The 64,882-nt window shown below is 33.3% G+C and overlaps 1 protein-coding gene across 1 annotated transcript; it reads left to right on the top strand.

The window, feature by feature from the left end:
• The first annotated feature begins 33,957 nt into the window (after positions 1-33,957).
• On the top strand, positions 33,958-48,895 carry Ir40a (Ionotropic receptor 40a). Its single transcript, XM_090106893.1, has 15 exons — positions 33,958-34,187; positions 35,172-35,265; positions 35,855-35,950; positions 36,265-36,401; positions 39,458-39,617; positions 40,319-40,422; positions 40,804-40,897; positions 41,284-41,442; positions 41,774-41,927; positions 42,487-42,719; positions 43,654-43,813; positions 44,143-44,239; positions 45,098-45,248; positions 46,190-46,283; positions 48,604-48,895. The coding sequence occupies exons 1-15, from the start codon at positions 34,012-34,014 to the stop codon at positions 48,783-48,785; spliced, it is 2,091 nt and encodes a 696-aa protein (XP_089963019.1). The 5' UTR covers positions 33,958-34,011; the 3' UTR covers positions 48,786-48,895.
• The last annotated feature ends 15,987 nt before the right edge of the window (positions 48,896-64,882 follow it).

Here is a 64,882-nt window from a genome sequence, read left to right as displayed (position 1 = left end):
AATTGTACCTTCAAGTTTAAAGTGTATGCTCGTTCTTTGTCCAACTTATTCCAAACATAGATTTTTTGTGGAATTATTTTAATAAATGGAGGCCGAAGCTTCACTTGGTTGGTATCTTCTGGATATGTAAACTATTTGTTTATACTGATAACGGATTATATCTCTGTATCAAGTTTCATACAAATTCAATGCTACATGATCATCGGTTACGTGTGAAAGTGTAACAAATATTCCTCCATCTGTAGACACTTTCACGTCCTAGTAACAGTAGACTAGGATGTAACCAAGTGTAGTGTGAAGTCTCATAACTTATTGAATGTTCTTTAAAATGTAGGAAAATACCTACTTATATGAAATATGTTATCATTATAATTAATAATATTATATCTCTCCTCAGATGATCTACTATGGTATAGCTGTTGTTGTAAGGAGGATTATCTATAAACGAGCGCCTCCTTCATCAATCTATATTGAACTTTTGAAAAAAATTGCATACAAAGATTTAAAAATATAATATATAGATTTAAAATTATGTGCTCTCTTAAAACTTAGTGTCTTAGAAATACCTATATAATACTACCTCTCCGAGAGCGTAATCAACTATATGTATATGACTACGCCTTTATGTACTCAGGTTATTTTCCAATACACTTCTCCATATTCTTAAACACATTTAGCTCCTTACTTTCCAAAAATATAACGTAAAAATCTCTCAAAAAAGAAAGATTACGGTCTCACAGACGAGACGAAGCAAGCGCCACAAAGAAAGGTCGTTACTCGTTCCCAAAGTAAGTCAAGTGTAATTGTGACTTTATATGTCAGCTACATGCACTTTTCATGTAATTGGCGGATTTATTTTGTATGTGAATAGTTTTGAAAACACGCGACGAATGATAGCTGTTTTGAATGAGGGGATCAGTTTGAATGCAGCTTACGTGGAAACATGCGTTCGGTGGTACTTCAAAAATATCTGTTAATGTTTTAAAAAGTTAATCTTACCCACAGTTAACAATGCCTTCAATACACTTAAATATACCCACATGATTTAACCCATAACATATAATAAAAACAATAAAACAAATTGCGATACCTAAAAAATCAAGAAGCATAATTAAAAACTCGATTGTAAAATCCAAGCCCAATCAATCTTCTTTTTTCTCCCTCCACCCTTACATAATACAATTATATTATAATTATTCTCAATTATAACTTAGTCACTTTCCTGGAAAGTCTAAAGAGGGTAACGATAAGGTTTTGAAACAATGAAGACTTATCCGTTGTAAAATACAATATTGAACACATAAAATAACAAAATTCCGTATTATATCATGTGCTTGGAAATTTATTAAATATTCACATATTGTATATTGATAAATTTTCAATGAATGCTCCGGTCATAGCACCACTACGGCTCTAGTCAAGGTAGCAGACGACATTCGTGCAGGGATGGATAATAAGAAGCTCACAGTTCTCACTCTTCTCGATTTCAGCAATGCTTTTAACACCGTCGATTTTGACATACTGCTGAGTTTGCTGCGTTTGATTAACATCCCAACTTCGGTGATTGATTGGTTTCATAACTACCTGCGTGGCCGACGGCAGCGCGTCCTTATGGGTGAAACTCACTCTTCTTGGGCCGCTGTCACAGCCGGTGTGCCGCAGGGTGGCGTGTTGTCACCTCTCCTTTTTTCTATTTTTATAAATTCTCTAACATCTCGTTTATCTTCGCTCTACCATATGTATGCTGACGACTTGCAAATTTATACCCAGGCATCCGTTACTAACTTACCTAGTGCTATTCATTTTACCAACGCTGAGCTAGCAACTGTGGTCAAATGGTGCGATGAGTACGGTCTTAAAATCAATCCTGCAAAAAGTCAAGTCATCATTATAGGAAGTCCGTATCTCATCTCTGAAATTGACTGGGGTGCTTTGCCTAGTATCGTACTTGGTGGTGTTACCATCCCATATAGCAAAGTTGTTAAAAATTTAGGTGTTACCTTTGACCAAACACTTTCCTGGTCTCATCACATACAAGAGATAAGTCGAAAGGTGTACGCTGCATGTGGTTCTCTACGGCGTCTGCGAAACTTTTTGCCAATTCCAACAAAAATTATGTTAGCGCAATCCCTCCTTTTCCCTATCCTCGATTACGCGGATGCGTGCTTTCCTGACCTTACAGTTGAGAGCATGGAGAAACTTGAGCGTCTACAAAATCTTCTAATACGATTTATCTTTGGCCTTCGGAAATTCGACCATGTATCTTTATATCGTAGACGACTCAAGTGGCTCCCCATTCGCATGCGACGTAATCTCCATTACCTTCAATTATTATACCGTATCCTTTTCGATCCCATCACTCCTTCCTACCTTAAGAATAACTTTTCATTTCTACACTGTGAAAACTACTCTCTACGATCCGTTGACAGACTTATTTTGTGTACCCCATCTCGACACACAAACTTCTTTGGTAATTCTTTTACTGCCACTGCTGTTAAGCTATGGAACTCCTTACCACTCAAGATAAGACTTGCTCCCTCTTTACCCTCATTTAAAAACCTTGTTCGGAAACATTTTCTTTTATCTGCCTTTAATTCGGAATAGTATATTTATTATATGTATTTACATTTATTAGTATTATAGAATATATTTTATATACTTTATGTAGTTTTATGTATGTATTATTATAAATTATTTATTTATTTTTCTATTATGTATATATATTATGTAAGGTTATTTATAGTATAGTTATTATACATGTATGTATAGTTATTTATGTGCATAATATAATGTACTTTTTGTGTAAGTATCATACTTTTTAGGGTTCCGTAGCCAAAATGGCAAAAACGGAACCCTTATAGTTTCGTCATGTCCGTCTGTCCGTCTGTCCGTCTGTCCGTCTGTCACAGCCGATTTACTCGGAAACTATAAGTACTACAGTGATGAAATTTGATGGGAATATGTGTTGTATGAACCGCTACAAAAATATGACACTAAATAGTAAAAAAAAGAATTGGGGGTGGGGCCCCCCATACATGTAACTGAGGGATGAAATTTTTTTTTTCGATGTACATACCCGTGTGGGGTATCAATGGAAAGGTCTTTTAAAATGATATAAAGTTTTCTAAAAAACATTTTTCTTAAAGTGAACGGTTTTTGAGATATCAGCTCTCAAAGTCGTAAAAAGTATGTCCCCCCCCCTCTATTTTTATAACTACGGGGTATAAAATTCTAAAAAAAATAGAGGTGATGCATGCTAATTAACTCTTTCAACGATTTTTGGTTTGATCAAAGTATCTCTTATAGTTTTTGAGATAGGTTGATTTAACTGTAATTTATTATATTTGCTGCTACGGAACCCTTTGTGCGCGAGCCCGACTCGCACTTGGCCGGTTTTATTTATTTTCATGTTTATATTTAACTAAATTCTAATTTTATTTACAAAATTTTATTTACTGAATATTTCGCTTTTTTACCGCTTGGTTGCCTGGCAGAGATCACTGCATAGTGATAAGGCCGCCGATTGTACTACATCTTTCTTGTACCATATTTTCTTCTTATTGTTTCCTATTATTAAGTGATTGTATTAGTACAATAAAGTGTAATAAATAAATAAAAAATGAAATGGCTGTCGCACAATATTTCCGGATTAACGATATTCTATTCATCAGAGTGATCTAAATATGCTTACACCCATGTCACTTCCTTTTTGTCAATTTTATTTTATTTTAATAACGTTGCCTTTCTATAAAATAACTTTGTGAGGTTTGTGGCTCGTATTTGAGACAAAGAATTTAATTAAGCTTTAGCAACATCTTTAAAAGAAAACGGCTAAACAATTTATAATATTTACAATTTTGGCGACCTGTATTTCAAACCATTTCGAGTTATACGTAAAATTAATGCTAAGCAAAAACAGCAATTTTGATGAAACTGTTTTAATCTATGCACGTTTTTCTTATATAGATTATCATTTACTAAAAGCATCTTGCGTTTTTCGGAGAATATCACTATGTAAAAATAATAATGAAGCATATTACAAATATGTCAAAGAAGGGAATCCAAGTCAATACAAAATGTTTATAAACAACGCTCCCTTTCTTAAGACTCACTAATTTAAGCCACAAAACATCTTGAGAACAATGAAGCCGAGATAGCTGATAAACCACACGCACCCTTATCTAATATTAGTTATTGAGTACGCCAGGCAAGGCCGATTGTATCTTAAGGATTTATCTCTAGCTATATAGTTATTTCATTAATTCCGAGTGCCTTGGCCATTGTTATAGAAATATACTGTTTGCTTATCGTAGACGTTTGTGTTGTACGGTTTTGAGTGTTAGCAATATTGAGTCAAAGGACAGGCGTATTTCTGCAATGTTTGTATTTTGATATTTCCACTTTCCCCATACACTGCTGTTATAATTATACCCTTATCTATCGAAATAATATTAAGCTGAAGAGGTAGTTCAATAATCTCAGGAACTGCTGGACAAATTTAAACATTGTTTTACCTTTGTATATAATATATATATTGTATGTTCGTGATCTCTAAATCTGCTTATCTTCTTATATATAAAAATGAATCGCAAAATGTGTTGGTAAGCGCATAACTCGAGAACGGCTGAACCGATTTCGATAATTCTTTTTTTAATATTCCTTGAAGTACGAGGATGGTTCTTATCTAGAGAAAACGTAAACATGTACCACGGGCGAAGCCGGGGCGGACCGCTAGTGCTATATAAAATAAAATAAATTATTGTTAATGTCATTTTAAAGAGAAAGCTTTAATTACCAAGAATACTCGAATTGAATAGAACTAATGCTATAGAAAATATTTACTGCGTTAAAGCATGAACATTTTGTGTATTCATGAATACCTTTGTAATAAAAACCTTAATAATAGAATAACATCAACAGTTTTATAACGTGGTAATTGGTCTCACTGCCGGTGAAATTATATTAGTTTGTCTCCGGAAAACATCGGTGAATAAATAAATTTTATTAGTGAAGTTTTTATGTCGCTTTGTTGAATATTTTACGGTCACACTATAGCTTCAGGAATAGAAACTATATTTGTGTCTTGATATGTATAAACTTGATATGATTATAGAAAAGATAAATAAAAGAAAACTCATGCTTGTAGCATACCTCGGGAGGTATAACTGACTAGCTGATTCACGTAACTTCGTCTGCGACCAAAAGATTTAACCATTTCACTTTCCTGCTTTTCAAATTTTTTGGTCCGAGTATAATGTTATGGTTATAACATTATAACCCACGTATAATAACAAATTTTCTAACCAAGCTCGATAATAACAAATTTTCTGAAATTATCGCGTTCCAATAATACATAAAAAATCCAGATTTAGGAGTGCTAAAACTCTTGTATTTATTTTCCAAAGTACGACGTGATATTTATTCTATTTTTGTTTTGAAAAGCTCGATACTAACTATGTAACTAATAAAACAATAATACTTCACTATATTAAAATACACAATTTATAAAAAAAATACAAGCAAATAAAATTTTCATATTTTTCCTACATCAAGTTGGAATAAAGATAAAAAATATTATAACAAAACAAGTAAAGTTTTAATTACTACCTACTTCACCTATACACTCGAACCTCCGAGTTAGAATCTGAGTTTGAAAAACTTTTTGAATGACAAAAATACGTGTTCCCTGGTATGGTGTACACAGGGGTATGACACATTACTTACTAATCTTTTTTTGACAAATTCTCAGCAGTAAATATACTTTTATTAATTGAACCAGAAATCGGACCAGAAGTTCCTGAGATTAGCGCGTTCAAACAAACTCTTCAGCTTTATAATATTAGTATAGATTTAGTAGCATTATTTGCATGGAAGTTTCAAAATTCATTTTACCTCAACGAAGAGCCAGAGAAACAGCATAATATTTTAGTACACGTATATGCACTATCCATTCCTTCCATAATTCCAACGGGACATAACAGGACTAGATCAAAGACCGAACTACCCTTGTCTATAAGTACCATCATCACGAGAACCACTTCTGATAGTATTATGTGTTCTTTGTCAATGCCTTTATGAAACTTAAGAATTCGTTATCCCAGTCATTAGGCAGGTCAATACAGAGCGAGCAGCCTCGCGAACTATTTGTTGCTCGACTACGTGGCTCGGCAGAGGATAAAAATAACTACGTTAAAGAAACCGACTTAAAATACGGAAAAGTAAAAAATAAAAAGATTTGATATTATTAATTACTACATAATATTCTTTAGATGTGCTGTTTGAATTATGGGACCAATTTCAAACTATTCCGCATAAATCAAAATAAGAATCACGTAAATCGGTTCAGAAACCTGCCGAATTGATAACCTCCTCCTTTTTTTTGAAGTCGGCTAAAAACTCGTAAGCTACCTTCCTTTTAATTTCTCTCAGCTGAGCCTCGTCCACACTGACGCTGCTTCGCGCAGCGATTGCCTCGTGAGGCTGCTTGCTCTGTGTGTACCCGCCTATTGAACATACAAACCACAAAGCAGGTGATACATATAATTTGTCAGACCTTATCAGGAGAGCATACCTTTGTTTCCATCAGAGGTTTATTGCTTACTTAGGCGAGGTGACATGGGATGATTAATCGCATGTTTACAGTCTCTTTTACGGAATATAAATCCATCAATCACGGTCATATAATTTTGTAATATGTCTCCTAAGCTTTTAAAGTGTTTCCGGAATTTCGTTTTCGACGATGTCGTATTTATTTTTCAATTTATTTAAACATATGTCTTAAGGGAATTAGTAGACCTCTCTTAGTATGTCCCTACAGAGCTTAAAGGGCTATTTTGGTATGAATTTGCAGAAGTGGCCTTGTTTTGTGAGTAGGTGCTCAATAATTCATAAGACTGTATTGTTTTATATAATCAGTTTTTTGTGAACTATGGATATCAACTGTCTAGGATGGTCTAGGACATTAAGACTGAACCCTACACGCGCGACCTCGTCTACCTTATATAAATTAATAATACCTAATATATTTCAAATTAAATATTCTCTATTAAAGATAATAATATATTTCGTAAGATATTTAACATTATCTACTGCATAAAAAATATACAATTCGTTACAAACAAATTAATATCGTAACGAAAACCGCAAATTGCATACATGTAATTATTTAAACTGTCATCAACAAGTCAAATATAACAAAAATAACACAACTGTAACAAACTAAATAAATTATTCAAAATTCTTCGAAATAAAATTCAAATTCCGTGAAAAAATGTTAAATGAAATATTGTGAAGCATTTCCTGAAGCTTAAAGTTTAAAATATCGTCAGTGAAGTTCTAACAGTGCGAAAGTCAAAAATGACTGTTTTACAGGAGAGCAAAATAACTACGTAAAATTTAAGTTAGCTACATTTAAGGTATACATAATTCGGAAAAGTATTTAAAATTAGTTTATTAATGATATAAAACAAGTTTTATATGAATAAAATAATATTATTAAGATTTTAACGTGACTTCTGCGGTGTTGATTAAAAATTGCTTGGACATACGTTATGTTTCTAAAGCAGAGTAGGTTATTTATAAAAACTGCCATCGATTTTTATTTTTTTATTTTAATGGAACAAACATCAATCATATAAATTTCACAAGTAACATAACAAAACCATATACTTAGTAAGTAACTTTTAATCACCAGTTTTTCTTTAAAAAAATTAGTATGTAATTATTAAAAACTTATATTTTTTAAACAAAGTAATACCTACACATTTTAGTATCTTTAAATCAGTCAAATCAAAAGTTCGAGGTAGTAGATAAATAGAGTACTATTTTTGCTTATACCTACCTTAACAAATAAATCAAAGTATTCAGGCTTTGTTAACAATTAAAATAAAAGAGATCCAAGTAATTATTAATGAGGTAGAGAGTCGTAATAACTGTGGCAGTCGAAAGGAATAACGGCTTTCAATTCTTGTAAATGACGCCATTTGCTTTCAGCAATTTTTATTGCACTTTGATAAAGCTTTGGTTTGCTAGGTAGGTTTTCAGGAAACATTAACATTCTTCGTCGAGTTCTACCGCGAGGCAACTCTTGATACTCTGCATCAAAGCTTAATTTGTACTTAATTATTCCGTCAGGGTTATACTGCAGAACTTTCAAATCTGTAACTGTAGGGTCATTGGTCGTTCGACCTGGACGAATAGAGTCGTAAATAAAAGTAGTTTTTTGAGTGTAGTCATCGAAAAACTCGTAGCTCAGATACTCAACTATGTAAGGCTGCTTAGGTCTAGCCTCCTTGGAGAGTGCTGCATACTGAGAGGGCAGGAAGATCTCCTTATTTTTAGTTTTCTGCTCGATTGAACTATGCACTGCGTCACACTCCATCTGTGTATGGCCCTTTTCGAGGATCTTTTGTTCGATCACTACATTTTTTTCTATAGCTAGTTGCAAAAGTGCATTAGCAAGAAATACATTCCTATTTTGTGCCGTACAGCCATCAGAATAAAGAATGATAGGAACACATTTATCCTCTAAAGTTCTTCTCAGTATGTGTATGATACATGAAATAAATACGGAAGCAGTTAGACCAGCGTTAGTTTCGTCGAACCAATAGCAGTAGACATCTTTGGTTGCTAGATTGTACATCGTGAAATTATGTACACAGAGTTTGGTTTTATAATAAAGAGCACTAGCTTGTAATTGAGGACACAACTTGACAGCTTGTAGGTCATGCGTGAAAACGTGTACATCCCCAAATTTCTTAGCTCTATCTTTATCCTTTTCTTTTTGATCTCTGGCCAAGTCTTTTGAACGTATATGGGCGTTATATATATCGTCAGTTATATTTCCCACTTTGTGTGAACAACAAGTGTCGCATTGATCTTTTTTGGGTGTAAACAGGCTCAGGTTTAGCTCATCAAAAACTCTGCAAAGTGTCCAACGACTCAGAGCGGCTCTTTCAACTTTTTGACACTCCATGGCGTATAATTTGTATAGCGTGGTTTTATCTTCAATTATCGGCTCTAAATATTGCTTTGATGTATTCGCTCTGCAATAATGCGATGGCATTTTAGGCAACAAAGCAAAAAACTGTTTAAGAAAAGCCATGTCATCTTTCTTGATAATACGGTCTTCTTCATTAACGTCATTATTAGATGTTTTTGCTATTCCATGCTCCGAAGAAGCCACCCAGCATCTTACAGTAGACTCCTTCAAGCCTAAAGTTTTTAAAAATGTCTGCATACAAACTTGAATTCGCCCAATTGATGTATTCAGAAAGTATTGTTTACTATCAGTCCTCCTAGAACTTATTGTATTTTTAATTTGTTTTTTCTCGCAAATCAAGACGTTAGATACAACATACTGTTTCCTTTGCTCCCATGTCATATCTTTCCAGAACTTGGAAAATATATTTTGCCTTTCATCGTCAGTCAAGTTTGAACAACCGCGGACCTTAGACTTTGTACAAAATTTAGAGGTGCACCTAGGACCCATTTCACGTGCAGGACGAGGTACATCATGAAGTACTTTAAATTTCTCATTTCCGACAACCTTCTTATCTCTACGATATCCTACATATTCTTCTCCTTTCATACGTTTCAATTTTGTTCTAGATTTGTCCCATTTCTTAGAGTCTCCAAACCCCTTAATGCTTCTTTTTCTATTAGAATTTAAATCTCCATATTCATCATCCGATGGTTGCTTCTCTAACATAAAAGAAGGATTTGTAGTAGCCGTTGACACAGATGGCTGCTCCTCAACTGAATATGGAGTTGTCTCCAGAGACAGTGGTACATCCAAATGTGTAGCTGGGTCTTGTAGCACTATATTTTGTGGCAGTTCTTCACATGAAGGTGGAACTGTGTCTTGTGACAATGCTTCAACATAATGTTGAACAACGTCTTCTGTGTCAGCTGCAAGTGTCACTGGTTCTTGCGATAATTCTTGATTTAATAATACCGAAGCGTTACAAACAGATGCAAATTCAGGTAGGATTTGAACAGGCAAGTTATTTAAATCTATATTTTCCAACTCCGATAATGATACATTTCTTAGCTTCTGTTTTTTCAAAGGAACTTTAATCTTTAACTGTTTACATAACTCCAAAACTTCTTCATTTTCACTATCACTCGTAGAGTCCATATTTTTTCAGAGCTAAAACAAAATAAAAGTTATAACAACACTACGTAACTCATATCGAAACACTGCGTAAGTCAAACAATTCTCAATTAAGCGACTTTTCATTGAATAATAACAAACCAATTAAAATAATTTTATGATACATAGCTTAAAGAGTAAATAGAAAACAAGGTTATAGCAATTAATCCTCTAAATAATGCAAATAATTACCTTTTGTAGGAATAAATATCACACAGCACTTTGCAGGTTATGAATTTGTATGCGACTGACTGACTTACGCCGTGTTGGCCATTCAGGTTTACTTACGTGGTGTCAGTTTTAACGAAATATGAAGCGCTATTGGCTAGCTATCTCCTTTCTCATTGGTTGAAAAAATGCGCGCGGCGCTTCTTCATCCAATGACATCAAAATGTTTTACCGGGCAAAAACTGACTTACGCACTGTTAGAACTTCACTGACGATATGTGACATGCGATACATTCACGCGGACGATGGAAATGTGGCCAAGAGTGTGTCGGACAACGCTCAGATGAGGATTCCGTCAATGGAATACAGGTTAACAACAATATTTAGAGGGATGAAGAATATTCTAATTATTTTGCTACCTTGATGTTTTTAAAATAATTATTTATTATAACTATTTATTTTCAAAGTAAACTATGAGATAAAACATTTGACAAACAAAAAAGCAAACAGAGGCAGTTGTGAAACCTTAACCTTTATTTCAAATTCAATATACCTATAAATTGAAGGTCTTTGTATTCTTAATTTTAATATTTTCATCATACATCACTCATAACAACATTTTTATTGAATACAATTACCTGAAACAAATGTATGCAAAATGTGTACTTAATAAGAGTTTATACTTTATTACATTGTCATATTAAGTTATTGTTTTCCTTGTTTTGGTTACCTGGTAAGAGATGGCTTTGTAGTCATAACGTCGCCTATTGAGCAAAATATTATGTTTATTTTTGTGCTTTTTAAGCTAATGCATAGCTTCTATCGCGGGCCTTGAGCGCGGCGACCGAATGTAAAAATTCCGTAACGAAAACAAATTGCGTATCTGAAAAGAAGAAAGCCTTTAACCGGGCTGCCAAGTCCTGCAAGAAGGCTCTACGGAAAGCTCGATTCGACCACGTTAGCCGCATAGGGAACAAACTGGCTTCTTACCCCTCCGGTAGTAAAGCGTTTTGGTCCCTGGCAAAGTCGGTTGAATCGAATTTCTGCCGCCCCTCACTTCCTCCACTGCTGAAACCTGACGGGACGCTGGCTCACACCGCCGTAGAGAAAGCGAACCTATTTGCTTCTCTATTTGCGGAAAATTCTCGTCTGGATCCCGCAAGCGCGATACCTCCCAGTCTACCTGGATGCGAGGCGAAAATGCCGGAAATTCGCATCCGTCAGACGGAGGTTCTTAAAACGCTGCGGAATCTTGATGTGAATAAAGCCAGTGGCCCTGATGGAATTCCAGCCATAGTTCTTAAAACCTGTGCGCCTGAACTTGCTCCTGTTTTGACACGCCTCTTTCGCCTTTCGTTGACGACTGGAATAGTTCCGAAATCATGGAAACTTGCCAACGTGCAGCCTGTGCCCAAAAAAGGCAGTCGTGCCGACCCTTCAAATTACAGGCCAATTTCAGTCACGTCCATACTCTGTAAGACTATGGAACGTGTACTGAACAGCCGGCTCCTGGCACACCTAGAAGCAAACGACCTCCTCAGTGACCGTCAATACGGGTTCCGCCGAAACCGGTCCACTGGGGATCTTCTAGCGTACGCCACCTACATCTGGAGCGAGGCCATCGAGAATCATGGTGAGGCACTTGCTGTCTCCCTTGATATCTCAAAGGCCTTCGATAGGGTCTGGCATGATAGTCTTATTGGCAAGCTTCCATCCTACGGTCTGCCAACTGGTCTCTGCGCCTGGATCTCAGATTTTCTGAGGGACCGGTCGCTCCGGGTAGTCGTTGACGGCTGCTCGTCCGACCAAATGGCTATAAATGCCGGAGTCCCTCAGGGATCAGTTCTCTCCGCAACACTCTTCCTGCTACACATCAACGATCTGCTGAAACCCGGTATCTATGGGTACGCAGACGATAGCACTGTTGTGGAGAGATATGTATCCAGCGCGCGAGCCAGTACGGCACAAATTCAGTCTCTACGGGAGGCGATGGTTGATCGCATGAACTTGTCCTTACAGGCGGTCTCCGACTGGGGCGATGCCAATCTGGTCAAGTTTAATGCGTCTAAGACCCAGGCGTGTCTATTCTCCGCTAAACGGAGTCCATTCCACCTGACTCCGAATTTCCAAGGTGTATCCGTGCCGATAACTAACCACCTCGAGCTTCTTGGTATCACCTTAACGCCTACTCTGAACTTTGGTTCCTTCATTGAATCAAAAGCCCAAGTAGCCTCAAAAAAGCTTGGAATTCTGGCGAAGGTGAGACAGTATTTCAGCCCGGGACAGTTGCTCAACCTTTATCAAGCACAAGTCCGATCGTGCATGGAATACTGCTCTCACCTCTGGGACGGTTCCGCCAAGTACCAGCTGGAGGCGCTTGAGGCGATAGAGAGGCGTGCCAAGAGGCTCATAAACGACGATGACCTAGTAGGCAAAAAGCTCCAGAGCCTCGGTCACCGCCGCAGAGTGGCCAGCTTATCGGTCTTCTATCGGATACACTTTGGAGAGTGCGCTGCGGAACTGCACGATATCGTTCCGCCATCCCCGTTCTTCTATCGATCGTCGAGGCGCACAGACTCTAGGCATCGCCATATGGTGGACGTTCCATGTACCCGGACTAAGCGGTTTGGTTCCACATTCTTTATCCGAACCGCGAGGGACTGGAACATGCTTCCTGAGTCTGTGTTCCCCGACGAGTACAATATGGGGGTCTTCAAGCGTAGAGTGAACAGGTACCTTCTAGGGAAGCGCGTTCCATCTTAGACCACATCTCAGCTTAACATCAGGCGAGATTGTGGTCAAGCGCTTCCCTATTACCAATAAAAAAAAAAAAAAAAAAAAAAAAAAAAACCACCTAACGCCCCCCCCACTCCAACCGGCACAGCGATGCTATGCAATAGCTTTACTGCGGCAGTCCTCGAGTGCCACACGTATTTTTTTCGTTTTGTGTGTACATTACAGTATTCATTCATACATTCTTTCATTTAATTAATAATTTTAAATATTGGTATAAAATTAATTCTGTATTTTTGTCCACAGATCCCTAAAAAACGGACAGAAGTTGATAAGAAATATTGAATTAGTAGATTGACACTGGACTGAAAGCGAGCTTCATGACAGCATCTGCGTCAGTATTGTAAAGCTGTACATGGATTTTAAAACACCAGTTAAATGTGTATGACTTTTTTCGACAAATTTGCTAGATTTTCCTTTTTTTACAGATGTATGAATAAACATTTTTTTTATACCTGTCTATTATTTTTATAGTTTAATGCAAATTGTCCTCCAAGATTTTCATTATTAACAGATTATTTCTTTGATCCTTTCCTGGGCCCAATAAATTAAACGATTAGTCTGATAACATAATATAATGATAATATTGCCTCAAGTGTTGAAGCTATATACACATTATAAAATAATAAAACAGGAATAATGCAGCTTTTTCTACCGTAAGATATTTCAAAAATGTTTTAGTACTTGTCCAATTCTATGCAATATGTGAATAGCTACATAGAGATGAAATTTAGTTGCGGATTTATTACTGACCACAAATCGCATCGGCTATTTACAGTATGCCCATTTCATATTATGAACTCAAACAATTCAATCTGAACACACGCTAAGGTTGGATCGTATCATGAACATTAGTAGTAACATGAAATTTGTAGTAACTTTGTCTAAAAATTCATCATGACTGTTGTTTGTACCTGATAATTAAAATTGTATAAGATGTCCTACTACATATGAATAAATAGGTATCAAATTAAATAAGAGCACTAGATACAGATAGAAATCTTCCAGACCTTTAATTAAGTCCCAAACTGAGCAAAACAGTGTTATCATTACGAGGAGCGATTTAAAAATATTTTCACAAGAGCTTCAGGGAGCCCATCTTAATTTACATAAACCTTTGGCAGGGAGATATTTATATCCAGCCATAATTCTCTTTGTAGCCATTTCTCACGTTTTAACGTCAATTAAATACATTCATCGCTATTGTTTATTTACGAAATATTCGTTTGTGTAAAATTATTCAAAGTAGCGAGCGGTTAACGTATTATTTATGAATCCGAACTGTCGCAGCGGATAAAGAATTTAATTATATCGCCATAGGATACAATTATGCATTGACGTGCTTTTTACGTGGCTATTGGGGATAATGAGTCTCGTGGATGCATTTCTCTTATATTATATTGATTTTTGAATGGTGTAGGACCCTATTGTGATGTCGCCTATTGTGGCAGAGTGTGGGTTCGATTTCTATCAATGCACTTTGTATTTCTTTGTGCCTGACCTGTGTATACAATATAATGTGTATTGTGTATTGAAATAAATTGTTTGAGTGGTTTTAGATTTTGTTTTGTAGTATGCATATTTATTTTATAAGGTCAACACATCTGTTTTTCTGGAAAAATATAGAATAAAAGTTGGAAAACTCAAACAAAAGATCCATCATTATTTACATCAGATACTTATCGATATGATACCAAATTTTTACATTTAAATTATAATAAACAAATCAACCCTAGATAAAATATCCATTCTATCTCCATTACTTTGAAGATACAGAAGATACAATGAAGATCTGAAAGAATCTATGAAGATCTGTATCTTGAGTATCTAAATGAAGATCTATACCTGTTATTGCACGGGTCAGTAATATAGCCAGGTGTCCTGTTCCTACTGTTTATTCCCCTCATAAAAATGTAATTACATCACTCACTTCTATTACTATAATTGATCTCCACGCGTTTGCAAGGCGCTCGTAAAATTACCAGCAGTTATTCCATAAATATATGATACCTCCGTTTTAACTGCATTAAACCGCGCAGCGAATTTCCAAATATATTAAATTCGAAATAGCAAAATGTTTTGTGCTGACACAAGGGGAGCAAGCTTAGCAAGAACAAGTCTAATGAAAACTGCTTAAAACAAAGCATCGTCTACGCATTTCGTAGCGACCGCTTTCGTAGCAACAACGTAGCTGTGCTACGGAACTTTAATTAAATTTATTGTTATATATAATAATATAGTATTACTTGGTTTTCCACACCTGGTTTCATCCTTGTTTTATTTTATAGTATACGCTGCGGAAAATACATTTGCTGTAACTTTCATTTCTCATCGGTGTTATTATGAAATAATGCCATATCAAATTTGTTATTGTTCTGTTGTTGTCTTTAAATATAATAATAGAGTATTTAATGTAATTAAATTCGATTCTACAAATTCATTGGATGTTATTTCATTTGTGTTTTGTAATCATTATTTGATTAAATTTCTATTTTTGAGGTAAACACTTTACTATATTATGCTCTATGTGGTTCATCAACACGAATATTAATCGTATTTTAAATCTGAATATGTATATGAAATTTAAACTATTTATTGAAGTATTATAAACGACCTCAAAACGACTTTAATTCGCAAAAAAATTTAGAAATAAAACATTTCAATAACATGAAAATTCTGGGCTAACTTAGTAAGCCAATTAAGATCAAATTTATAAATAGAAAAGATTTTGTTGTTTTGACTAAAAAAAGTCAAGCACAAAATTGATTTTAAAAATTTCCATTAAAAGCTTCATTATTCCTTAGGGTCTAAGATTTTATAAGATTTTTATACTTTGTTTTTTATAAACCAACGTGGGTTGAGTACAAGTAATAGATCTCGTTACAATATTTACATGTATATGTGTGAACTTTTATGTATGTGTGTGTTACAAATCTTCCATTTACAGTCGCCCAGTTGTAACATGGCTTATGCTATTAAATTTTTAATATTTATTTATTTTTTTAATTAACGAGGTTTTAATTTCAAACTTGTATAAATATAAAATAACCTTTTAATCATAGCAATTAGAGACTAAATAAAGGCAGCTAATCGCTAGGTAACGGATTTTAAGATTAGGATCAGAAGTAATCCTTTAAAAATATATTAAATAAATCCTAGTTGCTATTTGTTTAATTTATTACAATATGTACTATATAATTTTAACGATGTGATTTAGGTATTTACAAATTTAAACAATGTAAATTTTAAGATAGATTTTAGTCGCTGTACAATTCATAAGTTGCGTAAAAAATAATGAAAAGCCAATGTGACACCTAGACTTTTTAATAAACTTTTATAAATGCTTAATTAAAGTTCCAAACACATAAAACTAATTATTCACTAATTAATTAAATCATAACGGTGTAAATAATACGTCAATAGAGAGATTTGTGAACTTAATCAAAATTCGTGGAATAATTAAGCACATAATAGGAATTGGAATTAGTTTCAATAAATTACATTTACGGAATACTGATATTATGATTCAATTCACATGTCAATAAATGAACACATGTACCTGATAAAAATATTTGTTTTCTAATCTAAATCTCATGACTATTTTAAAAGAGCATCTATGGACTTTCTTGCCGGTCCTTCTCCATAGATACTGCTTTCCGAATCTGTGGTAAACGTTAAATATGTTATGACGATTCAAAAGTTCTTCTAGAAGAAGTCTAATTGCATAAATAAATGTTTGAGTTTGAGATATTAAAACACTAGTTTTGAATAGTCAATTTAACTTTATTCTCACACTTTATTATTATATTGGATAAAACATTAAACCAATTTAACTCAAGAGAAACCAGTCAACACTACATAAAAGTCACCCACATAATATTATATTTATACTAAAAAGCGTAAACAAGTAGAGTCTCGGTAATATCACGTTACTATATTTCAAGTAGCATCTAGTAAATGATACAGAAATAGTAATACTGTTTTTTTTGCAAGCATTCTAATCGTGAACCATATGTAATATGTTTCTAATGACGTACTTTTGAAAAGATATTTTCCACTATAAGTTAGTGAGCCAGCATATTTATAGTAACAGAGAAATAAATTTCCCTACATTATCACACGTACGATGAAATGTTAATATAAACGAGGTCAGTGACATCTCACATATAAGACAGCTCTTTTATAACACAGTGAGTGATAAGCGTACAAACAATAATATCTAAGTTCTAGTTTCGCTTTCCGGTCGAGACTAAAAAATTGAGCATACTTTAAGTAACTCATTTAAATTTTTTAAATCATGTTTGATTTCTTAACCACTGACATTAAATATCTTAAATCATAACGTCATCGTTGTTAATCGTAAAATTTTGATAGCTATTTAAGCAAATAAAATAATTTAAATTTGAATTTGTACATACCAATTGCATCCCTTCATTCTGATGTCAATGGAAATAGCTCCACTTGAAACTGCCTTTCACAGGGCTATTTATTAAATTAACATGAAATTTTGTGTTAACTGTATTCTAATTATAAATTGAATTCATTCTCACTTGACATTAATACAATTGGTATTGACATTCCACTTGACATAATTATTCGAATGACTAATGAACTAGTTACTATGATTTTGGTTTTTAATACCAACATTCAGTTTATTTTCATTTACTTTATAAATAAAATAAACGGTTAAATTACAAAATCTTGTAAATCGTATTCTAACATATTTTTGTATTTCAATTTCTATTTAAACCACGAATGAATACGAATAGGAATTTAAAGGTAAAAAAATTTCAGTTAATCTGTGAGGGTGCGATATATTTATATTAATTTGATAATGTTGATATTTGCATTTTAATTTGTCTGTTTGATATATTATATTAATATAAATAGTAATTTTACACTAACACCACAAATTATTAATTGAAAGCGTAGCATCATAACATATGTTTAACTATAAATCCATATTAAGTGTTTTTGTTTTACTTTATACTCCATATGCCTCCTACTTAAAGGATGAAATATAAATATGTATTGCCTTGACTTTATAATTTTATTAATAATCCCACGTTAATTGTACTTCTTATACATATAAAAACTACACTGACATTTAGATACGATTTCATTAAAATCACCCGGGAGCTTCTAATTTAACAATTTTCCTCAAACTCAATCATTGACTTTAAATAATTCAAGATTTATATTTAATTAAATCCAATATCGCTACAAACAAATTGACTCGTAGAGGAGTGCTACGAAATACGTTACTCCGAATATCTTATTGATACTATGACAAATCCCTTTTCATTATGTTTCAAAATAAATTCGAACTTTATCATTACATCCAAGTAAATTATAAACCCATTTTCATACACATATGTGACAAAATTTAATTTTTAGCGGTATCTAAGAATTATCAATACAATAACAACATCATAAATATTCGTAGCACATGAAATATCCTTACCATATAGCACTGCACTACACTACACTTTCACAACACACTGTCGTAGCCGGTCCGTAGGCTGTCGTAGGTAGTCGTAGCCAGTCCGTAGACAGCGCGGAACACGTCGCGCTCCGTTCGCACCAAACACCTTACTGGAGCCTTTTGAGATAGCTTAGCGTCGACGCGCGCAACCTTTCCCAACCGTTAATTCAAACAGTTATCCTGCTGATTGTAAATTAAACTTACTGTCAATGGATATCTTGAGATTGTTGGAGATTTTAAATAATAAAAAATAATAAAAATCATCTTTATTTGGTTTAATAACGGTGTAAATACCTATTGTATATCATTTTGATAGAATAACGTTCAAAATATATATAAGTTGTAGAATGCTGAATCCTTGCTGAATCGTCGGTAGCGCTATTTTTCATTCACAGACTCTACATTTTTAAAAGTTACGGGCATCTTATAAAACCTTCTTTCTTTCAACTTATCCGGCCTATTCTTATATAACTGATAATGAAACTAATATTGAATAATTTTTCTAAATTAAATTCAAATCTGATTTAATTAAATTAAAAAAAATCCATAATCTGTTTCCTTCCAACTTTACAGCAAAATAAGTCTAAACGACAAATAAATGTTTTAGACGAAATTAATTTAGTTAATTAACATCGGAATTGTGCGAACGGGCACTCTTTCATGTAATAATATTTAAAAAATCATACTAAAATTAAACTTTCTTACATTCTACCGTGCTTATTTATAAATATATGCGTGGTCACTAATTGCTTACAACTATGTTTAGACTTAGATAATAAGTAACGCGCTGCATCACTCGCCTACGCACTTATTAATCACCACCTTCTTGTTAGAGTAAACTCGTGAGCATAAAACTGAGAGGTTTTGGTTTTGGTTCATGATCTAATTTAGAGTGAAGAATGAGTTTATATCCCTCCGAGAAAAGGGACCTGGGTTATGGCGGATTTCCACGGCTGACCACCTATATGTTAAGGAAATTATTTATACAGATGTGTAATGCATTTTCTCTATAGTTCAAGGATTTAATAATTGCAATATCTTGCTTGTTTATTATATGGGTGTATACAATTATACATATTTAGTAGTCGTTGGTATAAAGTTACTCCAATAATGTCATTGACCTGCAAAATATAAATAAAAACTATTTGGAATTAAAGATAGGCTGAATATATTCTACTAATCACAAGTACATAGATATAAGATAATATATGGTTTTAAATAGAATAAACTCTCACATAAATTTTGCGATAGAGATAATAAACATAAATAGAAAAATACGATAAAATACAAATCGAAATTACAATTCATTTAACCACAACAATACTCCAATATTTATTGCTTACTTTCTAACGTGACCTTTACAAGTACATGCTATAAAGTACAGCTATACTTTAAACACTTTCATCTGTATTTATATATTTCATTCGTTATTTGGCTATGAGATTACGTTTACCTTTTCTATACCTTCATATTAACCCTTTTCAGTCTAACATAATATTTTCGATATAAACATCGTGGTTACGTTTGATACTGTAATCTGTGCGGCTTACACAAGCTATATTCCGGCTGTGTTAAAATTTTCGTACGTATTTAATGTAGGTACATAGTATATTTATTATTATGACTATTTGTATATGTATTCGCTACAGTTATCATATCCTATAACGAATAAAAGTATATTATACTATCATAAAGTGCTTCTTTCCTAATATTTTTTTTTTCTGTTTCCATATTTTTATTTTTACCTGAACTTCGGTTTAAGTTTAATATGGCGTCCCGTATCCGTTTTAAAACAATAAATAAAAGTTAATATAATTTTATAGAATCTATCCAAAACAAATCTCATTTAGCAACCTTCCATCACAGGAAAGCAAATCAACAAAAATATTGACACAAAGTCTAAATGTAATTTAATTTAGCCAAAAATTCTCGAGGGCTATTATAAGCAAAACGGCGTCACCCTTTAAGAACCTTCAGCCAGAGATAAGTCAAACAACATCCATTGGAGGGAATAATTTGGATCCGAACGTACAACCAATTCGCTCTTATTTATTTTCAAGCGACTCGACTAACTTTTGATTGTATAACAGAAAGTCAATAGCCAGCTCACGCTTTTATGTTTTAAAAGTTGGATCGAAAGATAGTTGAATAGAAAGTTATTATAGCGAAGTTTCGTTAATTAGACCACTTGATTGTTATTACTGTGAAACATTCTAGTAAAGAAATTGGGTTAAATATAGGTATAGGTAGATAAATATATTTGTCTCTTACTTAGCAAAAACGTTTCATTTAAATATATTTAATTTCTTATGTGTGTCTTTTCCTCTGATAAACGTCAAAAGATTACATCATTTTCGATTTTAATAATAAGTTACATTAATTATTTTAAAAAAGTACCCACACGTACAAGAAACTTATACCTAAGACAATGTTTGGTTGAGAACAAGTTAGTGAGTGTATAAATAAATAATTGGAATATACTTCGCGTCGAAAAACTTGATCTAACTTAGATGAACTTTTAAGAAGATATACAATTAAAAAATCTTAATTCAGCGTTAAAATTTTAGCGGATAAGGCAAATAATTACTATTATTTTATAATTACAAAAAATTAAAAAAGTTTATTATGAATAAACACATTTTTCATACTTCTATTGCTTCTGAAGTTTAAATAAAATGGGCACTTGTGCACTGTTAACGTGTATCCATATAAAACTGTTCACCATTCAATACCAAATCCAATCAAGAATAAAAACAAAATCATTACAAAACTCTAGTTTCAAGACATCACTACATTTCATTAATATTAAATTTCACCATCTCGATCCGTGTATCCGTCAGTAATTACAAGAAAAGTCATTAATCTCAGTCATCGCAGTACATTTTGCTGATCGCGCTTAGCCATTGACATTCCTAGTTGAATTATTTCGAAAATTGCTTTAAGCTTCAAAGCAGAACGCAATTAAAAGCCGTGTTCTTTGAACCTCGTCTCATTACCGAGACACGTTCGTGAAATCTGCTGTTTTAATTCATTTCTCGCAAAGAAAGGGAATCGAAACAAAACTTTTGAACACTCTTGTAGCGCTGCGATGGACTTCAATGCGAAATTTTGTAATTACGCCGATTGTTCAAACAATCTAGCTACTGTTATTCATTTATACGCGATGGATGATGGTTTGTTCTTTTATTCATTATATTTAAAGTGTTGAAGTTCATATTCAAATGACATTTTCACATTTATAGTTGAAATGATAATATTGCATATATATGAAATAGATGCTGATCTTCTTCCTACGAGTTTTATTTCACCCAACATGTTTACTTTTTACAAATTAAGACGTTTAATGTAGCATGTTGCATTTGAATTGTGAAAAATCTGTGCATGCCTGTTTCTTTTGGTACAAGATGTATAAAAAATATGATAAAATTAATAATCTGTACACGAAAATTAATGTCCCAAATAAAGAGACAATACACAATGAGACATTTTTTTGTTTTAAATCAACAAAACACAGGACAAGGAAAGTTTTCCATCACTTAAGTATACAGCCACTCCCACGCGTTAAGAAAAAGCAAATTTCTATCAAGCGTGCTGTATTTTTCGTAAATATTTTGAAGACAGATAGCTACGATATTAAGGGTCCATGTTTGGTTAGGACGGAATACCAACAAATTGCCCTGTATCGCCTAGTTATCGTTCAGATTATAATGTTTAGGTCTTGAATACTAAGTTTGACCTATTTATCGCTTTCTTTATGTATTTTATTCAGAGGTTTTCTTGGAACGATATTCTACCTGACTGTATTTTTTATTTTCCATTCTATCTTGTTTCATAATGAATTTATAAAAAACCGTTTTAATAAAGTAATTATGCACTTTTTTAACATAGTATAAGGTAATTAATAAAACAATTATTGTCAGATTACAGATTTACTACGCTACGCTCTTCGCTCAACTACATGCAAAATGCTTACAAGTGCAATCGTAATTTATTTAAAGATACTATAAAGTAGACTTTCTTAATAGCCGTCTAGCCTCATAAATTACCACCTGAATAAAGTTATTCATTCTATCATATCGAACAAATAAACGAACTCTTCAGCTTTAAAATGCCACGCGGATGAAACCGCGGGACGTAGCTAGTTAACTATAAAAGTCTAAGTCCATTCACGTAGCCAGACTCTAAAGAACGGTTCTAATTTAGTCTCCTTTACAATTATGATGTCTAAGAAAATCGGAAGTCGCTAGTGCCACGGTTTCCTGCAAACTTGTACAAACTACTACCGTAACAGGCTTTTGTACGCGTCTAGGAAATGTAAATGACTTTCATACGAGATTTTCTTGTTACTGTACTTCACAATTGTTGTATAATTGCATGCAATTGTAACAATTTTAATTGTTTTGATCAAATGCGCAGGTACTGTGAAAGTAAGGGGGTAATGTTGAACGCTACGCTTTCATGGTTTGACAAGTGAAGCGAATATAGAAAGGAAAAAGCATGTAATCGGAGAAGTATAGTATATATTTCTACGACAAGGAATTTAAGTAAATAATAATGAGAGTAAGTAAATATTGTGATATGGTAAATACAGATTAAATATGACAATTATGGTAGATATATACACTGAATAATATAATATTTTTTTGCAATTAGCTCTGCGGTATACCTACTACATATTTTCAGGTATACAAACCCATTGCGTTATACCTACTGCGTATTTTTAGGTATGCATATAAAAAAGAAAATAAATTAAATCATTTAATAATACAATGCGGTAAAATATTTTAACTAACAATATTTAAGTCAAATCTTAGAAACAAAAAGAAATAAATTGCCTCTTCTACAATACTAAGAAGATAAAATAACAATAAATACATAGAGGCTCATATGAATGTGACAAGTATTCTAAGCTAATAATCTTGTAACATTCATATTAAGGGAATTATGTAAATATCAAGTTGTCCGTTAACGATTAAATTAGACCTTACTTAACATAACGACTTAATACACTGATATAATACCTGCACACACAACAGTTATAATTCATATTAAAAAATTCAAATTCAAATACTAAAATTATTTATTTGGATCAATAAAATCTAAAACACATTTTCAATCTCACCTAATTAAATATCTTTCACAATAAAGTCACCTTAATATAAGAAAAGGGCAAATTACTGATGGTAATCAAGGATTTTTCCCCGGAAATCCCCAAAACAATTAATTCAGTTGGACCGTGCCCTTACCCTGGCGAGAATCTCACACCTACAAATTAAGGCTCTTACAAATCGACATAACCCTAATTATATCCTTTCTGCACCGTTTGATCCTTTTATAGAAAATGTATTTTTATTATAATTTGTACTTTGTATTGTTACGTCTTCCGTCGTCTTTGTAGTGTTACGCCATCTTGTGGGTTTGTTTTTTTGTTACTCCTTCACTCAAAAACTGCTGTACCGTTTTTATATTTAATTTGGCCTACACATAGAGGTAACTTGGATTAACACATAGGATTGTTTTTATCCCGAAAGTCCCACGGGAACGGGAGCTATGCGGGTTTTCCTTTGACTACGCAGGCGAAGCTGCGGGCGAAAAGCTAGTAAAAACTTTATATTTATTATCCAAGACGATTATCTTCAAATGTGTTTTAAATTTTTGAAAAGTAAGTAGTTCCTGTATAAACAACGGAGTTAAGACGCACAAGTGCTTATACTGCTATTAATTTTAAAGTTCAGCGCGCCATACAACGTGTGTGTAAACTATGTTTGCCATTACAGTTGTGAAATTTATTTCCTGGATTTAATGGTAGTAAGTAACATTTATTAGAAGTAAGAAGTTAAATGAAAAAAATGTCAAGGATTTTATTCATACTATCTTATATTTAGTACAACTATAGGTATTTAGTGAACTTTGTAGAGTAAGGTAGATCCTTTTTAAGCAAACATGATATTATTTCAAGGTATAATAATTTTATTAACTAAAATAACTAGCTGCGCCCCGCTGTTTTACCCGCAGTACTCCGCCCGTGTTGGTATTAGCGTAATGATAGCTTCCTCGATAAATGGGCTATATAACACCGAAATATTTTTTTTAATCGGACCAGTAAGTCCTCGGATTAGCGCGTTCAAACAAACAAACTCTTCAGCTTTATAATATTATAGTATAGATTATTTCATAAAGTGATCATAATATAAAAGAGCACGTACGTACGAGTAAAAAACAATATCCAACGTATAACGATAACAGACAATATCGATCAACATGGTATTTTAGCCCCACATTCAAAGAATTATTTAAAAGCGGGTGGTATCGCACCGATGCGTGTTACGACAAGGAACCAAGGTGGCGATTTCATTTTCTAAAAGCTTTCGCCAATAGAAACCCGTTATTTAAGCTCAGGAGCGATATTTTGTCCCCGCTTAGCAACTTCACGGCGGTTACTGCCATTTATTTATTGAATTTTCTGCATTCTACGTACGGAATTTCAAACAGAATTCTTTGTCCATTTTTCATATGGACGTAAATATGTAAGTTATTGGTATGGATCGTATGCCAAGTTTTTTGAACAAATAAATTATTTTTTATCAGCTGAACACTTGCTTCATTGTGTTTTAAGCTTTTGATTTATTATGATAATTTCGATTCATTTCATTTTCTACGTTACATTCAATTCTCAAACTTAATAAAAAATATACATTATTAATGTAACCAAGCTAAGTTAAATTTATTACAAGTATATTATGTTTTAATTTTATTTTAGAGTACAGAGTATATTAACATTTTTCAGATAACTTTTCACTAAATTATATTTTCACTAAATTGAAACTGAATTTTTAATTAAAATATGTAACCACGAAGCAAAAACACCGTTCGAGGTATTTAAAATAATATTAAGAATGAAGTTAGCCTTAGAAATGTAATCAAAGCAAAACTTGTGAAATATAATATCAAATAGCGAGTAAAGTACATTTTAATTTTGATGAAAACATTTTTTAAATAGAATACTTACCTTTTAGAGGTGTATTTCTGTATTTAATTTTCTGTGAGTTATGTCCGACTTTCTTAAGATTCTTCTTACAGTAGTAATATTGGCTTTTGGAAAGTTGTAAATTAACAAATAATACAAAAGATTATTTAAAAATGTCTTGTTTTTTATGTTATAACAAAAAAATAGCTCTAAGTGAAGAATACAGAGACTAAAAATAGATGGAAGTCTCGAAGGAAAATGACAATCAGTTGTACCGTAAGATTTTGCGTCCCAAAAAGATGTCTTCTCAAACTACGAACAGTAATTTTACCACTATTCCTGTATAAATATTATTTTAACGTCTAAAGCTAAACTAAAGTTCAAAGCGAAGTAATAAAATTATAACCCTTTACTTTAGGAATTCAGTAAATATTTTCTTTAGATCAAAACAAATCAAGGATGTAGTTTTGATACAAAATAAATAACATACGGGATATATTTCGTGACTTGATTTCAAATACAAAACAAATAAATACGTAGTGTTTGTTTTTATTATACATGGTAGATAACATAACAAACGTTAAAACTTAAGTTGCATAAAGATAAGAAAAAATCGGCCAAGTGCGAGTCGGACTCACGCACGAAGGGTTTCGTACTATTAATATATATTTTTTTTGAAGTGAAACTCCAATTTTTTCGTTACGCGCCATCTTTTTCTTATCCCTACCACGCGTGATTCGAAAAAGTATTAAGTAAAGTTTTATGTATTTCTATAAAATTGCATATAGTAAATTATTTTTTTAAAAATAAGGTCTTCTTACGTGTGTACACATTTTTAATTTTTAGTATTTGTTGTAATAGCTGACGGAAATACATCATTTGTGAAAATTTCATGCTTTATAGCTATCACGGTTTATGAGATACAGCCTGGAGACTGACAGATAGACAGCGAAACCTTAGTAAATACCAAAAGAACTGTAGTTTAGCACAAGTGTTTTATACAGGGGCAGAATTTAGACTGAATTTAAGAGAGTAAGTATTAAAACTCCGTCAGTTTTGAAACAAAATCGATAAAATATTGTTGATGAAGGAATCTGGGCTCGGGTCAGAAATAAATATATTGAAACAACATAAAAGCATATAAAGTCTATGGAAAGTTTCAGACTAAAATTTTATGATTATAACTTTCACTCAGACCGATCAATACGTATTTATCCACCAGTATTATGGACACTTTTACATATTTTGACTTTTAAAAATTACTAATTTATAAGGCAATTGAATGCTAGAAGACTAGTATAAGACTAAATATCCAATTAACTTATACATAACTTGTCATTCTTTACAAAAAATCTGCCCTAAACTAATTTCCTCATCCACAACCTCGAAGGGGACTTCCTTGTCTTTCCTTCTAGCGAAAGAAAAGAAACGAAGCCAACAGGAAATCTTAATGCAAACCACTTTAAAGACAATCAGACAATTATTACATAATGTCGGCCCTCACGGTGTAATGACAAGCGTTCATTTAATGAGCCGGTAATGCGGGATAATGAATGCTATCATTGTCTAACTGTTGATTAAATGATGCAATTAATACGTTGCTTACAATACTGTTGCGAACTTTCTAGAACGTTCTAGATTGATGCATTGTGATTCTGGAGATAGATAATGCTGTGTGGAAAATATATTGTGAATATTGATTGCTTACAACGCATAATTCAAGCGATATAGTTGATTTAAATAATATATAAATAAAAAACTATTCCATCATTATTTTTAAGTGCTAAATATGATATGTAAGAGAAAAGACTTGATGGAATAAATATTAAAAAAACAAGGTGAAAACATTTCAATAATATTAACACTCCAAGGAGAGGCTGGAGATGTTAACATATATCACCAGAAAAAAAAATCTCCTAAATATCTAGTTTAGCGCAACAGTTAGCCTTCAAATATAATATTAAATTCCGAATAAATAAACAGAAACTGATCTCTCAATGTTATCCCAAAACCCTGGGGCCATCCTGCTTTACTTGAATTCTGGGAACTGTTCTATCGAGAAAGTTTAATAGTACAGGACTGGACACAAATAAATTGTACCACGAACTAGATTTATTAGATCTATATAAAAATTTAAGCGTGTGTTTTCATTGGAAATACTTTTACATAGAGGTAGTAACTGCTATACACCATACAACAAATATAAAATTAAGTATGTACTAGCATTGATACTTTCAATCTTTTAGTACTATAATATAAGTGAAGTCCCGTGTCCCCGTAGTGGGGTAAGGGGCAGATGCATTATTCATACATCTGTTTCACTGATCGATTTTCTTTAGGGACAAGTAGGTGATCAGCCTTCTGTGTCCTGCCAGACCGAGACATTTTTTTTTTCTTCGTCTCCACCGGGAATCGAACCCAGGACCCCTCGGTTCTACGTTCAAGCGCCAACCACTGTACCAAGGAGGCGGTCAGTACTATAATATACATATATGTAATACCCGAATACCCATCAAATTTTTCTTTATCATGAAATGCACTACTAGTATTGCGATAGTAATTTTATCGTAAATTTCAAATAACGTAAGTAAACTCTAAAACTTCTTAGCGAGTACTTTTCCTACTTCAACGAATAGATCTTAAAGCATCTTTTTATTTATCCTTTTAAGGCCGCAATATTGAAGAGATTCATACAATACAATGCAGTCTATTAAGAATGCTTTGTTAATGAAAAATTGCTTAGTACTATAATTCATGTTTGAGTTATAAGAGGCGGTTTAAGGACTGGAAACAATTGTTATGGAAAGTAGCTTAGTACTTGACTACTGACCAAACGTAGTTTAAACTTTAAAGTTTTAATAATAGAAACGTCTTATTCCACTGACATTATGAACGAAAATATGTGAGGATTGGTGGTGGAAGTTTATCATTCAGTCACGGAAAAAACTAGTCGGATCCGAATAATATATTTTGTTTCATAGATAGTTTATAGTCAAGTAGTCTTATGCTATTTCTATACATATAGCGTTAGTGAAACCGCATACTTCAGCTAGTGTATTGAATTTTTAACTAAACGAATTAATGCTTATTGTAAAAGGAGAATAAAATAAGAACACTTTCAGATTTAATTTAAATTAAACATTTTGCTCTGTTCATGTACAACTGTTTGCTCCAATAACAATTTCTGCCAGACAACCTTTAATGAAATCAAACAGAACACAGAATACAATTAAGTATAAAGTTCTAATCCAGATTAAACTGATGCAGTATTTATCCAGGACATAAATAGTGCATCAGCATTAGGTCTCAAGTTATACAAAGTGACTACTTAAGCACTTGTGACTTATATTTCCTAACTTATATATGTATAGGTATATTAATATATTTATTATTTAATAGCAGAAATCTGAAAGTAACTCTGTCTGTCTGTCCCTTCTTCATGCCTAAACCACTGAACGGATTTAGATGAAATTTGGTGCAGAGATAGAGACCTTATAAAGGACGTAGGATGGTTGAAACTAAAGAAAATAGTTTTAATTGTTTAGCTAATGAATTGTTTAAAAAGATTTAACAATTTAGCAATCATACATACATTGTATTATTCAAATAGTATTAAAACAAAGACTTTTACATCTAACAGTTCTAGAAATTTCCTGTAGAAATAAAACGGTGTTAACACTTAAAATAAAAGTCACGTAGGTAGTAACTATTAACTAATCTACGTTCACAGTAGACGGTAAAGTGTTCCAAATCGGGTTTAATAATAATGAATAAATTTGCCTTTTAACTGCACTGTAAAATGTTTAATTTATCATGCACCTAGGGAGGAAGTTCATATACCATGTGCGGTTTTTATCACTTTATAATACATAATAATATAAAATATCTCCGCCGCGTCTGTTTGTATGTATGCGATAAACTTAAAAACTACTTAACCGGTTTTTATTGTATTTTCACCAATAGATAGCGTGATTATAAAAAATAAGTCCATGCGTCTATCTGTACGCGATAAACTCAAAAACTACTTCACCGATTTTCATTCTGTTTTCACAAATAGATAGCGTGCTTCTCGAAGAATGCGTTAGTATATAATTTGTTAAGTTTAAGACAATGCGGTTGAAGCCACGGGTTAAAAGCTAGTCTTACCACTATAAAGATGAACGAAGACTCCTAATAGGTAAAATTGCGTAGACCCTCATACACGGTCCATTTGACAAACACCTAACCTCAGGCTCCATCAATAAACTATATTTTAGGTGCTAAGCAATTAATCATATGTGTTAAAACGATTTGTGACAAACTCTATAGAATAAAATAAGTGTATATTTATCAAAGCTAAAACAAAGGATAATATTAAATTCACGTCAACAAATATTATACGGTTCCTAACTTTTCGCTAAACGAAACAAAATTTATTTAAACTTTTTGTACGTAAGACACAGACAACTCATCGTTCTGAAAAACTTTTAAACTGGGACTTTTATATCTAGACTTTCTCATATAATAAATCAAGTAATATTGCAAGTCTATTGTCTACTGCTCAATGCTCATATATCATATTATAAAGTAACAACGAATAAATTATTGTCTTATGACTTATTTCTAAGCATACATAATATTTGCGCGTTTTTACTTGTTCTTACTTACCACCAAAAAATTATTCCATAAAATTCATTATTATTTTATTAAAATTTCATTTAATCAAATCAATTATCTAAGAAATACGTCAAACCTCGAAATAAAACGAAATTCTTAACTTCTAGATCAACAATGTTATTTATTCTATTAAAAATCTTTTCTGTTAAAATTGTATCTGTTAGGAACTGCATACAGCAATAATACCTCACGACTTCTTAACGTTTTTCCTTTGTTTATAAAATTACTTTTCAGCACTATACGGTCTTCGAGGTGTTGAAGTGGTTATTTATATTGTTCTATTTTAAACTATTTCGAGTACGTTGAAATCTAAAGGATCAAATAAAATGTGTTATTTGTTTTCAATACAAGTAGAATCATCTTTAAAGTATTTTTAAAGAATGCAAATTTAATTAACTATACATTCTTTATCTTTATCATTCGTATATTTGTTTACGATAGGAGATTAATATTACGTGAAGTGTCATTATCAAAAATAAAACCTGACACTCCAATCCAATATCGATTAGTTATTGACTAGTTAAACCAATAGTTAAACAGATCTGTGTATATTATATTATATTATAAATTAATTAATAGTGTTAATTAGCAGTGACCGGCAATTTGTCGAGAGTAATATGAGATGCATCATTAAATCCTTGAAATATGTATCTAATATACATAATGTACTTACATAATGTATTTCTTCTTTGTCATTTATAAAACTACGTAGCAAAAAATTATTTTCGAAAAGGACAATTTAAAATGGTAGCAAATTAGCAGTCCAATTATTTATTGTTAAATATGGAAGCGCTTGACCACGATCTCGCCCGAAGGTATAATGTGCCCTAGAATGGGGTGCGCTTCCCTAGAAGGTACCTATTCACTTTCCTCTTCAAGACCTTCATATTGTACTCATCGGAGAACACAGATTCAGGAAGCATTTTCCAATCCCTGATTCATCCAAAAACAATTCAATCCCAGGCCCATAGTACCAGAGAGACTAACTATAACATACGTCATACATATTAAACTCATAACTGATTACCGTACGTACGTATAGCTTACTAAGTATAAGCAGGTTTAGGATACCGTCGAAAGGAACCGTCAAGCGCCTCAGAGTAGCTGTCACTTGTCTTCGTATTCCCATATTACATTATTTATTACACATAATGCACGTATTGGGGCGCACGCGAAAATGTGCCTTATTTACATAGCACAGGGATAATATTTCGTTAGAAGGATGCGGTATCTTCTGGTTTGGGTGTTTTGTTAAGAGCGTTAGCGTGAAGAATTTTTTTAAAGATAATATTTATTACTTAGTTTCTATCTAAGCGTCGTACTGTTTATTTAGCCTCAATTCATATGCTTATATAGATATATGCATTTCATCTCATTAAACTTCTAGAAAAGATAATGGATTTTAAAATCATTAAAACACCCTACTATGGTCTCGCTGGTATAAAAATAAAACCAATAGTAATCCTGGAACAGTTTGAAGATTTTATGTAATTCGTTCAAAGTTGATTATCACCAGTCAAACTCAAACTCAAACTCAAACATTTAAAACATTATTTATTCAATTCAAACATTTATTTATTCAATTAGACTTCTTAGAGAAGCACTTTTGAAACGTCAATACATAATTTTAACATCTACCACCGATTCGGAAAGCAGTATCTATGGAGAAGAACCGGCAAGAAACTCCATAGTTGCTCTTTTAAATCATTTCAGTATTACAATTTAATTTTACAAAATATGTAACTGTATATTAGGATAATATGCCAAAGAACTGTCCTGTGGTTATTACGCGAGAACCCTCCATGGGTTTTTATCTTCTTCATAGTCTACTTCTATAATCATAGTATTTTTCTATAATCTACTTCCATATCCTAGGTCAGTGCATATTTTAATACAATTTCATCATAGCCTTAGTATTTCTTATAACAATCTCTAAAAACATCCCGTCCGCCTAAAAAACATCAATCATTCCAAAACTTGTACCACCTTCAATCTTCTATCGCGAAGTAACGCTTGCGGTATCGTGGTCTTGAGTTCCCGCCGGGACCTCGGCACAACAGGTAATGGAAGGTTCAGTAGCTTCCTAGTTTTAGTTCAGCACGTACCAAATATTATTATCATACAATATGTGGGATGGCTCCTTACTATAATACAATATATGTGGGACCCAAATTGGAAGCATGGACAAGTCGAAGACTGGAAATTGCACCTTTGTTCTTAGTATACATCAATGATAATATACGCTGAAAGGTGTAGATAGGTTACTAACACTACATCCGATCTTGAAATCGTGATCGTGAAGTAAATTCTACCTAATTAGCCTCATTTCAACGCGCCGCTCCCGGAGCACTTTTAGCTACCTTACTACTTATAATATCATTGGTTAACATTTTTGTATTCTTATACATATTTTCTCTTTTTATTCTTTCTTCTTAATTGCTCTTTTTATTTTTTTATATTCTTTCTTTTATTTCTGTTTTGCGCTATCCTTGTTCTTCTCACATTTCCTTTCCTAACAGGTTGCCTGGAAGAGATTGCTGTGTATAAGGCCGCCTATTGAGCAAAATTGTTGTACCTTATTAGTTTGTACTACATTTCTTAAATTGTTTTCTACAATAAAGTGCTATAAATAAATAAATAGATCTTATTGTAATAATTTATGTAGAGCGAAATATCCTTCCTGAATAATATTCATACTAAACCCGAAAACCCGTTACTAGCTTCAGAATATTATAATTCCAAATCAAATTACTAACAATTAAACAATTCGAAATACATTGAAACGCATGCGATGCATAGCTAATAAACTTCAAGAGTACATAATTACGCTGGACGTTATTAAATACGATAGTTCACATTTGAGGGTAGTAAATTATTAACGTCGACTGTTGACAGCACTCCATTTGAAGTAGTACGCTTTAGAGACCTTTTACAATGAGCGTTGTGGATTTGGAATATTATGTTTTATTTTGCGCGGATTTTGGTTGTTGTTTACATGAAATGGGTTAGTATACTTTGGTTTTATATGCAGAACAGTGGAATTTCATTATTACTATGATTAATACGAAAGAGCAAAAGAAAATACATAATTCATAATTCATTAATTTTATTTTATTTATCTTAAAAGTTAATTTTTCTAACAGTCCATTACCATTAACAACGTGTTTCTACATACTGTTTACTCATATATCGAAACTCTATTGTAGTATACAAAAGCTTAATTTTCTTATACAATAACTAATAACTATGATTCCATCAAAATGAAAGTCACAAAGATGTAAAAGTGACTTAACCCGTTTGCAAAGTCCTACGTCTGAAGGTAACACGGTAAGGCTTTTAAGCCATCGGTCATATAGGCCTTTCCGATGAAAAGTAGCCACTTACCTTGTCAAACGCCAATCCATATCCAAGGGACGTCATACTGGGAGGTCAAAGAATAAATTTTTATAGGATTTCCTTATCATAAATAAGCATTTTTTTAGCATAAACATTGTAATATCTATCATGCAACATAGACATACATACATTTAACAAAAATGAAAGAAAAGCTTACAATGCATTGTACACAAATAGAACAGAGAGTGTACACCAATACAATCACAATGTTGCTGTAAAATTCTGTTCTTTATATTATTTAAAAATGACTTTTAAAATTTTTTTTACAAAAAATAAAAACTATAACGTGTCACGTCTGCACATAACATAATCTACATCTTTATTCAAGACGCCATAAGACCCGACCATTCGTCATAGAGTAAGTCTAAATATGAGACATTCCATGTGACCATAATGGTCGCACTCTTGCTGTTTTTGCTCTACCTAAATTCAGTTCGTACCTCGTTCATCGATTATTCTAGACACGTGGAGAAACATCCAAAAAAATCCTTCAAAGCTATTGTAGATATCGCCGTTGGGTTACCTACTAAATCTTTAACAATTGTAAGGGGAAAATCTTTTGATATCAGGTATATATTCTTTATCTTAACTATGTATTTTCCTAAAAAATAGTTGTTATTTTATATTTCTACTCTTTTCTAATCTGAATATCTGTAAAGCTTAAAATATCATCATGAAATTCAAAACATAACTTCAAAAAAATACGATTTAATAATAAAAATATTTTTACACATATACCTAATCTAATAAACTTAATTCTTAGAATGGTAACGGACTGAAAAGCAATTTAATATTTGGTTTCTTAAGTACGTTATAAAAAGAATGAAAATGGTAAAATATTTTTGTCAAAACTACATTATTTTGTTGAAGCACCGCAATTTATAATAAAAGTCAATTTGTGATTCAATGTGTGACAATACCTAATATTATTTATTTGCTTCACTTATTTTTACTTTATTATAATATTTGAACACGAGTTTTATGGAATTTTCTTAATTTATTTTCATCTTTTTCTATATACAATGCAATGCAATGTTTGAATAATAATTCATAGTTATTAGGAAATGTTACAATTCCCCGCTACTACAAAGAAATATAATAGATATGTATGTAGCTGAAAAGTTGTGTTTGTGAAAGATTTTTATCAATTTCATTTAATCAATAATACATTCTTCGTGCATTTTATCAAAAATAGATTTCAACAATAGCGAAAATAAAACATTATTTATTTTTTAAACATCCTACACATTTAACTCAATTAAAATGTTTATAAAAGATTTTCTCCCGTCCGCAGTAAATGCAAAATAGGAGAGCTATTTTTTTTATTATTTTGTTTATGTTTTTTGAGACAGTCGAAAACCCATGTGCGTCCGAATTTTTTCTTACTGATAATAAATGGATTTAAGATTTTTCTTAATATGTATTGGTGAGAAGTTTTGTTAACAAATTATTTTAGTTTATGGTTACCAAAATTTTCCATCCCCTAAATAAAAATATTAGTAGTAAATATCAGTTGTATGGAATAAAAAGCCTAACAAAAAATGTGATTTAAGGGACGACGATGAATACCAAATGATTTATTCATTATGCCAAAACCAAATACCTGTTATCAATATGGACTTTTTGACAAATGACAGTAAACTCGAGGTAAGCATACCGTTCAACATTTTTCATTGACAGACTCTGTACGTAACCTAAAAGATTGTGTTTTTTTTATTGTTAACTGTGATAGGAAAGATAAAATATAAAAGAAGGTATATAGGAGTTTTAATGGACAGTTCAAATTAAAAGAATGAATGAAATAAAAGTTATAATAATGACCCAGCTTTCAATATTATTATAATAATTAATATGTTACTAAAATAAGTTTTCGAAACTACTTGTTTAAAACAAACAGGCTATAGTTTAGTATGTTTATTGTTATAAGCACAAAATTTTGTTAATCTTGTAGCTTTTGTTTATATTACTAATCAAATATTATTAGATCACATAGAATATCATATTAAATTGAAATTACGTATTCACAAACAATAATATTATTTCCGTGTTTCGCTCGTATATTATAAGTATCTTCTCTTTCTACCTAGTGAAATAAAAATTATGTGCCTTTAATACTCTTTTCTATATTTTCTTTTAATTAAAAAAATGTGATATAAAAAAAATATTTTTCTTGAAACAATCTGAAAATCTAGTAACTTCCTTTTCTTTTTATTTCTATATAAATTACTGTTTTCAGTATTTCAAATACCAACGGGATGGACTGGACACATCAGAGGAGCGAACCAGTCTAATCCTCTGCGAACCGCAAGAATGCGAGACCATAATTACCGAGGTTGCTTAAATTACGCGGAAAGTTATCAACACCTCATATAGCTTTACAAATTTTAAACACAACACAACATTTTAATGATGTATTCTTCTGTTTATTTTATAAAAGTTTCATATTGCAAGTCTTGTTATATTGCTTTTATAAGTGCATGCTATATTATGTTTAAACATAAACGATGCACGCTTAGAAATGTTCTCTTAACGAACGTGCACTTTTAATACGGCGAAAGTTATGAAAATATTTTTATACACGACAGCGTTACATCGCTAACAAAAAGCCCTTGCAAACTTCATCTAACGCCAAACTTTTGTTGCCAGCTAACAGAAATAAATTTAATCCACCGCTCGATGCTATATATTTTTTACTGGCAACACGGGGTCGTGAGCAAGAAGTTTCGAGACGGTATGAAGGAGGCGATGAGGGTCGCAGTCATTACTAATCCTAGATGGAACGTGTAAGTTAATTAATTGTATCTTTTTAATCACGTGGGCGGTGTTTATTTTACTGTTCGACGTTAGGTGAATGAACTCGGAGTTGAAGAAAATGGAAGAGCGCTTGATTACTTCTTAGTTCATGTTGCTTCTCATAAATGTCAATTTATACTTCTTTGAATAGGTTTTTATAATTTAAAATTGAACTTTTAAGCTTAAACAAGGCTTAGACATAACTTTCGTAATATGTTAAATAATTAGATAAATTTTTCACGCTCTAGCAAAATAATACTACACAAACACTCCATAATTCAATCTAATCAAATCATAAACATAAAACAAAAGAATCAATTCAAAGACGATAACTAACTACCGAGCTATCGAAACGAACCGCAGAACGGCGAAGTCCCACGCTCATATCTCGTTACAAAGGGTCAGGCTGAATTTGTTAAATAAATTTTGTACCCAATTTAATGGATTCTAGCAAATTCAATAGCCCATAAACATCTGTACCTAATATTCGATGTGAAAGCCTACTAGATAAATAACGATTTATCAAACCCAAAACGGCTCTAGCTACCCTTTCTATCACGTTGTTAGCACATAAGTGCGAAGGAGATAAAATTCAACATTAGTGGGAAAACGACCAATAAATCAATACAGTAAACCACATCGTAAATCAACGCAGCCGATACACTAAATTATAATGAATTTGTGATTACCCTATAATAAAATCTGTGTACTGTACGTCTATAGTTGCTCTAGTTCTACTTATTTCAGTATAGCATTGTACGGCTGTACCGATTCTGATTACAATATTAACTATTCATGGTCAAACAAGAAACACTCCAGCACTGATAAACAGTGGGCTATGCAATATGCATATGCTGTGTTGTTTCATCATGAATCATCTGTATACACAAACCTATTTCTATTACAGACTCCCTTTATACTATTACCCTGCTATAAAAGAAAACATATGAGAAAATATAATATGATAGAGTGCGTATGAGGAATATTTTAAAAAACCTTTATTTAAAAAAAACCATTGTGTGTACTAAATGTACTTCACTATTGAATTAAAAATCAACTTAGAGTTAAAAAATAGCGTGTGTTCCGAGCACACGACATGTCAGAAGTGAAACTTCTTTGGCAATATTCAAAGATCCCATCATGACGTGACGGTATTGACATGACGCGACCTTGAAATTTTACTCCCAACGCACCTAAAAAATTTCACTTCAATATTCGAATGTAGATGGAATCCGTGTGAATTGAATTTCCTTTTTAAGAGCCTAAAATCGTATTATCTTAAGTAGCGTCATCAAATATTTATAAATTGAAGTTAATGCTATAAAATTAGAAATTTCAATAAGAAACTAAATCAAAAATAAACAAACCTACAAAAACTGAAGGAAATCTTTAGTTAAATATTTTATAATAGTTTAGAAAAAAGGCTAAAATAAGGCTATTGAATTATCAGTTAATAAAACACATAATTTAAAGAAAACGTTAAAATAAACAAAAAATTTACATCGCATATGACAGGTTTCGTCGATTGAGTTTCATTTGAATGTATTTTATTTCTTTAAATAAAAACAATATAAGAATTAAATTAATTTAAAGCAAACATAATCACTATACGGTTTCGCTGTTGGCGATACAATACATCGTAATCATAAATCATAAATCATTTATTTACACCATTAAGTTACAAAAACTTAATGACCCAGACTCCTAATATAGTTGTAAACTGTTTTTCAGGAGCCTGTGTTCACACTAATCATCATTATATATATATATTACTAGCTTCCGCCCACGACTTTGTACGTGCATCCCCGTTTTTCCCCGTTCCCGCAAGAATTTCAGGAAATCTTTTCTTAGCGGATGCCTACGTCCTAACATCTACCTGCATGCCAAATTTCAGCCCGATACGTCCAGTGGTTTGGGCTGTGCGTTGATAGATCACTATATCAGTCACCTTTGAGTTTTATATATATATATGTATATATATATAGGCATCTTTTACCTTTTTATTTAAATGATATGTTATTGTTGTTATACTTACCGACCTCCAGTTTTTAATATTATAGACATTAGCCAGATTATCCATATACAAATTTCCATCTGTTGCTTCACCATAATTAAAAGGTTTTCATTGTTATAAAAAGCTCGTAATTACTCATATTATGTAAAGCATACTTAATTGGTCTTACTAATACTTAATTATACGAATAAGTATATTTTAATTTTCCCTTGATGTTATCCAATACTATAATAATACTACGATAAATTTTGTAGCACTATAAACTTATTCTCTGTACAATTGTCTGTATTATTCGTACAAAACAGCAATATTCAGTCACAGTTCATTTGACCTGGATCGATCCGTGAATTTTTCCTTCAACACAAGAAAGCTTCGTCTGATTACCGTCCGTTCGGACGCCTTTATTTCTAAAAATTACATTTTTCTCTGAACCCAATACAATACAAAGCATCGGACAATCACGTATTTTGTAATTCGATTGTACGAAACACCGATTGAGAATTGCCCAAGATATTTTTTGAGTGCTAAAGAAATTTACTTGGCTACAAGTTTAACAATAAATCAGTTTATATCGAAATAGCTTTATGTCGAAGCTGTTAGAAAGGGCGTTATTAGAATCCACTTATTTTGTCCAATACAATTTCACAGATGTGTTGTTTTGAATTATTTTACTGGAAACGTGGTATAGATTGTCTCTGCTTTTATTAATTGTCTCAATTTAGGAATTATATTTTGTGTGCAAGATTGAAAATCTTTGCTTTTATTGTTATGTTATCACTACATAGATATATAAAGAAAAGTCGCTTTCCGTCGTCTTTATAATTACACAACTGATTTTGATGTTTTTTAACAGATAGAGTGGTTCTCGAGGAAGCTTTGAATATATAATTTGTTAAGCTTTCGATCAATCAGGCGAAAGCTAGTATAGCATATATTAATATGAAAATGAAGTAGATAAAACATGCCTCTTAGTTTATAAGCAACAAACAATATAAACAATAAAATAATATGATCTAAAATAAATTATTTCAGGTATCGTATTTACTACAATCAGGCAACACCAAACAACCTGAATAGTCTGTCTCTAGTCAACTGGTGGTCTGGGAAGCTGTACAAGAAGCCAGTGCTGCCACCAGCCGATAAAGTTTATGGAGATTTTCATGGGAGAGTATTTCATGTGCCCGTTTTGCACGTAAGTTTTAGGCATTGTAATTAATTATTGTATGGAAGGATGTATCATGCTTTATTTGGAATATTTTTTATAAAGATATTGATATCCAATAAATGTTTGAGTTTAACCATCTAACTAGTAGTAGTAGACTATTGTAAATACTCCCATGTGATTCATGAGCTCGTCTGCTCGGTTTTGTATTAAAAACTAAAAATATACCATACCAATAACCCTATGAACCTAATGCAAATGGCGAAATATATTCATTTGTTACTAGGCGATATATTATTTCTAATTTACAATTAGTTATTAGAGTATAGTAGATTTTAGATATTAGTTATTAGAGTATAGAAAATAGTAACAATTATATTATCTGTGTAATTTGCATAATTATATTAGTTAAACAGCGCATACTCAGTCTCTCATTATCAATCTCTATGTGTGCATGTTTACGACACACTACATAAAACTCTTGCATTCTACTCCATTTTTAAACTTGTACGAGTTTTTATTGCGAATCTACAATTACACGAACCTATAACAAGTTCAGTGAAAAACTTTAATTGCTACGTTTTCCACGTAATCTGAACAGCAATTCATATTTTCTCAACTTTCGTAGTTTGAAGTTTATTAAATATTGGCTTGAAATAGCATGTCAATAAACTCATAATATAAGAATAATCCACTTCAAGGGAGGTGAAGTTAATTTATAATTTTTCAAGGCGCCCCCGTGGCATTTCGTGAAGTACCAAAATAAGTCAGTGAACGTCACGGGCGGCAGGGACGACAAACTTTTGGCTTTGCTCGCTAATAAGCTTAACTTCAAGTATGTAGTCTTGATAATATTTTTATGAGATTGAGAATTAGTTTAATGATTATGGATTTGATGCTATAAAAATAATAATTTATTAATCTACATTCAGTTTGATTTTGTTCTAAAAATAAATAATGCATACCTTATATTATAACAAAAGATTAAGAAATATTTTTGAGGGGTTTTTAAATTTAAATTTTATTTAATTTTAAATTTTAAATTTTGTTCAAAATAGTAACAATTTTCAATTTGTATTTATCTGTACCAGTATATTATGTCTTTTAAATATTTTTTTACGAAAATCTAACAGCACTCAAGCAGGTTAATTCTTCGATTAATTTATTAATATAATGTTATTTAATTCTTAGATTAATTTATTATATTATGTACCAGATACAAATACTACGACCCACCAGAACGAAGCCAAGGTTCTATGATTTCTGGGAATGGCACTTTCAAAGGAGTTCTCGGATTAATATGGAAACGAGTAAGTCTGAATATAAAAATACTATTTACATATTATTGTGCTAATAGATCATTTCTTAGAACCCATCCACTTGCTTTTAGATTACACAGACAAATTAAAATAATTTAGTTCCATCTTCCACGTGGGACTTCAGATTATTTTACTTTTGTGGTTTATCAAAACAAATAAAATAACATTTAAAATTCTTTAATTAACAAAAAAGAGCGTGTGCACCGAGCACACGTGTCAGATGTGAAACTTCTGTGGCAAGATTCAAAGATATCAAGTCGTCGCTGTCGCCACGACGTGACGCTATTGCCATGACGTGATCGCTTAAAGAAAATTCTCTTCAAAAATATTCTTTGCGGTTTATAAATATGAATTCTTTAGAATTATTCGTTCCTCAGCAAGCGGACTTCTTTCTCGGTGACGTCACTATAACATGGGAGAGGCTGCAAGGGATGGAGTTTAGTTTCCTCACGCTAGCGGATTCTGCTGCCTTTTTGACTCACGCGCCTGCTAAGCTAAGCGAAACGCTGGTCATCATCAGACCTTTTCATTGGCAGGTAATGTAAATATTTTACTTATGTACCAAACTTAATAATTTTATAAAATCAAGATGGTCGAAGTAACTCCTTGATATTGATATACAAATTACTAAATACGCTCTAACATTTTGGTCCAAAAAAATACAAAGGAACACATCAAAAAAGTTCACGTATTGAAGTCACAGATAGAAAGGTTAACCCGAAATGGTGTGTGATAACATTAAATAATTAAAATATATAATTGTTGTGGCTAAATACAAAAATACCTCTAATCTAAATAAATATCTATCTCTTTATCTCTCTCTACCATTCCCAATATTTTCATGTCTTTCTTACCCTTTTAATACAGGTGTGGCCGTTTGCTGGTGCTACACTGTTAGTGATCGGTCCAGCTTTGTGGTTTGTGATAGCAGCACCTTCCTTCTGGCAACAACGGAAAACGGACTTGGTAAAACTCCTTGATGAATGTTGCTGGTTTACTACTACACTGTTCTTGAGGCAGAGTAAGTTTTGTGGACCATACATTATACCATATACTTTAATAATCAAGCAAATCAACAAATCTACCATATAAAAATAAGTCGGGTTTTCCTTCCTGACGCTATAACTCCAGAACGCATGAACCGATTTCCACGGTTTTGCAATCGTTGGAAAGGTCTCTGGCTCCGTGAGGTTTGTAGCAAAGAAAATACAGGAAATATTTCAACAGAAAAGCGGGAAGGCCGGGAAAATCATTTTTCACATACAGCGCCTTAAGTAACATTTCGTTTGGTGTTTAACCCATTGAGCCCCGAACGGCCCGATCGGTCCACGACACAATAGATTTTCTATTGTGTCTGTGATTCCGGGGCCTGAGTTATTACACTATGAAGGTGGTATTTAAACATAAGGTGGCGAAACGGAGTTCGCCGGGTTTGCTAGTCATTTATAAATGAAGAATAGCACAAATACTTTCACTAAACTTCTATTTAATACCAAAGCTATTTATTACGTACTGGCTTGACGCGGACGGTAGTGACATTGCACACGCAGGTATTTACTGACTTAATTTAATTATTCCAGCAACAAACAAGGAACCTTCTCAATCACATAAAGCTCGTCTAGTATCCATTCTTATATCTCTTGGAGCGACTTACGTCATTGGTGACATGTACTCCGCAAATCTTACAAGTCTCATGGCTCGACCGGCGAAGGAACAGCCTATAGGAACATTGGAAGTGTTAGAAGAAGCTATGAGGAAGAAAGGCTATGAACTAGTAGTTGAGAAACACAGCTCATCATTGACTATTTTACAGGTAATTTAGGAAATTAAAATTACTAGCCCACGTCAATCCATATAATTAATATAGTTTTAAAAACTCTTGAATCATTATCCTTGATACATATTGTCCATTTAAAATGAGTCAAAATCGAGTCTAAAGGAAAGTTTCATAGACATATAGGTGAAGCTAATTTTTGCGTGTTAAAAATTAATGAATATAGCCCCTTTCAATAAGAAAAGTAATGATATTTAAGCCGATGAAAGCATTTTAAAAAATCGATCTAGAACCTTTTTGCGTTCATCTATTTCAAACAAAAGAAGATCCAGTAAATTATGTGGGTATTGAATGCCCAAATAAATATTAAATTGTCACAATATAATACAAACAGCAATTGGAGCTAAATAAAAAGATAAATATTACTTATTTGACAGTAATAAATGAGAAACGTTTCCATTATGGAGGTAAATTACATAGATGTAATTGATTACAAGTTTTGTTTGTGTCTAACTTCTGTTTGATGTTGTGGTCTTAATTTGGTATATTTGTTGACGTGGTCTAGACAACATCTAACGTAACAGTAATTAGTCTTTGATTTGCCTCGCTGATAACGTACCCTTGTATAGACATTGTACTAGATAGTAGATACTAGTAACTATTATTAAGAGTACTGTAGGTATATTATGTACTAGATTCTAGTAACTATTATTTAGAGGTTCTTACAATGTGTGTTTGTTTGAAACAATCGGATTGTGTGATCCCGGTTGTTTAATAAAATAATTTTAATGATTCTTTTGTTATTCGAAAAGTGACTCTCATGTAGTTTCAATTACCTACCTTAATTCGATAAAGATGTAAGAAACAGTATATTCTACACTTTAGTGTAGAGTATTTGTGTCTCATGTAATTAATTAATTCTTAGTGAAAAATAAGATATAATAAAAATATAATTATTCTAACAAATCTATAGAACGGGACAGGAGTATACGGCTCTCTCGCTCGACTGATGAAGCGTCAGAAAATCCAGCGAGTGAGGAGCATTGAAGTGGGGGTCCGTATGGTGCTGTCCAAGCGTCGGGTAGCCGTCCTGGGGGGACGAGAGACCCTGTACTATGATACTGAACGATTTGGTAATAGATACATTACATTTAACCAAAAAGTTTTTATTCCTAAAAGTCTCTACAAAAGTCAAGAATAAAAATAAACAGTTATGTTATGACGAGATATACTTACCACTAAATAAAACAGTTACTAGTGTTTAAAATGATGTAAATTAAATTGGAGAAAGATATTACCTACCTTTTTGTTCGTCCTCTATTGACTCAAGAAGGTCCAGTTTATTTGACTCATTAACAATTAATGTTTAAAATCGGTCAAGCAGTTGTCTATTAGAAAAACAAAAGCAAAACTTACAATATAGCCTATAGCCTATAGTTACTCACAACAAAATTCCATACAGGTTCACACAATTTCCACCTCAGTGAGAAACTACACACCCGATATTCAGCCATAGCTCTTCAAATCGGCAGCCCCTACTTAGAAACCTTCAATAATGTGTGAGTGTTTTGATTCGCTTATTTTTCTTTCATATTATTTCACTTCAACCATAAACGAAAAGGTAAAAGGGATTTCGTATTTATTTTCTGCAAAGCTTTCGTTTTGTTAATTTAGCTTGTCACGTATTCTATTAAAACGTCGTGTTCTTTTCAAATATAAATAGATATCATGATATTAAATGGAAAACAATTTCGATAAAATATTGTTATTGATATAAGCACTTTTAACTCGTAGTGGGAGATGTATCGATAGAAATATCATTTTTACTAGCTTTCCGCCCGCGGCTTCGCCCGCTTTCTCTAAAATCTAATAAATTATTAAAAATCCACGTCAAAATCCGTTACGTTCTTTTAAAGGTTAGCATACATAGTTACATAGAAGGCGACTTTGTATTATACGATGTGAAGCGAAGAATTGTTACGAAACTAATATTGTAGAAAAAATGCAATACTCAATCATTGAGATAATATTACTACGTATGGAGGAGACACCACGAACAAAATCTGTGCGCCATTTTTTTGCTCTAACTAAGATTTAAAAATTATTATTTAGTTAGGTACTTAACGATGAAAGTTATTCCTTTGCACTTTTCCGTATTATTTGTATTATTTGTGCAATATCGTAACACACACGAAGGCATGTTTGATGCGTTTCACTTTAAAACCATTAAAAAATACCGCTCAACATACGTCACATGACGTATGTTGAGTGGGACATAAGTGATGTAGGCGGTGTCGTCTCCTATTAATATTATCTCAATGTACTCAATCAAAAGTACTTTTAAACATGAAGCATAATAATAATTAGTCTTTTATCTCTTATTTATATTAATCTGCCATTAATATTCCTTCATTCAGGGTAATGACGTTATTTGAGGCGGGAATTCTCAACAAAATTACAACCGACGAATATAGGAACCTTCCAGAAGCATCTAGACGTACTTCGAAGGTCACGGAGAGTGAGAATAAGGAGAGTAGTGATGGCGGAGAGAACAGCATGGCGTCACAGGTTAATAAAATTTAAAGAATAATTTTGTTAAATGATAATTTATAATTAAATACAAGATTGTGAAATTAGAAAAGCTCTTGGTGTCGAGTTTATTTTTAATTAATGGCGTAAATATTACTGATATATATTTTTATTCATTATTAATCAATATTTCAGGCCAGCGGAAGCACGTGATTTTGCTCGTATCTATTTTTGGAGCCTTGATTTATTTTTTTCTTAATATTATATTTTGTTTTTAGTAAAAGCTGTTTTTTACATATAACCGGCATTATTAGTTTATTCAGTATCTATTATTTTTATTGTATACTGTTACTCAGTTAGAATGCATTAGTATGAAACTATATTTAACCAAAACTATGAATACATTTCTACAAAATAAACATTTAAATGAACGTGACATAATAAAGTTTTTGCAAAAATAAGCAGCATAAGTGCTCGAAATTTTTAATTTTTCACTTGTTAGTTCTTTAGTTATAACGAAGCAGTCTCTTGTCAGCGTTTGAAATTAACCAACATTCTACTTTTTATATAGAAGTGCTTTTTACATTTTTGGTGAAAAGAATTTTGTTTTTAATTATATAAAAATTCCTTGGGGAAGACAATCACGTCAGGTCCAACAAGTCTGCAAATATAACTCGATTTTACGAATTCTCAAAAATAAAATAGCTTTCTATAATAATTATTATTGACTTCATGTAAAATGTGTATATATTTTATTATAATCTTCTTATATATAAAAATGAATCGCAAAATGTGTTGGTAAGCGCATAACTCGAGAACGGCTGAACCGATTTCGATAATTCTTTTTTTATTATATTCCTTGAAGTACGAGGATGGTTCTTATGTAGAGAAAACGTAAACATGTACCACGGGCGAAGCCGGGGCGGACCGCTAGTATTATTATAAAGATTTAGACAATTAAATTATTTTATTATTTTTAGACGCAAAACGAATCAACAATAGGTTTAGAACCCGTTTCTCTTACAATGCTACGCGGGGCTTTCTGTCTTCTTGGAGTTGGATATTTATTAGCAGGTACGCTTTAGAAGTATGTTATAATATACTTCATATTGATATTTAATAATTTCCAACTTTATTTTATATTTCGTTATCGTCAAAAAATAACATCTATTAATAAAATAATATATAGCTAATTCCATATTTTTTAATATAATTAGTGAATTATTTCTTATGGCACTTGAAACATTAAAACATTCATTAAGTCTGAAGCAATTTAAGTATTTTTAAACTGACACTCATATCACCATACTTATATTTATTCAAAACTAACGGTCCGCCCCGGCTTCGCCCGTGGTACATGTTTACGTTTTCTCTACATAAGAACCATCCTCGTACTTCAAGGAATATAATAAAAAAAGAATTATCGTAATCGGTTCAGCCGTTCTCGAGTTATGCGCTTACCAACACATTTTGCGATTCATTTTTATATCACTACATAGTATAAAACAAAGTCGCTTTCCCTGTCCCTATGTCCCTATGTCCCTTTGTACGCTTAAATCTTTGAAACTACGCAACGGATTTTGATGCGGTTTTTTTTAATAGATAGAGTGATTTAAGAGGAAGGTTTACATGTATAATAACATCCATTAAATAGTGGAGAAGTACCGTTAATTTTGAGGTTTCTAATGTGATGTCGTAAAAAATTTCATTTTTTCCGCTTACATTGCAAACGCAGGCTGAACCCTACGAGTTTTATCAAAATAATGTACTAAGTATTATACACATTGAAAAGGTCTACAGAAAAGTCCGCGATGGTATATGTCTATCTCTTATGGATAACCCACAATAACATTTTTTTGTCATTTACTTTTTACGACAAATAATAGCTAATTTTCGAAGCGATTTTCACCAATACAGCATTAATCCTTAACCAATTAAATACCTTGAATACATTGTTCATTTAATATAGATCTATATGGCACTTTACACCGTATGATTTAAGTGAATATTTTCGAAGATATTACAGATTTAAAAATTGCGGGACGTAGCGTTTGCGGCGGTACCGGCCGGCCGGGCCGCTTTGTTTTTATATACAACGTTCAGTTTTTCTGTAGTGTATTTAAGTATCAGAATTGCACCCGTGCGAAGCCGGGGCGGGTTGCTAGTATAAGATATTTCTAACTAACAATCAAAACATTTAAAAATACAACATGAAATCATAATGAATATAAGAATATCTCATCATCTTAATTTCACCAAAAAAAATAGAATTTCTAAACATCTCAGAGGAAACATGAAGCGTCGTCAACGATGTCGTTAATTGCAAAAATTCTATTAGTTCTTACATTTTTCAGTGAAAATATTTTGAACGTCGGAGCTCATAATATTCGGGTTGATGAGGGTAATTCTATTAAATTCCAGAATATAATGATCTCTCATTAAGTCGGAATGAGGCTTCCGTTACTCTGCTATATTGGATCGACAATTTTCGCGGCCGACCAGAACTAATTAAATTAATAAACAATCGAGAATGATCTTATAATCCATTACTTCGATTATTACTTGCCGTGATTTAGACGGGCGTTATTATAAAGTAGACTAGTATAATATACTATGAGCATGTGTATCTATAGATAGATTTCCAACCTTAGCATTATTTAATCACAATTATATATAAAACTAGCTTCCACCCACGACTTTGTACGTGTATCCCCGTTTTTCCCCTTTCCCGCAAGAATTTCGGGAAATCCTTTCTTAGAGGATGCCTACGTCCTAACATCTACCTGCATGCCAAATTTCAGCCCGATACGTCCAGTGGTTTGGGCTGTGCGTTGATAGATCACTTTATATATATATATAGATACGTCACCTTTGAGTTTTATATATATAGATTTCTAAATTATGTACTATTTTTTCCCATTCCTAAAGTTATTAAAATAAATATTTGTATGTAATAATAAAGCTTGGTGCTATATTGCATACTACGATTGGATTATATCCCGTTAATGAGGGATTCGGGATAATTAGGTATATTCATTATTTATATCGTGTTCCATGAAACACGATAATATGTATAAATATTATCTCATATTAAGTTTCAACTAATTCTACAGTTTTATAAAATGCTTCCTTGATACAGTAGTTTGTTGGGAAGAATAACTGCAACATTCTCAATACAATATAGGACGAAAACATCGCAATTTTTTGATAATTTTAGTACAATTATTAGCCTTGCATTGTCTAATAAAAACGCCTAACATACGTTAAATATACTCTTTCCCAAATTATATTGGAAATTACTGGTGTAATAATAGTACTACATCTGTAACAATAGTACATGTCAAATACATTAAGCTATTATACACCAACCAGTAATACCACCTAATACTTTCAGCTCTAGTATTGAGTGTAGAAGTCTGTGTACACCGTCGCCGCATGATCACACCTACGTCTATAATTGAGAAGACTCCAGCATCCCGAATGAAAAGAATAAAACGCCATCTTAGAAGACTCTTCCGCCACCTCATCCGAGCTTTTCATAGGTTCATTGATAACGCTCTGGGACCAGTGTATTGAACGTCAGATTAGTTTCACTTTAGGATTTAATTTTATAAGTATATTAAAGATATGATGTCTTTAGAGATTAGTTTGATCCTTATTCCAGATGTATTAGATGTAAGCATACGTTTTTTGTAGTGATCAATAAAAATGTTAATGTGGTTAGTGTTTTTTTAATAAACATACCTTAACTATCATAATATAATCATCCATACTAATATTATAAATGCGAAAGTAACTCTGTCTGTCTGTCTGTTACTCAATCACGCCTAAACTACTGAACCAATTTGCATGAAATTTGGTATGGAGATATTTTGATACCCGAGAAAGGACATAGGCTACTTTTTACCCCGGGACATAGGATAGCTTTTATCCCGGAAATCTCACGGGAACTATGCGGGTTTTTCTTTGACTGCGCGGGCGAAGCCGGGGGCGGAAAGCTAGTTTCCCTATAAATATAATAGTAAATCCAACACAAAATGGGAGCTGAATACCGAGAAACTGCAAAATACAAGATAATTAGTGTCGGAACACACTAGCGCTGTTTGAGTAGTGAATTATCAAATCCTCATTAGGGCATGGGTATAAACGTCCCCCCAATTAACTCGATTCGGCCGGGACCCCAATAAAATGAATGTTCTACAATATAGACATAATAAGACGTAGCACCAAGTTTCGGACACATGGTAATGCAAAACGACGAGCAAAAAAACATTATAAAACAATTCCATTTATACGAGAAAAGATACTATATCTGCCTTGCGGTACGTAATTTCCTTAATAATAAATAATATGCCAATTATAAATCAAATGAGTGTTTGGGCATCTAAAATTTCATACCTTATTAAGAGTAGTCGTTGTGTACTGTATGTATGTACCTATAAAAATTTATTTTTGTATGTCATAAATGACTGTTAATTACTTTAATATTTAAATGTAGTAGAAATTTCAATCGGTTATTAAACAAGAGACGATCATTCCTATAAAATATTGGGGCAATTTTTTTTTTCTTAAATTATCTGCTTATTTTAATCTATTTTAAACAAAGTAAATATTATGCATAAATAGTACTTGAAAATACCTCTGATTTTACCTCAAATAGCTCATTCAAAATATGATAATCATTCGTAATTAATTCATAGAAATTCTATACACCGTAATTAACATTTAAATCGAGTCTATCAACCCAAGAAGCCGTGTGTATAACAGCGAAAGATGGCAGAATCAACCTCATTGAATTAGAAAGGCGGCGAGAACTCGGTAATGAAGTTAATCTTAGACGGGTCTTATAATGTCTACGTCACGCTCGCAAATTTCAACTAATCCACTTATCTATATCTGTTTAAAAACAAACTCTAAAAACACAGAGACCCGGAGACGAATTAGATCCGTCGTGCTCAGGAATAAATTTTGGCAACCCTACATCAAATGGAGTATTAATCCTAAATTGAGATGCTTTGATGGTTTATGACTTGAAATGACCAAGGTTGCAAATGACAAGCAATGAAAATATATAAATGCTGTTTAGGGTTGAGATTTAATTGTTACTTGTTGCATTGATACAACTTCACTGGAGAAAACTTAATGCTTTTTTAATTATAAAGTTGCTAACTCATGTTAATTGTTTTTTCTATAGCTTTCTGTTAATTAAATAATGCTTTAAATTTAAAGATTACCTATACCATTAAACAAATTATTGTTTTATAATACAGTGACAATAACTATATAGCTGAGATTTGTATAACCAATTTTAGTCCTTACGGAATTTTTACCAGATAAATCACTTTAAAAATGATGTTTTATTTTTCTTTCTACTCTTACATTATTTTTGTACTGTTTGTACTGAAACATAACATACATGAGCAATTAATAAATCGTCTTAATGTAATAATGAAAAAGAATGAACTTATTGCTCTAAATTCTTACTTACCTCCCTTCACAGTCAACCATTGTAACAACATGTTTCTTTAAACTACCTACTTGCTACATTTATTTCAATCGACGCTTCCTAAGTCCCAGCTACATTCTACCAAACAGCTTGGAAACCATAACAATTGTTAATAAATAGCAATCTAAAAGCAATACTCGTAAAAGTAACTTGTGTACATTTGCTTTGATGACGCAAATTTGAAAACGCTCCTCGTTGATGGCACAAACGTTACGCAAACGCAACTTTAGGGTTGGCGCTCATTTATAAGCATTTCGTGTTATTTCTACAGGTTAGAACTATATACATTTTGAGATATAAACTGGTTTTAATCGGGCGTAGATGCTCCCGTTAGAGTATATATTAGCAAGACACAGATGCTTATGGAAAGCAAATCTTATGAGTCGATAGAACTAGTTAGAAGATAAAATACAATAACATTGTTAATGGGTATATTCAAATGTAACAATTTTCGTAGCTAGCTACGTAGTCTGCTACGGACTCTGCTACGTAGTCTGCTACGTATTCTGCTACGTGCTCTGCTACGTATTTTGCTAAGTACTCTACTACGTAGTCTGTAACGTATTTTGCTACGTCCTCTGCTACGTAGTCTGCTACGTACTATGCTACGTAATCTGCTACGTACTCTACCACGTTCTCTGCTACGAGTGCGTAGCAGAGAACGTAGAAGAGTACTACTACGTCGTTTCTAACGTAATTTACAACGTGTCACCAATGGTATTCTATAGAGTTGCAGTGTCTGCATTATGTGAACCATCTCTTCATTTTTTGTCACTTGTGAAAGCGACCCAGTGAGCGATATCCTTTATTTTAGACATTTCATCAATATTTATAGAGAAATATCAATTCTGATAGTGTGCAGTTCGCTAGTTAGAAATCGAATATTTTATACTATACATAGTTTTGATTAATATTATACAACTGCTGAACAGTGGCGTACTTAAATTTGCAAGTTTATGAAGATAGATAGACATAAAATTATAGATGGCACAAATGTATGGCAATTAGAAAGCTTTTCGTCGTTAAAATTAATAAAATAGCTACGAAAAAGGCGTATAAAAATACAAATTTTATACAAAGGAAAGGTGAACGACCGGGAAAGAAATATCACCAATATTTACAGATTTTGAATCCTTTCTTCTCAAATTGTTGGAAAAAGTTTTGTGAATTTACTGTCGCAGGAACAATGTAGCTATGATATAAATTCTAATATAATAATATGAACAAAAAATACGGCTCTTTGCAAAACAATCGTTATTTTAAAATGTAATACTTTATACTATGCACTAAAATAGCAAATATTAAAAGAAATACATTAACACAAATTTATTCAGATCAATAAACTTAAAACAAATTAATCAATAACCAATCGAAAACATTTCATCAAACATGCCTCCCAAATCCGAACATTTACTTGACGAAAAGAAACCGTCTCAAAAACATTTTACAAATTCGAATCCCTAGTTATGACAACATGATTTTCGATTCATGCATATAGTTTTGTTCCATCGGACCAAAACTCAAAGGATTCCAGGACAGGATATAGACGTAGATTCAAGTGAACGTGCATCGAGAAATGGAGAATTTTTGTGATATTCCTCAAATGTATCACGATTTCTATTGTAAAGTGAACGAGCTGTTAGCTGTTATTGCTGTCAAGCGTTTGTTGCAATTGTTTCTTATTAGTTTAAGGACACAAAGCAATCAGACACAAGGAGCAATTATGCAATTTATGAGATTTTTGGATGCCGTATAAATTTTACATAACATCTTAATTTTTGGGGGCCGAGTCACCTCCGTCCGTAGGAGTATACCCTGAACTCTGAAACCCTACACGTGGCCCCCGGGTGGTGCTAAACAGGTGACATGGTGGGAGACAATCGTCGCGGCTAGAATGACCACCCATCAGCTGAAGACGAGTCGCCAAGCGTCCGTGTTCCGACTCGAAGAAGCTGATGTAGCCTTAGTGAAGACGGGTCGAATCAGTTGCGCTCTGACAATCGGGACGATCTGACGCACACTGACGTTTCTGCATCTGGTGGCTGGTCATGGAGGTTAGCGGGATCCGAGGCACGGTGCACCGCTGGCCGACCGCTGGTCAGTAGGGGGCCCAAGTAGCGTGCTAGCCACTCGCGAAAGGCTGCCCCGCCAACCAGCGAAAAATCCCAAGTTGCGCCATAGTGCCGGTTGGCGACCGGACGAGAGGGCCCTATGGGCCCTAAACTAGTCCCCAATAATGCAGTTGCTAAGTGTGTGTCTCTGGTCCTGATGTTAAGCGCCTCGATTCACTGCCGTTTTCATACCTACTTCACTCTCCTATTAAAAAAAAACAATATGAAAGCAAGATACAGAAATAAGGTTGCACAGCGGCAGCACTCCCTCTCGCTAAAAGTGGACCTCACGAACATCAGAGGTCTCCACTCAAATCTCGCTGCAGTCCACTTCCACCTTGAGACTCATAAACCCTGTATCTTGTTCCTCACGGAGACGCAGATAAGATGTCCGTCTGACTTGGCGTACCTATCTTATCCCGGCTACACCCTGGAGCATAATTTCAAAGCTCGGTCAGGTGTGTGCGCGTACGTCCGAGACGACATCTGTTGTCGGCGTCTCCGGTATCTTGAAGACCCCCATTTTTCCGTACTATGGATGCTGGTGGACACAGGCCCAGAGAAGCTTCTCTATGCATGTGTCTACCGAGCGCACAGCGGAGACCAGGAGACAATCAGGCTCACAGAGTACCTAAGTGAGGTGGCGGACGCTGCTCAACACAAATACCCTTCCGCTTGTGTTACTGGGGGATTTTAATGCCCACCACCAGGAGTGGCTATACCCATACCAGTGCACTGACCTAGCTGGGAGAGAGATGCGTAAACTCTCCATTGCATTAAATCTCACCCAGCTGGTCCAAGGAGCGACGCGGGTTCCTGATGTTGAGAGCCATACAGCCAATTGCTTGGACCTTCTGCTGACAACAGATCCAGACCGTTACTCGGTAGCGATTTCCTCGCCGCTTGGCAGCTCCGATCACTGTCTGGTGAAATCTGTATCTGTCTACTCGCCGCCCGATCCCAGTCCTAGGGGCTCTCGGCGCGTGTGGCAATACAAGTCAGCAGATTGGGATGAGATGCGTTCCTTTTTTGCGTCTTATCCTTGGCGGCCTGTCTGCTTTTCTTCTGAAGACCCTTCGACCTGCGCGGATGCTGTGACTGATGTGTTGCGTCAGGGAATGGAGTACTTTATTCCATTCTCGGACGTAGCCATGTCCGGCAAAGCTCAGCCCTGGTTTAGGGCCGATTGCAGACGTGCTGAAGCGCTAAAGCATGAGGCATATCTGGCTTGGGTTGACGCTCGACACCGCAAAGCGAAGGACGTATCAGAAAAGAAGAAAGCCTTTAACCGGGCCGCCAAGTCCTGCAAGAAGGCTCTACGGAAAGCTCGATTCGACCACGTTAGCCGTATAGGGAACAAACTGGCTTCTTACCCCTCTGGTAGTAAAGCGTTTTGGTCCCTGGCAAAGTCGGTTGAATCGAATTTCTGCCGCCCCTCACTTCCCCCACTGCTGAAACCAGACGGGACGCTGGCTCACACCGCCGTAGAGAAAGCGAACCTATTTGCCACTCTATTTGCGGAAAATTCACGTCTGGATCCCGCCAGCGCAAAACCTCCCAGTCTACCTGGATGCGAGGCGAATATGCAGGAAATTCGCATCCGTCAGACGGAGGTTCTTAAAACGCTGCGGAATCTTGATGTGAATAAAGCCAGTGGCCCTGATGGAATTCCAGCCATAGTTCTAAAAACCTGTGCGCCTGAACTTGCTCCTGTTTTGACACGCCTCTTTCGCCTTTCGATGACGACTGGAAAAGTACCGAAATCTTGGAAGCTTGCCAACGTGCAGCCTGTGCCCAAAAAAGGCAGTCGTGCCGACCCTTCCAACTACAGGCCAATTTCAGTCACGTCCATACTCTGTAAGACTATGGAACGTGTACTGAACAGCCGGCTCCTGGCACACCTAGAAGCGAATGACCTCCTCAGTGACCGTCAGTACGGGTTCCGCCGAAACCGGTCCACTGGGGATCTTCTAGCGTACGCCACCTACCTCTGGAGCGAGGCCATCGAGAATCATGGTGAAGCACTTGCTGTCTCCCTTGATATCTCAAAGGCCTTCGATAGGGTCTGGCATGATAGTCTTATTGGCAAGCTTCCATCCTACGGTCTGCCTGCTGGCCTCTGCGCCTGGATCTCAGATTTTCTGAGGGACCGGTCGCTTCGGGTAGTCGTCGACGGCTGCTCGTCCGACCAAATGGCTATAAATGCCGGAGTCCCTCAGGGATCAGTTCTCTCCGCAACACTCTTCCTGCTACACATCAACGATCTGCTGAAACCCGGTATCTATGGGTACGCAGACGATAGCACTGTTGTGGAGAGATATGTATCCAGCGCGCGAGCCAGTACGGCACAAATTCAGTCTCTACGGGAGGCGATGGTTGATCGCATGAACTTGTCCTTACAGGCGGTCTCCGACTGGGGCGATGCCAATCTGGTCAAGTTCAATGCGGCTAAGACCCAGGCGTGTCTATTCTCCGCTAAACGGAGTCCATTCCACCTGACTCCGAATTTCCAAGGTGTGTCCGTGCCGATAACTAACCACCTTGAGCTTCTTGGTATCACCTTAACGCCCACTCTGAACTTTGGTTCCTTCATTGAATCTAAAGCCCAAGTAGCCTCAAAAAAGCTTGGAATTCTGGCGAAGGTGAGACAGTATTTCAGCCCGGGACAGTTGCTCAACCTTTATCAAGCACAAGTCCGATCGTGCATGGAATACTGCTCTCACCTCTGGGACGGATCCGCCAAGTACCAGCTGGAGGCGCTTGAGGCGATAGAGAGGCGTGCCAAGAGGCTCATAAATGACGATGACCTAGTAGGCAAAAAGCTCCAAAGCCTCGGTCACCGCCGCAGAGTGGCCAGCTTATCGGTCTTCTATCGGATACACTTTGGAGAGTGCGCTGCGGAACTGCACGATCTCGTTCCGCCATCCCCGTTCTTCCATCGATCGTCGAGGCGCACAGATTCTAGGCATCGCCATATGGTGGACGTTCCATGTACCCGGACTAAGCGGTTCGGTTCCACATTCTTTATCCGAACCGCGAGGGACTGGAACATGCTTCCTGAGTCTGTGTTCCCCGACGAGTACAATATGGGGGTCTTCAAGCGTAGAGTGAACAGGTACCTTCTAGGGAAGCGCGTTCCATCTTAGACCACATCTCAGCTTAACATCAGGCGAGATTGTGGTCAAGCGCTTCCCTATTACCAATAAAAAAAAAAAAAAAAAAAAAATTAATTTATTATTATAAAGGAATATAGATTATTTGACATTACTTTCGTATAAGTACAAATTTCAATTAAATATATCATATAAATTATTATATAGTCGTGTGAAATTGCAAACATGAATACAAACAAACCAGTTTTATTAAATATACACATCTGCGATTTTATATAGCTTTTTAAATATCTACTTAAACAATCTCAATTTTATTGGCCATTGGACTATAAATACAAGTGGCGATTTTAAAATACAGTGCCTTTAAACGTGAATAAAACCGTGAAATCTGAATATCAAAGGAAACGTTAAGAGCAATAGCTATTTGACGGATTGCTGGTTATTATTAAAGTATAAGTTCACAGTTCATTCCCAGTCCTATTTACCAGGGCATAAATCAGAAACAAAAGGCCACTAATAAATTTCAATTTAAATCTGTAGTTTTACGCTATTTAGTACCAAAACATAATTAATGTAATTACCGTAAAATAATTAATCAACAAAATATTATGCTATGTTTATTTTATTTCATCTTGCTTATTTTAAAAAAGATTATTTCTTATTAAAATCATACAAGATAAATGATATTATAGAAAAATATAGAGGGTAAAAATTAAAAAATATAGAAATAGTAAAGCATCGAAGACACAACCGATCTCTTACTACTTAAGAAGCTTTTTTTATATCTGCCTGTGTATTCAATGTATAAGAAATAATGAATTGTTATTTTTTTTAATAGATAAAGCAAAGTTACTGATAAAACATAAAGTAGGTACATACAACTGCAAGATATTTCCGTTCAATTAAGAAAATCACGTATTAAGTTCCCTGGCGGGCTCATATAATGAATTAATATGTGTGCATATTAAATAAAATGATTTACCCCAACTAACCCACGAACTATTCTCTAATTTAACTTCAATATTATAAACTTTGCATAGCTGTGCAAATATAGCTACGTTTGAGATACGGAATGTCGATATAGTTATGAATTCTGTTTATCTACTTGATATTGATTTTTAATGTTTTTGAATTATTATTAACAATAGTTGGCCAGCTATGTAAGATCATAATGCGGTTATCAAATATGTACACGGTTATAAGCAAAGCACATATTTAAAAATGGTATGAATTTAGCCTCGAATAGCTTTTGCGTTTTCTCTGTCTATAGTTTTTAACACAACTTCAGTTGTTTTTCTGTTTATCAATCCGTACTAACTAAAATACAAACACTTTAAAAACAAATAAAATACAATGAATATATATAACACGGATGCTGTTAAAATAACACTACAAACATCAACAGAACAATTGAATCAAAAAATCCAAAGTATCCACAACTCGATAGCTCGAAAACGCATACCGTTCCGACCATGTTCCGACACATAGCGTTATAGTTTTAACACGTGGCCGGTCTATTGTTTCTATACGCTATGTAAGTGCAAGCCTGCAGGCAGCTGTGCGAAGTAGGACGCAGAATTGGGTTGCCAGGGTTATCTACTGTAAATTAAAGTTCGGGATTTGAAATGTCTTAGGTTAGTTTCGAAATCTGGTTCAAATGATTGGTTGGTAAATCTTGGTAGCAAGCAGATATGTTACGTAGATTAATGTTGTGAAAATGACATGATATTTTACACACAAAGGTCACAAAAGTAGAGCACTCTACAAAATACAGATAGAGTTATTTCAAAGATGGTTGTTTATAAAAAAAAATACCAATAGAATCTATTAAACAAATAATCTATCGATGTAATAATAACATATCGTCAATCACGAATGTATACCACATATCACATAGAAAAAAGGCACTAAAATTACGGCATATCAGGAAAGATTCAAAAAACTGGTAACCCTAACATGAACTTTACTGTGCTATATTTTAAACATTATTTAAATTTAATATAATATCGTGAAAATATTTAATTTAACATATTGTAGTGTTTAATTTTTTAACTTATTACTGCAAAATCCACTCTGTCAAAGGAAGTAGGTAGGAATTAATACGACATTATCGGCTTTGCAGCATATTTTTAATTACATCGAGAATTTTTAATCATGCATTCGATTTTATTACTGAAAATTAATCACGTCAAATATTTATTTGAGGTAATATTCTCCATTGTTAATATTAATGCTCTACTAGCCTCTTTTTCCGGCTACGCCCACGTTCGCGTTGACCCGAAGAAAAAAAAATATTTCCACTGTCACTAGGTAAAGACGTAGTAAAACAATATTATTTTTTTGCGTTAAATCATCAATCGCAACACACAAAAACCAAACAAATATTTGTATCAATATAACACTGGGCTGTAAAGAGTCTATAGCATGATTTCAAACACACACCACATTAGAATTGTTGTGCAAGTATAATTTATGATTATATATCTCCTATAGTATATAAGAGTATTATACTATATTATATACAAATAGTCTGCTGTTCGTTCGCACAACAAGGACACAATCCTATGAGGGTTAAGCTATAATCCATCACGTTAGCCAAGTGCGGGTTGGGTGATGTCACATGTTTTCCTTCACCGATCTCTGTGTGATGTAGATAATGTGCAGATATATTGAAAAATAGCTTTTGCATGCTATTTCCCCCAATTTTTTAAGGTCTACAGGCATATTTTCGTCACCGCTGTCCCTTTTTTACATAATTGTAAAAGAAAGTGTTTAATTCAATATTACGCTAGAATGTTATATTGTTTATAATATAAAGGTACATAAGGTATAGAGTAAGGCTAAAAATTATTGTATTTTCTATATAGCTAGAAGATAGAAACTGAACCTTATAATTATAAACATAGCACTAAATCTATAGGACTTATAGTTCCGAATATCAAAACAATTCTCCTTTTGAAAAACGCAACACTATTCGCAATGATATTTACATTTAAACTTTAAAACTTAACTTTAAAAATTATAAATATTCAAGTAAGCCTATATAATGCTAAATATTTTTTATAATGAACATTCCCACATCGCTCCCATTTCCTTTTCCACAGGTTAAAAAACGATCATGAAAAGATTAATAAAAGTAATGTTTCTCACATTTGCAACATTAATATCTCATTCAAAGTTCGGATGAAATATATAAAACAATAGCACAATCTAGCTTTTTAATCTTTAGAAATCACAAAAGCCATTCAAAACTTAAAACACTTATTTACAAAATACACAAAGGATACAAAAAACATAAAAGGTATGAAAGCGCAGTTTTGTTGGAGTAACAAAATCTTTTGGAACGAATAACAGTACAATTCATTCCGCTGGAATTATGAAAGTTAACTTAACTAGACTGAATTTCAATTTTAACAGATTAAATAAATTATTCAGGTAAATTAATCCGCTTAGACAACAATACAAGTCTTTATAATTTAATTATGGTTTAGGGGACGATATCGCATTGTTTGAACATCAAACGGAATAAATTTGACAGTCGTTTGTTTGGATTGACGGTTATTTAATATTTGACAAAAATGAAGCAATTTTACACTTCGATGACAGTTTTGGGGGGAAAATCTTTATGGTGATGGCAGTATTCGAACAATACATTTTGATGCCTACTTGAATAACAATAACAAAAATCGTACATATTTGTAAATTCCATCAGCATCTCATCTCACTACTGCCACAGAATACTTAATAGTTGCTAATGCTACGTGAATACTCGTAGTTATGCAAACTGAGGTTCCAATTAAAAATCAAAATAAAACAACACTCTCAATAGTCCCATCCATTAAATGATCTGGAAATTAAAACAAAATAAACTTTAACATGTGATTTTCATAACGTCAAAATGACCGTTCTATTATAAACAGCCACTCCAAATCAAAGTTCCACATATTTTAATTCACCCCATGTAATTATTCAATAAATGCGGCGTGAAGGCATTACTCGTTTTTCGAACATCTGTCCCCAAAGTTTCGCTGAATATATCAAAAGTTTACCGTCGCCATGTCGACGTGTCGAACTGTTTACTGATGCGAATATACTTGAAACTAACTCCATGAAAATGTGGAAAAAATAGGAAAATGTTGGCCAACCGAGATACTCGAACTGAATATGTGAATCGAACTAGTTGGCATAGTAATCTTGTTCCAATAAAACCGGCGTGCATTTTTATTCTTATTTGAATTCGTGGAATTTATCTATCAGTCAAAAATATATCAATGTGTTCTGCGTTCCACGCTGCAAACTCTATTTGTCCGTAGCTGAGTTGAGAGGCTTCCTGGAAGTTGGCTGTCCTTAATTTGAATTTCAGCTGAACTTTCATCTAAAACCGATTGTGCTGGCTAAGTGACCAATACGACACAGATTAAACATGAAAAGGTGTATTTAAAGCTTCAATTTTGTCGTTAAAATATTTTATTTTATGGGCTATAATCAATTTATACATTAAGATTATCTTAGTAATTGTACTTACGATATAATAATTTGCTTCAGAAATTCTAAATATTTTAAGCAACGCAAAAAGCTCCGTTACGTTTTTTCACGTAATAAAACGAAAAGGACAACTTAGTACGAGCTAATTTACGTAAAACAAAACAAATTAAAATCGCTTTCAATGAACACGATCTAAACAAACTACTTAAAACGAGTGCGGTAAATCTCACCTACATTAGCCGCATGCTAGGCCTCAATGGCCAGAGATCTAAGCGGTCCATAGAATAGACTGAAGCGGGTCTGCTCTATTGAAATTCTAAACTCCTTTTTTAGATTTAACTTTTATTGACGTTTTAAGGTACGTACATTTTAATAAAATAATAAAACTTTAGATTTGAACTGTTTACTCAATTTTTTTATTCTTTTCTTCGTGTCTAAGAATATAGTCTTGTAGCAATTTTAGTTCTCATTTGAAGTTAAGCTCAAATTTGTGTTCTTAGTTATTAATTAATGTTCTCTCAGTTTCAAGCCAGGGCCGGATCGATAACAGAAAACAACAGATAAAATAGCTACACCACTGATTTAAATATCTTCTGCCAACCCCGCCACTCCACTGGTAGTTATAAATTCCAGGGCCGGATTTAAAAGAACAAACGGCTAATTAACTTAATCACCGTTTAATAACTATTTCGCCAGTCCACTTATTGTTATTAATATACCAAATTTTAATGCCTTTTTTTATTAATATACCTATTTGAGGTCATCTAGAACAAAAAGCAACCAATCAACTTAACAACAACCCGCGATCACTGCCACTCCACGGGTTGTAAACAACCCAGGGCCGGAATGCGACGCCCGAGAATGTTTAATCTCTTCTCACATACCACACACCTTTGTCTAATCGAATGGCCATAAAAATACCTTCCAACGATCCTGATTTTCTTTGTACACCTTTTCGATATTCAGCTATTGAAGGTGAATATTTTGTTGGAATCTTTTAAGTTTAGAATAGTGAAACTAGGCGTAGACAAACTAGAAAGTTATTTTAATTATGCGTTGTACATATACATATCTTAATTATTCCCTATATTAAACAAATCAATTTTAAACAGCAGTTTTAGCTAAAATTATTTCTGCTTGATCAAAACATAAATAATCGGAAATTTGAAACATCGTCGTTTCAAATTATTAAATTTAATTTTAATTGAATAAAAACATATTTAGGTTACATAAATATTTCAAAATTGATTGAAATGTGTAATTTACTTATATTTAAATAAAATATTTAAACCTAAGATACACAAAAGATTTAAATAGAAAATAATTGAAGAAAAGCATAGCGTTTTGCTGTTCTATTGTTACCTGAATGCTAAAGATGAAAACCTAGAATCCTAGGTTTTAGTCTAGTAAATTACGTGCCTCTGTGCAAGCATTATAATTAAAATTTTACTCTAGGTACGTATGCCTGAGAAAGTTTGCAAGAATATTATTAATTTTCTAATTTCTCAAAAAAGCCTTGCATTAATTAAACTAACAGAGTGAAGATAAAAAAAATGATGTGTGGTTTTATGAAACCACGGTAAAAGTGAAACTTAGGCACAAAATTATCGTATTTGTACGATAATTATCATACGGTTCCGAACACTGCTTTATACCTACTCGGCAGCCGACCGTCACGCGACATGCGCTACACAGACCAAAAAGTTTGAAACGATGTAATAAAAGTTTCACTTATAGGCGATTAACACACGGTGCCGCGTCCCGCCGCGGTTGGCGGTGAAGCGGTTCTCAAGTTGCATTGGCTTCTATTAAATCCGTTGATACCAAACACACATACACCGCCCGACCGCGCGGTCGAACAGTCCGTTCCTCGTAGGGATTCACTGCCAACCGCCGCGGTGCGCGGTGCCGTGTGTTAATCGCCTAAATACTACGATTTCACAACTCGATTTCCTTCGAACGTCAAGTTCTAGTGCACAAATGAACCAGAATATTTTCGCGATGGTTGCCATTTTCAAAAATGTCGGTTCAACACTAATTGCTTAACTTTTCCAAAGCTAGCCACAATTTTAGTGCTAAACAAACCGCGCTGCACTCAAAGGCCAGTTAGTTTTACTTTTATCTACCTAGGTTTAAAACGCGAGCGTAAATTTTAAAAAGTTTCAGACGTCGTTTACAGCGAAAACATTCATGTTGCAGCCGAGCCCCATTCGCAACGATTTAATTAAACAACTTAAAGAAAAATAAAGTGGAATTTTTAGCGCGCACGAATTCACTAATGAAAGTTTTAAATGACCGACAAAAAACAAAAAATATTCGTGACCTCGTTATTTAGACTACATAATTATATTTTCGGGGAAAAGCATTAGTCTAGTATTGTGCGTCTTCTGTCGTCGCAACACGGTCGGGATTGTGGCGTTACTATTTTCGAGTGTCAGCTGAGACTGGGCAATGTTTAAGAACTTTTTTAAAACTTTTTTGTTAATCCGGTGCAAAACAATGGCCCACGAAATTCATAAAAGGGCCAAATCGCGGACAACAGTAGACAATGGATATTCGGACTATTAATCTTATGACGTATCGAACTTTCCTGCCATAACTGATGGAAAGGAACTGTGTTTCAAAAACATGCTCTTTGTACTGCTTTTTGTGAAAGGATTTTAAACAAAATTTTCACTTGAAATTCGCAATCAAAAATGAGTACTAGCTAATAATTTAGTAAAATTTATTTAGACACGTGTGTTACTCAGCCATACAATTTCGTTTGACAATAGCAAATATGCTAGAAGGCAAATAACGTTGTTCAAAATTATTTGTACTAGATATTGCTATAATTTCATAAAGTTGAATACCAACTTTGCTAAGACCGAAAACATGAACATTTTAACATGAAATCTAATTTCAATTGTCTTTTAAACGTAAATATAATAAATTATCTTCATTTCCCCGAAACAAAACATTAATTCATGAGAGAACTTGAATCTAGAAACTCTTTTTACTTTGTTAGATGTCAACTGTCATTCAAATTAAAACATTTTCTGGGAAGATCAGTCAGTAAGACGTGTAAACTTTGTGTATGTATATTCAAGTAAATTACAATAAAAATTCCAGGAAGAATGTAACTTTTGTATACTTATTATTTAATATATAATGTGTGTTAGCAAAAAACAGGAAAAGAACCAAAATGTAACACGAGTAACTCACGTAAAAGGCTCTTTAAGAAAAGCAAAAAGCTGAAAAAAGCCAAAATTTTCTTCCCCTATTTAAACAAAATTGATGACTCATCTACCAAAAAATGCACTCACCTTTTAAGTATTTAAAAAATGGCGTCAAAAGCAATGAATGAAACAAATTGTTACAATAAATATCTTTTAATGTTCCAGTCACAAATGTTTCTAAACAACGGTCATATTTCATAATAAAAATAAAAGCGAAATCTCTCCTGCATGCTAATTAAAGAGCTGGAAACCTGACCCTTACCTCGCTCAAGGGTTCTCGAAATTTCCATAACCCTCGGGATTTTTTCCAACATAAGTTATCCAATTTGTTAACCCAGGCCAATCCTTCCGTCAACGAACCCTCTTCAGTGTAGACCTATTAAACTATAGACACGTACAAAAATAGAACTAAGAAAATTAGAAGTGATCACCGTATTGTCATACAATGTATCGTAACAAATTTATGTATATTATGGTTTCAATATACAAAAAAGCATTGTTGATTTATGAAATTGAAAAGACTTATGCTGTGAGATTTGTGAACTTGTATTTAATTCAAACAGTTTTTGGTTTAAATGAACCGCAAAAGTATACTCTATACCTTAATAACTCTATGCCCAAAAACCTCACAGCTTACAAGACAGGCGAGTTACATATGAAATTTATTCGAAGATATTTATCTAGGGAGATATACGTATACTTAAACATTTATTTTATTATTTTACTGGCGTTTTGAAGGACTCTCTAACACTAAAATATATTTAGTCTATTTGGATTTACCCAACTACAATAAAAGGAGAGTTATGATTTGAAAATGTATGTAAGAAGTATGATTTATTCTGTTACATTTTACTAGAATAATGTTCAGAATAGAGAAACAATGACGTTGTTTTTCAATGTCTGGACATTTTATATGTTTATTATTGTGTTATAATTTTTATAAACAGTAGTTAGAATTGTTTATATTTAATATAGGTTACATTGAATTTCATTATATAAATGTTAAGTCAATAAATTGATATTGCCCGCAGCTTACACAATTATTTATTCATAATTGAAAATGAATTAATTTTAAATAAACAATAATTGAATATTAACAATTACGAAATTAATTTTATTACAATTAGCGTATTTATGAGCAGATTGACAACCTTTTGTGCGTACACTGCGTGAATGGTAATGTTTATTTGAATAATTCTATTTTTATTGACTATATATTTTCATTTGATTTATTTAAAAG

The sequence above is a fragment of the Colias eurytheme genome, chromosome 11, assembly GCF_061535395.1.
Source record: "Colias eurytheme isolate Ceu_HAF_F1 chromosome 11, ilColEury1 Martin Lab GWU primary, whole genome shotgun sequence".
NCBI lineage: Eukaryota > Metazoa > Arthropoda > Insecta > Lepidoptera > Pieridae > Colias > Colias eurytheme.
The sequence above is the reverse complement of the archived record's forward strand: the minus strand, read 5'-3'. Positions and strand labels throughout refer to the sequence as shown.

What these genes read in the sequence shown, in the direction of transcription:
- Ir40a (XM_090106893.1), top strand. Translation starts at nt 34,012, where the DNA reads ATGGTCGCACTCTTGCTGTTTTTGCTCTACCTAAATTCAGTTCGTACC. An exon ending in GGAAAATCTTTTGATATCAG is followed by an intron (nt 34,188 to 35,171) that starts GTATATATTCTT and finishes ATGTGATTTAAG; the next exon opens with GGACGACGATGAATACCAAA. An exon ending in CTATGATACTGAACGATTTG is followed by an intron (nt 43,814 to 44,142) that starts GTAATAGATACA and finishes AATTCCATACAG; the next exon opens with GTTCACACAATTTCCACCTC.